General features: G+C 45.4%; 1 long non-coding RNA gene across 1 annotated transcript; it reads right to left on the reverse strand.

The window, feature by feature from the left end:
* Nucleotides 1-1,221: 1,221 nt before the first annotated feature.
* LOC119127573 lies at nucleotides 1,222-11,559 on the reverse strand. The gene is made up of 3 exons (XR_005098858.1): nucleotides 11,549-11,559; nucleotides 9,102-9,107; nucleotides 1,222-1,377 (listed from the first exon to the last, which is right to left on the reverse strand). It is a non-coding gene; the product is annotated as an uncharacterized LOC119127573 (long non-coding RNA).
* Between the last annotated feature and the right edge of the window lie 60,530 nt (nucleotides 11,560-72,089).

Consider the following 72,089-nt stretch of genomic DNA (forward strand, 5'->3'; position numbering starts at 1 on the left):
TGTAAATGTGATTTGCCTTTACCGTTCATCGCAAGAACGGATCACTGAGTGAACTGCCTTCCCGTGCATCAACGGATCAGTCAGTGATAGTGATGTGCATTCCCGTTCTTTTAAGTGAACTGAATCTTTAGAATCAGTACACTCAAAAGATTCGTTCAAACGAATCGTTCAACGAATCGTTCCCCCCCTCCACACACACACACTTGGCCACAGTCACTCACTCGGTCGTGAACGGGAAATTGCGTCACAGACTCGTTCGTGAACGGGAAACTACGTCACTGACTCGTAAAGTCCCTCCTCCATCTATCGCTCGCTTCTGATTGGTCATTCACTAGTGATGCGTCCGGCAACACCGATGCGTCGGCGCATGTGTCGAGCTCATAGCCCCGTGTCGTTGCGCGTATCGCTTTAAATAAGCCACGTGACCGAACGAGTAGCATTGTAGTCTGTCAAGGAAGCGCGCTCTGTTAAAGCTCTGTTAAAGGAAGCGCATTGTCAACGGGATGGATCTGCTAAAACAATATCTGATCTTTTGCGGTTCATCCTCGAAGTTATCAAGAATTATGAAGCAGCCCCAAGTCAGATACTGGGACAATCAAAAGACCCACTACATTGCACTCCAGCCTCATTTGTGCCGTGTGAGTGTGTGTTTTCAACGGCGGGAGAAATTGTGTCCAAAAAGCGCAACAGGCTCAATTTCAAAACATTGGAAAAACTTATTGTTTTAAATAAAAATTAGTAAAAAACAAATCTCAGCTCACAAGCATCCTCTTTAACAACACGTTCACTTAGATTTTCATATTACGATACATGTTCACATTATTGATTGACTGTAACTATAAAATAAAATATATTTTCAATTTAAATGAATATGTAAAACATTACAAAATAAAATATAATTACTTAAATTAATCAAGGTATATATAGTGGAGCCTCGGTTTTCGAACGTCCCGGTTCTCGAACAGCGCGGTGCAGTTGCGCAGTTGGCAACGCGTTACGGTTGCGCGTTCGGCGGTGCGCTGCAGTTGCGCGATTGGACAAAAATGCGCAAATGAAATTAATGCTTAAAAAAAGGCGTTTTTTGTTTTTTTTTGGCTTGGAACGGATTTTTCTTTCTATTATTTGTAATGGGAAAATATGATTCGGAATTCGAACGATTCACTTCTCGAACAGCCTTCTGGAACGGATTGTGTTCGAAAACCGAGGCTCTAGTGTACTAGGTCATCAAATCAGTGTCAGTCGTGTCTGTCAACTAGGGTTGCCTGTAGTATTTTTAAGGTCCAGCGGGTGTCAGCAGTCAGCGACACAGTATCGACACAGTGTCAATACAGTTTGCCAATGTGTCGGGACGCCACACGACGCCTCATGGACCCATCACTATCATTCGCGAAGATTCACGAGTGAGTGACAGACAGTATTGCTGCTATCCCAGCCGACACACGTTATGCCGACATTGATGGTGTTATTATACCGAATGTGTTTGTGTTTGAATAAAAGGTTGAACGGAAAAAAAAACGTTATGCCGAAATTTGTTATTTTGGGGGACGCCAAAATAACCAGTGGCCAGCAATCTAATGTGAAATTGCAGTAGATACGTATATTGGATAACAATATTTAGGCGTATATATGCATACACGTTATTTAAAAACTACTGTAAGTGTTATAAAATAAAGATTACCCGAAGAGAAGCATAATCTCCCCGCTGTTGCATAACGGCGCATCCCTTCATGCAATAAAGTTAGCCGTTAGCTTGGAGAAAACGAGCATAAAAGAAGTGGTGTTTCAGTGAGTGGTTCTTACTTTCCATGGCGAATCATAAATCTACATTCTGGCTTACATAGTTCACATTCATTCTCTGAATTGTTCACGACAGGAGACGCAACACGTTCACTGACTTATCCATTGATGCACGTGAAGGCAGTTCACTCATTGACTCGTTCGCAAAGTCAGGACTCGTTCCCTCACTGATCCGTTCTCGCGATGAACTGAAAATGCAAATCACTCGCTCACTGACTCGTTCACTCACGGATCCGTTCAGTTGATGAACGGGAAATGCAATTCACTGACTCGTTCGTGAACGGGAAATTACGTCACTCAGTCGTAAAGTCCCTCCTCCATCTAACGCTCGCTGCTGATTGGCAATTCACGACTCGTTCGTGAACGGGAAGTTACGTCATTTTCTTCTTCGTTTTGTTTTACGGCGAGTTAGCAACAGCGCATTAATGCGCATTACCGACTCCTACTGTGTGGGATAAGTTACGTTATTGCATGTTGGTTGAAGTCATATGAACTGAAAAAAGAACGAATCACCTTAGGAGGTGATTCGTTCACTCGTTCACTGAAAGGAGTCGTTATTTTGAATGAATCGTTCACTCACGAACAAACACTCGTCACTGAACGTGTTGCGTCTCCTGGCGTGAACAATTCAGTGAATGAACGTCAACTATTTAAGCTAGAATCTACTTTACGATTTGCCAAAGAAAGAAATAAACACTCACTGAAACACCACTTACTTTGTGCTCGTTTTCTCCAAGCTAACGGCTAACTTTATTACATGAAGGTATGCGCCGGTATTCAACAGCGGGGAGATTATGCTTCTCTTTGGTTAATCTTTATTTTATAACACTTACAGTAGTTTTTAAATAACGTGTATGCATATATACGCCTAAATATTGTTATCTAATATATCTACTGCAATTTCACATTAGATTGCTTATTATTTTAATAAACATTTATTTTAAAACTTGTCTGGTGTTTGAGTGTTTTATTCCTTTTTTTATTTTTGCACATAATAATAATAATTCATTCAATTTATATAGCGCTTTTCAATAAGAGTGGTGGGGGGCGGGAGCGGAGGTTGTTGAGGTTGCCAGTACGGGAGGTGGGGGTGACGGGGGGTTGGTAGTCCAAAAAGAGGAGATGGGTGAGCCATCGGGGAAATGCTGGTCAGATGTAGCGGCGACATGAAAACCAAAAATCAGACATTTGGTTCACTGCTTTATATGACAATATGTATATGTGTTTTACGTTGTGTTATATGTTAGTGTCGCCCAAAATAGCAAATGTCGACATAACGTTTTTATTTTTTCCGGTCAACCTTTTATTCAAACACATTCGGTATAATAACACCATCAACTACAAGCCAACAAATACAAAACATCAATGCATAACGTGTGTCAGCTGGGATAGCAGCGATGCTGTCTGTCACTCACTCGTGAATCTTCGCGAGCGACTAATCAGCAGCGAGCGTTAGATGGAGGAGGGACTTTACGAGTCAGTGACGCAATTTCCCGTTCACGACCGAGTGAGTGACTGTTGCCAATTCATTTAAAAGAATTGGAATGCACATCACTAGTAGAGAGAGAAGAGCAGTGGCGAGAGTGCGCACCCCTGGGGGGCGCTAGTGCTGGTGGTCCGGGTGTCGAATGTGATGGTCCCCAGCTTCACATGCTGTCTCCTGTTGGTGAGGAAGCTGGTGATCCACTGACAGGTGGAGGCAGGCACCGCGAGCTGGACGAGCTTCTGGTGGAGGATGTCGGGAGTGATGGTGTTGAACGCCGACCGGAAGTCCACAAACAGGATCCTGGCGTATGTTCCTGGGGTGTCTAGGTGGTGCAGGATGTAGTGCAGTCCCATGTTGATCGCATCATCCACGGACCTTTTTACCCGGTAGGCACACTGCAGGGGGTCGAAGGAACAACGAGAGACAATGTGGAGGGTAAAGGCAACAGAGTCATCAAGGCACTGAGGGCAGATATCCCCAAGCTGGATGTATAGTTCCAGCAGATACCATGACATCTGACATCGCTGTGCAGAAGAATGCAACTCTGGGAACATCTAACGTCCTGTGCCTCAAGCTCCCAGGCCCGCTACGTCACCAGAGGCAGGCAGGCAAGCATTGTGAATTATGTCCTGGATTGGTTTGTCACTGAGCGTCTGAAATGGTGATTCTTTACCACCATAATTCATGTAAACATTCCTACTCTTGTTTACCTCAATTTGTGAAAATGAGAAAAGCCAAGATTAGCAGAACACTGCTTCTTATTAGCCAGACATGGGGCTCTGTGTTGCAGACACCCGTCGTCAATGAGAAGCCAAAATCGGCCGCACATCGATGAGACTTGCCATGGAGCGTGTCGGACGGAGCCACTGAGAGTGGTTGCCTCCAGCATGCCTTTTGAGGATAGATAGATAGATAGATAGATAGATAGATAGATAGATAGATAGATAGATAGATAGATAGATAGATAGATAGATAGATAGATAGATAGATAGATAGATAGATAGATAGATAGATAGATAGATACTTTATTGGTCCCTAGGGGGAAATTCAGTTTTTCAGCACCAGTCATACCGCACAGCGGGTATATAAAAGACATACTGATGATATGAGCGCAACTCAATGGAGGATATGCACGTGACGTCACAGACCGGCCGACGATTTGTTTGGGTGGCAAAAAGCGGCGGACGATAATAGGGCCAAGGCTGGTACTGGAGCATTTTTTAGCATTTTATCGGTTGCAGATCGTGGCAGAGTTGTTACGTAGGCAACTTAAACCATGGTGAAGAGTTGTTGTGCCATAGGGTGTGCCTATTGCTTCCAAAAAAACGATACCAAGAAGTTATATCGGTTCCCTGTGGACCAGACCAGAAACGATAGCTGGGTGGCGGTGCTTCGTAGGGCGGAAAATGGCCGCAGCAGCTCCAAGCTTTGGAAGCCAACTATCCATTCTTACATCTGCTCAGATCACTTTGTGGGAAGTACGTAATTTTGTTTTATTGACGTCAACATTCATCTGTGAGGTATACTGGATGTAGTGCTATAAGGTACACATCCACCATCAGAGGACGCTGGCATGAGTGCCTCTCATAACATTTGAGATGTACTCTTTTTATTTATTTTAATGTATGTGATGTTTGTTTTTTACCCTGTGGGCCAAGAGCCTGTAATACAGTTTATTATTATCGCCCGGATATTCCCTTTTTCTTGCTGCTACACGGCCATGACCTAAGGAATGCATAATTACACAGCTTCATTACAGTATGTTTGTCCAATTGTTAGTTTCTAATAATTAGATTGCAGGGCTGTGGACTCGGACTCGGGGACTCGGACTCGGTCGGACTCGGTCATTTTTGCCGGACTCGGTGCTGATTTTGACCGAGTCCATCGAGTCCGACAATAAAAAAAATACGTTCAATTTTATTTTCATCATGCTGCTGAGAATGCGCGTAGGAATACTGTCCACAGCCCTGCTTACGATCAATGCGGCCACGTTGAGTTGCACTTAGGCTAATGTTTACATTATGTACCAATGTCAAGGACGATTATGTCACCCAGCTTATATCATTGATGTGTTTCGATAGTTGTGGGGTCGTCACTAATTATTTGTGTTTAGATAAATGTCTGAGCTATAATGGTGTAATTAATGATTAAAAAATATTATCTTACATGTCCTGTGTTTCAGAATGGTTATTTAATTGGGCGAGAGTGTGTGTTTTCAAGCGTTTTGCCTCATGCCAATGGCACTCAGGGCTAAGGGTGGGCTTCAATGACTATTTTTGTAAAGCCACGCATTTAATACCATGTCAAATAATATATTAGAGTGTAGGTTATGTTCCAATGTATCCACTTCTATCGGTTAAATTGTCAACCGTACATTTATGACTACGCCATGAGTGATCTACGTTATGAACTAGCACAACTCCGGTAGGGCAGGGAAAATGTTATCGATCCGACGTCCGATTGGAACGTCGCCTCACTTTTACGTCCGCGCTCTCAGCAAGGGATCCGATATAAGCCGAACCAACCAAGAAATTGGGGCAATGTTGGCACTTGGTCGAATGAAAGAGAGCCCATTTGTTACAGCTGATCGTTATCCGTCCGGCCTCAAGGCAGCAACTCGGACACTAACAGCAATGCCTATCAGCCAAGTCAGCGTAGAGCGCCTGTTTTCCGGGCTCAAGTTTATCATGTCTGATCAGCGCGGCGCGATGAAGGCTGACTTGGTTGAGGCGATTTTGTTCCTAAGAACAAACTCAAGTCGTTGAATTGAAACTTGAAAGTATCTGTTTATTGTATTCGTTTATATGTTTAATAAAGACAAAGCCATCACAAAACTGTTGTAATTATTTAGATTTTGATCTAAATTAGCCTTGAATAAAGACTAAGCAGTCACATGAATTAACAGAAAAAATGGACAGCCGGACTCGGACTCGGTGGTCAAGAGGCCGGACTCGGACTCGGTGCAAAAATCCGACCGAGTCCACAGCCCTGTTAGATTGTTCACATATCTACAATTATAATATATTATTATTATATTATATGCTGCCATGGCTGGCATCTTCTCCGTTTCGCTCCACTGGCTGTGACTCAACGACTCAACGGAATGGACATAACCAGCAGTTAGGTAGCGATATCGTTGCAAACTCTTGTAGGCTCTGAGGTCTTCCTTGGTATATGGACTTGAACAATCTATCAAATAGTTGTAAATGTCTGGATATGTTACTGGCGGAAAAGTCGCCTTATCAGAGGACCAAACGCTTGCTGTCCCAGCTCCTGCTACGCTTGAGCTGGTGGTGTTCTTACTTGGTTTCCACAGCGGATCAACACGAATGTTATATTTTTTCAACTTTTCAATGTATCTCTTGCGGCTTTCTTGGTCCAACTGGACGAAATAATCACTCACGACACCCACCTAGGCCGCCATCCTCACGAGTCTAGTGGCAGCGGACGAGGCTTTTTGCCACCCAAACAATAATGGCCGCCCCGATCTGTGACGTCAGTGCATATCCTCCATAAGCTTCTAGAAAAGGCTGCCACTCGCAAAACAGAAAAATCCAACAAGTGCGACAAGAAACAAGTCATCAAAGGCAATACACTGTAACAAAGGAAAACAACTTACTGCAGGCCAGCTAGTGAGAGGCCTAATTGTAAACAATCCGCAGCCATCCGGCTGCCAGGGCCAGGCACAGGAAAAATATCCACCCGTGCAGAGCCGATCCGCACACGCCGAGGTGCGGGAGAAGGCACAGACCTCACCGAGCGGACGGCCGAACCTGGGACGGCCCCGACCGTGGCCATACATTGCTGTGGGCCAACTCCACATCAATAGAGAAAGGAGGAAAGAATAGTTAGGGTCAGTTAGGGTTAAAAAAAGACAACATAAGAGAAAAGAGAGAACACTGCTGGGAGGCTGCCCCTCTCACGACGGCGCCATCAAAAAAAAAAAAAAAAATAGCATGCCTGCCTGGGTTTCCTCAAAGTTCTCTGGTTTCCTCCCACATTACAAAACATGCATGGTCAACTGATTGACCATTCCAAATTGTCGTGGCCACTGGAATGCTGCAGGGAAGGGAAATCTAATATGTTTGTTTGTTTGTTTGTTTATTATTTTACTGGTTCTTTTATCACAAACAAGATATTTAGGTTGCATTACCTGACATGTTTCGGCTTGTACTTCCGCCTTCATCAGAGTGTCACTGGTGTGGTTGTGACGTGTCTTTATCAGCTGATGGATGAAGGCATGGCTCACCTGTCAGATTTGACAGGTGAGTCACGCCCTCTGCTGTCCGTTCACCTCTCCAGAATGCTGCTCCAGGTGGTAGAGCGCATGTAAACTCCCTTGTCCCTGTTGATGGTCCTCGTGCCCCGCTTGCGGATCTCAATGACCTCCCTGATCCAGCCCTGATGTTTGTTTTCTTCGGTGTGGATGACTCTGGCCTTTTCCCAGTCCATGATGTGATTTTCTTTTTTGCAGTGGTCGGTAATGGCTGACTTCTAGCGTTCCTGTTCTGCTTGTTGTTTTATTGCTCTTGTTTGTCTTGTTGCTGTCTCCTTCTCACACTCCTTCTTGTGTTCTGGTTTTCTTGTGATGAAGTTCCTCCCTGTCTCCCCGATGTATGATTTATTGCATGATTTGCATGGGATCTCGTATATAGAGTTGCATTTATTTTCCGGGTGAATTCTGTCTTTTGGGTGAACTAGTATCTGACGGAGTGTTGTGTGTGGTTTGCTAGGTGTGTTTATGTTGTATTTGTTCATGGCTCTTTTGATGCGTTCACGTACGGCAACGTCACCATTCTGCTGGGTTCTTGTTTACGTGTTTGTTTTTTGTCAGGTAATGCAACCTAAATATCTTGTTTGTCATAAAAGAACCAGTAAAATAATTGACAAGCGAAAACAAAAAGAACATAGTACAACTGTTTGTTTGTTTCTTTCTTTCTTTCTTGCTATTGCCTATAAGAGGCTGTAGAGACAGATGGCATAACTGAACAATGTTGTCAAACATTTGCCACGTGTACACACACAGGCACACACAGCCTCGGGTGGCACTAGCACCCTCAGTTTCCTAAACTGGATGATGTACCTCTGGTTAGCAACAAACGTTAATAAGGAATTGGTCAGCTCTCAAGACAAAACATGGGTGTAAGAACACAAATATTATGAATATAGGGCGGTGCAGCTACATTCAAATCAATTTGAAAAATTCACATTTCACCACTAAATGAACATATCTGGCTTACATGCATAACTATCTACACAGTATTATGTTGCTCCCATTGACTTTACACCTCTGGGGATGTGATGATAGAAACAAAGAAAACATAAAGATTCTGGACTTGACCTGACACCGGATACTTTGAAAAGCATCTGTTACTTTCCACCAAGGGTTAATAAGGACTTGTGATCAGGCAGGGATCAAAGCATTTTTAACCACTTCTAATTTAAACTAGAAAAAAAAGAGATATTGGCTGAATGCTTCCAGACTTTCCCCATAAATATAAAATATTATATTAAAGACCATGAGTAGCAGTTACTATATAGTAGGTTTTCACTGCTAAATCCTAAAGATTACTGTAGATTCTTTCTTTGCTTATATTTATGTAACTACAGTATATACCATTAATAAAAACTTTCTCAGACAATACTAAAATAGCTGGGTGCAATTTTTTGAATGATAAAATATAGCTGTCATCCTGTGAGAAAATTTTGAATTCTACTCATCTCAGAATTGGATTATCAGCCTACATTTCCACAACTTAAACAAAACATGTCAGTGTAAAAGAAACGCTATGAACTATCACGGCCACCTCATTTTGACCTGATACTTGCCTCTTTTCAGATACACTGAATGGCATCTGTCATTTCCTGTTCATTCAGATCTGGACACTTTAGTGGGCAGCAATTGGTGTGATGGTTGGGGCAGGCTGTCTTATCTTGGAGGAGTGCTGCCTCCCCTGGGTGCCCCTTTTGCCCCACCATATGGCCTGGCCTAGCCATTCTTAGATGGGTGAGTTGGTCCATGGACCACCTGAGGCAGTAGGAGCTTTCATGATTACTGGAGACAAGGGCCACTTGACACCAGCTTGACAGATGGTACTCCAGCACTGCTGCCCTGTCATGCTGTTGCTGCTACTCTGTGTACGTGTGTTCAAACTGGGAATCACAATAAGGGGGAAGATGTGTCAGGGGTAGTTAAACATGATGGTGGCAGCCGGTCTTCTTGAGTCTCAAGGGCAACCATTGCCTTAGGCCATGACTGCAGGAAAATTTCATCACATGGGATTGGAAAAATAAAAAAAACAGTAAAGCGCAGAGCTTCATCATCGATTTATTTTCTTTCTTGCACATTTTTTGTTCCCTTTTTTAATGGCATTTTTACATTCAAACCTATTCAGCCCATATTTACCTGTGCTTCACAGGTGATGTAATTAAGCTGAGTTTTATTATTAAAATTATTTCCATCTGTCCGCCCGCCCGCCCTACCGTCCGCCCGTCCATCCATCCATCCATCCATCCATCCATCCATCCATCCATCCATCCATCCATCCATCCATCTTCTACCGCTATCTGGGGTCAGGTCGCTGGGGCAGCACAAGCACCTGAAGAATGTTGACAAAATTAACCACAAAAATCACAGAATGTGTGTACTGATTGCATGCATTGGACACAAAAGTGTATGCAAAGTGTGTGTCCTTAGCTTCTCATGGTTGGAAACACATTTTATTATAAAGTGATCAACAAACAGCCAAATGACATGACTTTAGTTCACAGCGCAGTAACTGTTTGCACACAAATATTTTGAAGCAACAGACACTACATTTCTGTGTATATGTGACTAAAATGGTTGAAGAAATATAATACTAAATTGCTTCTAACTAAAATCATAAAGTAATGTTAAAGTACGAATAATTTCAAGCCCAGGTTTAAAACAATGCTTTTTTACATGCCTATGATTTTGGTCTTTCTAATATTTTCCATAATTTAAAGGTTTATTTCTGTCTTTAGTTAGTTTTGTAAAAGTTATTTTTTGGTTTTAAATATTGTAAATGATAAATGAGCTTTCATTTGTATGGCGCTTCTCTACCTTCGGTACTCAAGGTGTTTAACAATGTTTCCTCATTCACCGACTAATGACATACGCAGGGCTGTGGACTCGGACTCGGGGACTCGGTCGGACTCGGTCATTTTTTTGCCGGACTCGGACTCGGTGCTGATTTTGACCGAGTCCACCGAGTCCGACAATAAAAAAAATACGTTCAATTTTATTTTCATCATGCTGCTGAGAATGCGCGTAGGAATACTGTCCACAGCCCTGCTTACGATCAAGTTTGAAAAAGAACTTGACAGCATTGAGCGCCGCCGGCGTTTGTCGGCCGCCACCTCGCCAACCGGTCAAACGCGCATGCGCGTGAGGGGAAATCCCGCAAAGGAGGAGGGACAAACAGAGCGATTGGTTTTACTGGCTTTTTAATGAATGGCGACTGTGACTACGGGGGCCCATTAGGTCCAGAAAAGCTGACAAGACGCTTGCCAAAATGGCAAGGAAGAAATGCACAGCTAAACGAATATATGACGATGAACACGGGACGTTTTTAACAGAGTTAAAGTTGTTTTTTGTTGAACGCTATGGCAAGCCATTCTGCCTGATATGTCGGACGTCATTGGCGCATTTAAAAGCTTCAAATGGTCAGCGCCACTTCAGCTCACTTTATGCCAATATCGATAAGGACTTTGCAAAAGGGACTGAATTTCGCAAGCACAAGTTTGGAAACTTTGAAAAGTCAATAGGTACAGTTTTGACTGTCGAAAACTGGGTACAACTGGGTACAATAGGTACAGTTTTTCAAAAAAATTACGAAGCACTCAGAGTCTCTGAGTCTCAGAGACTGTCACACTTGCATTGTTTCAACTGGCTTGGAACATTGCACGGGCTAAAAAGCCATACAATGAAGTGGAGTTCGTTAAAATATGCCTCAGTGACGTTATTGAATTTTATTTTCATCATGCTGCTGAGAATGCGCGTAGGAATACTGTCCACAGCCCTGCTTGCTTGTTATGAAGACAAATTTAGTTGTTGCGTGCGCGCCCGCGCCTGCCTGCCTGCGTGCGTGCACGTACAAAACCCACAATGCCCCGCGCGCAGCCAAGATGGAAGAACCCGGGAGTAGCGTGAGAACAATGTTTTGCCTCTAGATTTGGGGGGGAAACGGAGCGTAAGTTACGATCAATGCGGCCACGTTGAGTTGCACTTAGGCTAATGTTTACATTATGTACCAATGTCAAGGACGATTATGTCACCCAGCTTATATCATTGATGTGTTTCGATAGTTGTGGGGTCGTCACTAATTATTTGTGTTTAGATAAATGTCTGAGCTATAATGGTGTAATTAATGATTAAAACTTGAAAGTATCTGTTTATTGTATTCGTTTATATGTTTAATAAAGACAAAGCCATCACAAAACTGTTGTAATTATTTAGATTTTGATCTAAATTAGCCTTGAATAAAGACTAAGCAGTCACATGAATTAACAGAAAAAATGGGCAGCCGGACTCGGACTCGTGGTCAAGAGGCCGGACTCGGACTCGGTGCAAAAATCCGACCGAGTCCACAGCCCTGGACATACGTAGCATAAGGAGAAACCAGTGGCTTTTTTGTTTTAAATATTGTAAATGATAAATGAGCTTTCATTTGTATGGCGCTTCCCTACCTTAGGTACTCAAGGGGTGTTTAACACTGTTTCCTCATTCACCGACGAATGACATAGCATAAGAAGAAACCAGTGGCGTGCTGGGACCATTTTTCAGCCCGGGAGTTTCAAATCCAACCGGTCCAATGGCAGGCGCACAGAATAATAGAATACCTCTATTATCCCTACCGCTATGTCACTTTACTCCACTATTTTAGTGCTGACAATGGGTGACTATAACAGAAAATAAAAGATTATATATTATATATGTATATATATATATACCGTATTTATTCTAATTATCGCCCATATTCTAATAATCGCCCAGTGTGTGTTAGCGATGACATAAATAAAAAACATTGATACCTCTAATTATCGCCCATGCTGCTAAAAATTCCCCCCAAAATTTACGTTTTCCTCCGCGACCGCATGCCGACATCATTGCGCAAGTTTAAATATGACTGATTTGACAGCACGTCGAATGTCCCTTTTAAATTGTTTTTCTCCATAAACTATGATACAAGTACACGTCACTCCGCTACAGTGTCCTCACACAATTACGTTATCGGGGCGTGCGCTCGAACAAGACGATCGCAATAACATGGCATGCGCAACATGTGATGTGCGACGGTAACGTGTCGCATCGATGGAGCGTCAATTGACGCACCCCGCTGTTAGAGGTAGATCAAAACAGCCGCTGTTCTAGTGTTAAGAACACCAGTGAGTTCCAGGTATTGCATACTACATAAGGAAAATATACATATTATCGCCCATTTCAGTGCTCCTTGGCGATCGGACAAAAAGTGTTCTCTATTAATCGCCCACCACACCTGTTGGACATAAACTTTCTCTAATTATCGCCCTGGCCGATAATTAGAATACCGTTTTTTTCCATGTATAATGCACAAAATTTAACTAATTTATTGTCCTAAAATCTGGGGTGCGCATTATACATGGGTACAATTTTTTCTTTTTTTTTTTTTTTTATCCGGATATCATACGGAGGCCGCCATTACAGATGTGCTTTCTTCTCTGCTGTTCACTTCAAACACGCTCCATACGAACACAATGCTCTCATATCAGACGCTTGCTCGATCACCTGCTCGTTTGCTGTCACAATGTACCCTACACCAGTGGTCCCCAACCTTTTTTGCACCACGGACCGGTTACGTGTCAGAAATATTTTCGCGGACCGGCCTTTATATAAATAAATATATTTATATATTTATTATTTAAATATTTATATATATAAATAGGATGAAATAAAATGATACGACTGGCATAAAAACAAATATAAACCACATAAAAATAAAACGTTGAATTAGTGGGAGCACCGAGCTCTTTTCTCAGAAATGAGCCGTTCCCATCTAGGCGTAATCGGAGACAATGACACCCGAAGTGGTTAAGGTTTGTCTTTAAATGCAGGATGCTTGGTCTCCATGTGCCGAAGCAGGTTTGAAGGCTTCATTGCCTCGTTAGCTAGCCTTTCGCCACATATGCGGAGTGCACTTGGCGCGTCAGAGTCACCTGTGGCGATAAATCCATATTTTAAGTAGGACTCCAGAAATGTTCTTTTAAATGCAGCTTTCCTTTTCTTAGAAGTCGTATCCTCTTCTTCTTCAGTGTCCTCATTGGACGTTTTTCCCTTTCCGAAGAAGCTTTCCAAACTTCTCTGTTTCTTGCTCATTTTTGCTTGCCTCGCGGGCTTGACTGTGGTGACATGTCACGTGACCGAGACGAGCGCCCTGTGTCAAGAGTCCTTATTTTTCAGATGCACCGACAGATGTAATTGGGAGACATTCGCCAAATTTTTTATATTTTTCAAAATAAATTCTTACTCATTTTTGCTAGCTTTGCGGGCTCGACTGGGGAAACATGTCACGTGACCGGGACGAGCGTCTTAACCTGAATGAATTGATCGTCAATGAAAAAAACGATCCTGTGCGGCTCCGCGGCCCGGTACCAAGTGACCCACGGACCGGTACCGGTCCGCGGCCCGGTGGTTGGGGACCACTGCTCTATAACATTACGTGTGGTGTCCCGCAGGGATCGGTGCTTGGACCAATTCTATTTAATATTTATATGATTCCACTTGGGGACATAATACGTAAATATAACATTAGTTTTCAATGTTACGTGGATGACACTAAATCATATATGCCGTTATCGATGACAAATCTTGTAATCTTGAGGCGTGCCTTGCGGAGATCAAGCAATAGATGTCTCTCAATTTCCTTTGTCTTAACCCAGATAAAACTGAGATGTTGATAAACGGATAAGTCGCCCCCCCCCCCAAACTATGAAAAAAAAACGCGACTTATAGTCCGAAAAATACGGTAACCTGGAGTGGCCGATTCAGCTGGAGTTTTTATTTTCTAATTTTTCTCCCAGTAGGTTTTTTTTTTAGTTTTTCCTTGCCCTCCTGGGAGTTTAAAATCAGGGGATGTTTGAGAATAATTGTCATTTTTTGAGACTTGCCTGTGATTTAGGGCTATATACATAATTATATTATTGCCAGTCCAGGAACTTTTCTCTTTTCTGAACCCTTTTATGAACTCAAGCACATGCACAAACAGAAACTAATCACAGATTTCTGTAATTCCTCCTTGAGACCCATCGTTTTCGTGTTGAAGAAAAATAAAACATTTGCTTTTAATTTGGAAAGCAATGCTCAAGATTTTTTAAAATATTTTTTGACATAATGACAACCCATTTACTGAATCATAAATAATTTTTGTTTTGTGTCTTTTATACACTCAATTTGAAATAGTTTCCTTTTTTTGTATATGGGGATGGAAATAAAAATGTATTTCCGATTCACAAATTAATTTAAGAAATCTAAGCAATATTGCTTTTTTGTTGTTGGATTTGATCTGGAACTTTTCTGACATTTTTAATGAACTCAAGCACATGCACAAACGCAAAAGGACACGTTAGTTTCCTTTTTGCTTCCATGGTAACCTTTGCAGCGAAGTGCAGTGCATACCTTAATCATATGCACCACCCACCACTTAATGTACAGTACATGTAAATTACTTTAAAATGTCAACACCACCGACTGACTGCCATATTTTCATGTTTTTTTCTCATAGAGCGAGTTTTTCATGTTCAATACTGAAAATACAGGTGAATATAACCTTTTGAAATGTGACTCATTCATGCCCAGCACGAACACACACACACACACGCACGCACGCACGCACACACGCACGCACACACACACACGCACACACACACACACACGTATAATGATATACAGTGATCCCTCGCTACTTTGCGGTTCGTTTTAGTGTTTCAGTGAACGAGAGTGAACGAATCACTTCGTTCTTTTTTTCCTTTCATATATAACTTCCACCAGTAGATGTCAGTAATGCCCATTGAAGCTGGTGCTTCCTCGCCGTAAAACAAAACGAAGAAAATCAGCCAATCAGCAGCGCCAGCTGGAGGAGGGACTTTACGAGTCAGTGACGTAACTTCCCGTTCACGAACGAGTCGTCAATTTATTATTATTATTTTTAATAAACATTTATGTTAAAACGTATCTAGTTTTTTATTCCTTGTTTTTATACTCTCCTATTAAAACATAAAAATCCGACATTTGGTTAACAGCTTTATATGACAATATGTATGTATATGTGTTTTACGTTGTTATATGAGTTGGTGCCCCCCAAAATAACAAATGTCAGCATAACGGTTTTTTTTCAGCTTTTTATTAAAACACAAACACATTCGGTATAATAACACCATCAACTACAAGCCAACAAATACAAAATTAAAACATCAATGTCGGCATAACGTGTGTCGGCTGTAAATGGTTTTAGCAGCACTGCTGTCACTCACTCGTGCAGACCAATCAGCAGCGCCAGCGAGCGTTAGATGGAGGAGGGACTTTACGAGTCAGTGACGTAACTTCCCGTTCACGAACGAGTCGTCAATTTATTATTATTATTTTTAATAAACATTTATGTTAAAACGTATCTAGTTTTTTATTCCTTGTTTTTATACTCTCCTATTAAAACATAAAAATCCGACATTTGGTTAACAGCTTTATATGACAATATGTATGTATATGTGTTTTACGTTGTTATATGAGTTGGTGCCCCCCAAAATAACAAATGTCAGCATAACGGTTTTTTTTCAGCTTTTTATTAAAACACAAACACATTCGGTATAATAACACCATCAACTACAAGCCAACAAATACAAAATTAAAACATCAATGTCGGCATCACGTGTCGGCAGTAAATGGTTTTAGCAGCAATGCTGTCTGTCACTCACTCGTGCAGACCAATCAGCAGCGCCAGCGAGCGTTAGATGGAGGAGGGACTTTACGAGTCAGTGACGTAACTTCCCGTTCACGAACGAGTCGTGAATTGCATTTCCCGTTCACCAACGAATCACTCACTGAGTGAATCACTCACTGAGTGATTCGCATTTCCAGTTCATCGCGAGAACGGATCAGTAAGGGAACGAATCCTGGCTTTCCCGTTCGCGAACGAGTCAATGAGTGAACTGCCTTCCTGTGCATCAACGGATCAGTCAGTGGACGTGTTGCGTCTCCTGGCGTGAACTATGTAAACCAGAATGTAGATTTACGATTTACTTATAGTAGGTTTTAAATAACATGTATGCATATATATGCCTAAATATTGTTATCCAATATATCGACTGCAGTTTCACTAATCCAAGATGGCGGCGCCCCTGTTGGCCGCGGCCGCTACGGGTCTCAGCATTCGACGAGGATATTCACAAAATATGTCGCCTAGGACACTACAAACAACTCAAAGTTTAGTTTATCCATCCAGTAGATTAGCGTATGATCGCCAGCGCCTGCTGGAGGTACGGTCATCGAGTGTTTTCGGACACGTAGCCACAACTACCCTAGTCTGTTTGCGTAGCCTCGGAGTGCTCAGGGCGCTAGCCCCAGGAGCTCACGACGCAGCGGGCTCGCCGGGCAGCACACGCCGGAGGAGGAGTAAGCGTAGGCGGTGTGACCGGCGGCGAAAGCGCGGCTGTCGAGGTGGGCTAACGGCTAAGCTGAGAGCTAACCCCTACAAACCGCCGCTTCCATCCATCTTCCTCTCCAACGTCCGCTCGCTGGATAATAAAATGGACCATCTAAAACTGGAACTCTCTTCAAAGAGGGAAGTTAGAAACTGCTGCGCTCTCATCCTGACGGAGACATGGCTGAACTCATCAATGCCGGACAACGCCGTTAGCCTGGAGGGGCTCGCTACATTCCGCGCCGACAGAAACAGCGAGCTAAGCGGTAAATCCCGAGGAGGTGGGCTGTGTGTCTACATCAACAACAACTGGTGCAAAAATGCTAGATCTGTCGCCAGCTTCTGCTCTTCGGACATCGAGCTTTTGACTGTGAACTGCAGACCCTTCTACCTGCCCAGGGAGTTTACTGTTGTTAGCATCACGGCTGTGTACGTGCCTCCTAGCGCTAACACTAAAGAGGCCATGAGGGTTCTCTACCGGACAATTAGTGAGCTGCAATCCACGCACACAGAGGGGGTTTTCATCATTGCTGGGGACTTCAACCAGGCTAGCATGAAGACTATTCTCCCTCATTTTTACCAACACGTGGATTTTCCAACTCGGGGAGAGAACACTCTGGACTTGGTTTACACCAATATAAAGGATGCATTCAGAGCAGCCCCCCGCCCCCACCTCGGCTCTTCAGACCACCTATCTGTTATGCTAACCCCTGCATACAGGCCCCTGCTGATCAGAGCAAAACCCACAGTGAAGCAGGTGAGGGTGTGGTCTGAGGGGGCCATGGAGGCACTCCAGGACTGCTTTGAGTGCTCTGACTGGGACATGTTCAAATCAGCAGCAACATATGACAATCAGATCAACATTGATGAGTACGCCATGACTGTGTCAGCCTACATCAACAAATGCTCCGAGGACGTCAGCACCACTAAGAACATCATCACCCGAGCCAACCAACGACCCTGGATGACTGAGGATGTACGTCATACGCTGCGAGCACGGAACTCAGCCTTCAAGTCTGGCGACAAGGAGGCACTGAGGACAGCGAGAGCCAACTTGAACCGTGCCATCAGGCTAGCGAAGCGAAGCCACAGTCGGAAAATTCAGGATTTTTTCCACGACGCCAATAACACCAGGAGTATGTGGCAAGGCATACGGGCGATCACGGACTACAACTCACCCTCCCCCCCGGTGGGTGAGGTTGATGCTGACTTCCTAAATGGTCTAAATAACTTCTTTGGGCGTTTTGAGGCACTAAACAGCACTCCGGCAGTCAAAACTGTTCCCCACCAGGAAGAGGAGGTCCTCTGCCTTGACTCAGCCGACGTGTGGAAGACTCTGAGAAGAGTCAACCCACGTAAGGCCCCAGGCCCCGACAACATACCTGGGCGGGTGTTCAAGGAATGTGCAGGCCAGCTGGCTGGTGTCATCACAGACATTTTTAACATCTCGCTGGACCAAGCCAAAGTGCCAGTGTGCTTCAAGGCTGCCTCCATCATTCCGGTGCCGAAGAAACCTCAAATCACCTCATGGAATGACTACAGACCTGTGGCACTGACTCCCATCATGATGAAGTGCTTCGAAAGGCTGCTCAAAGATCACATCGTCTCCAGACTCCCCCCAACATTCGATCCGTTCCAGTTTGCCTACCGGCAGAACCGCTCCACTGAGGATGCCATCTCCTCCGTTCTTCACCTGAGCCTGGCTCACCTGGAGGAGAGGAACACCCACGTGCGGTTGCTGTTCCTGGACTTCAGCTCAGCGTTTAATACCATCATTCCACAACATCTGGTGGAAAAACTGGAACACCTGGGCTTCAGCACCCCCCTTCGGAACTGGCTGCTAGACTTCCTCACCAACAGACCTCAGTCAGTCCGGGTCGGACAGAACACCTCCGATGTCATCACCCTCAGCACAGGCTCCCCTCAGGGCTGCGTCCTGAGCCCCCTGCTGTTCACCCTGATGACACACGACTGCGCCCCCAGGTTCACCACCAATCACATCGTGAAGTTTGCAGACGACACAACGGTGGTGGGCCTCATCAGGGACAACAACGACCTGGACTACAGAGAGGAGGTGGAGCAGTTGGTGGGCTGGTGCAGAGAAAATAGCCTGATCCTGAATGTGGAGAAGACGAAGGAGATCATCGTCGACTTCAGGAAGAACCAGCCTCACCACGCTCCACTGATCATCAACAGCTCAGCTGTGGAGGTGGTCAGCAGCACTAAATTCCTGGGAGTCCACATCACAGACGACCTCACCTGGACTGTGAACACCACAACACTGGTCAAGAGGGCACAGAAGCGCTTGTACTTCCTGCGGAGGATGAGGAGAGCCCACCTGCCCCCACCCATCATGAGGACGTTCTACCGAAGCACCATAGAGAGCATTCTGACAAGCTGTCTCTCGGTGTGGTGTGGAGGTTGCAGCGCCTCCGATTGGAAGAACCTGAGGAGAGTGGTGAGGACAGCAGAGAGGATCATCGGGGCTCCTCTTCCCTCCATTCAGGACTTGTCATCCCAGCGCTGCGTGTCCCGAGCCCGAAATATTATCAGTGACCCATCACACCCCCACCATGGACTGTTCTCCCTGCTGCCCTCTGGGAAGAGGTTTCGCAGCATCCGCTGCAGGTCCACCAGGTTCTGCAATAGTTTTTTCCCTGCTGTCGTCAGACTGCTGAACATTCAAACGTAGCATTCCTCTGCACACTTGTAAATACTGTTTTTGTCTCCTGCACTGTTCACATACTTTATCACTGCTGCACTTTGTACTTTATAATTATCTTATCTCATATTTTTATATAGAATGTCACTTTTTTTTAACCAGCCGAAATACCTCTACATTGCTGAAAGCCGTATGCAACGAAATTTCGTTTTGTACACACCTAGTGTTGACAAAATGACAATAAAGTTCTGTCTAAGTCTAAGTCTAAGTCTAAGTCTAAGTCTAGATTGCTGGTTCGAGATGTACTTTAATTATTATTATTATTATTATTATTATTATTTTAATAAATATTTAAAGTATAACTTGTCTGGTGTTTTACTCCTTGTTTTTATATTCGCCAATCAAAACATAAAAATCAGACATTTGGTTAACTGCTTTATATGACAATATGTATATGTGTTTTACGTTGTTATATGAGTTGGTGTCCCCAAAATTAACAAATGTCGGCATAACGTTTTTTTTTCAACTTTCTATTCAAACACAAACACATTCGATATATAATAACACCATCAACTACAAGCCAACAAAAACAAAATTAAAACATCAATATCGGCATAAAGTGTGTCGGCTGGCAATGGCATAGCGGCAATGCTGTCTGTCACTCACTCGTGAATCTTCGCGAACGACCAATCAGCAGCGTCAGCGAGCGATAGATGGAGGAGAGACTTTACGAGTCAGTGACGCAATTTCCCGTTCATGAACGAGTCAGTGACGCAATTTCCCGTTCACGACCGGGTGAGAGACTGTTGCCAACGGATCAGTGTGTAAGTGTTGTATTATAGAAAGAAATGTGTTAATTACCCGAGCCAATTATTATTATATATAATAATTGGGGGGGGGGGGGGGGTTGTGTAGTTGTATTGTTTGATGTGTATGGGTTGTTTCCACTGGATGTAAGAAAAAAACAAAAATTCGTATCAGTGTGTGTGTGAGTGTGTGTGGTTGTGTGTGGGGAGGGGGGGGGGTTAGGGGGATTCATTGAACGATTCGTCTGAACGAATCTTTTGAGTGAACTGATTCTAACGATTCAGTTCACCTAAAAGAACTGGAATGCACATCACTAGTTCGTTTATCGCGGCTTCACTGCATCGCGGAAAAAAAGTTGTTACAATAAGAGTTCTAAAAACATTTGCAATGTTGTACTTTGTTATAAAAGAAGTTGTTATAATAAAAGTCTTCTGAAAACATATTTACAGTATTGTACATTGTTATAAAAAGTTAAAAAATATAAAGTTGAAAATAATAAAAGAGTCCTAAAATCATATTTGCAGTATGTATACTTTAGCTACATCTACTAAATGCGCATAGCGCTGCTATGGTAACTTGTGACCACTAGAGGTCCCTGTTTAACCAAGGTGAGTCGTGCTACAAGTACGGCAGGAAGGTTCTGCTCGACATCGGCGAAAGCGAGTTTTGTCGAGTTCTGGACTTTGATGCGGGGACATTAAAGGAGCTCGGACTGCTACGTCCTGGAGCGTCGCCGGACTCGTCTGCTATTCCTCCCCCGGTTGGGAAGCGTCGAAAGCGGTGTGCGAGGAGGCTGAAGAGGGGCAAGCGTGGGGGCGTCCGGGCCAGGCTGCCGGCCAACCCGGCTCGCCCGGCCGTGCCTTCCATTCTTCTGGCGAATGTTCGATCGCTGGACAACAAAATGGATTATATTCGCTTGCTGAGATCTACAAACCGGACGGTGCGTGACTGCTGTGTGCTCGTGTTCACTGAGACTTGGTTGACCGTCAACATTCCGGACTCGGCTGTACGTCTGGAGCGGCTAGCGTGCTATCGGGCGGACCGGACCATTGTACGAGGGGGGAAATCTCGTGGAGGTGAAATATGCGTCTACATCCGTGACGAGTGGTGCCGGGACTCTGTGGTGGTATGCAGGCACTGCTCGCCACTGGCGGAGTTTGTGATCATTAAGTGCCGTCCTTTTTACCTGCCGAGGGAATTTACCGCGATTCTGCTGGTCGCGGTTTACATCCCGCCTTCCAACATCGGAGGCGACAGGGTGAACTGTACCAGGCTGTCAGTGACCAACAGACAGCGCACCCTGACGGTTTCACCATCTTCGCTGGGGATTTTAATCATGCTAATCTGAAGTCTGTTTTTCCGAGGCTTCACCAGCATGTTGATTTTCCTACGCGTGGCGACAGCTTCCTGGACCTGGTCTACTCTTCGCATAAAGGAGCTTTCAAAGCCGCCCCCCTCCCCCATCTTGGACTTTCTGACCATATCACTGTTATGCTTTTGCCCGCATACGGACAAAAGGTGAGAACATCCAGACCAGTTCGCAAGCGGGTGCGGGTGTGGCCTGAGGGTGCCTCTGATGCGCTTCGTGACTGCTTTGGCTCTACCGACTGGGACGTGTTTAGGAGGGCGGCCACTTGTGACGGTCGGGCGGACATTGAGGAGTATACTGACTCTGTTTCCTCCTACATCGGGAAGTGCATTGATGATGTGACACACTCAATATCCGTCGTCACTCGGGCTAACCGGAAGCCATGGCTGACAGGGGCTGTCTTCAGGCTGCTGAGGGCCAGGGACAGAGCCTTCCGGGCGGGGGCTTGAGGACTGCGAGGGCCGACCTGTCCCGGGGCATCAAAGAAGCGACGAGGGCGTTCTCGGGCAAAATTACCGCCCACTTCAAGGACAGCAGGGACGCACGGCGCCTTTGGCAGGGCATTCAGACCATCACGGACTACAAGCCCGCGCCGCAGAGCTGTGATGGCGACGTCCGTCTGCTCAATGACCTCAACCGCTTCTTTGCTCGCTTCGACGCTCGGAACAGCACTTGCCCGCTGAAGGCCACTCCCCCTTCCCACGAGCTGCCTCTGTGCCTCTCCGCCGACAGCGTGAGGAGGACGCTTGCCGCTATCGACATCCGTAAGGCGGCGGGCCCGGACAACATCCCGGGTCGAGCGCTGAAGGACTGCGCTGGTGAGCTGACGGGTGTCTTCACGGACATCTTTAACACTTCCCTGCAGCAGGCCATCGTCCCGTCGTGTTTCAAAGCTGCCACCATCGTACCTGTGCCGAAGAAGCCTGCTCCGTCCTGCTTCAATGACTACCGCCCCGTGGCACTTACGCCCATCATCATGAAGTGCTTTGAGCGGCTTGTCTTGGAGCACATCCGGTCAGTTCTCCCCCCCACCATTGACCCCTTCCAGTTTGCGTACCGGGCCAAACGGTCCTCTGAGGATGCCATCTGCTCTGCCCTCCACTCGGCCCTCACCCACCTGGAGGGGAAGGACTCGTATGTGAGGTTGCTGTTTGTGGACTTCAGTTCTGCCTTCAACATCATTGTGCCGCAGCGTCTCATCGGCAAACTTGACAAGCTGGGCCTCAGTACCTGCCTCTGCAACTGGCTACTGGACTTCCTCTGTCAGAGGCCACAGGTGGTACGTGTTGGCGACAAGATCTCCGCCAGCATCACGCTGAGCACAGGGGCCCCCCAAGGCTGCGTGCTCAGTCCGCTGCTCTTCACCCTCCTGACGCATGACTGCGCTGCCACCTGCAGCGGCAACTGCATAGTGAAGTTTGCTGACGACACGACTCTGGTGGGTCTCATCACCAAGGGAGACGAGACTCAATACAGGCTGGAGGTTGACCTTCTGACCGCGTGGTGCAGGGACAACAACCTCCTGCTGAACGTCGACAAGACCAAGGAGATTGTTGTTGACTTCCGGAAGGGTCACGCCCGACACCTGCCGCTGACCATCGACGGTGCTGTGGTGGAGAGAGTGAGCAGCGCCAGGTTCCTGGGGGTGCACATCAGTGAGGATCTCTCCTGGTCCACCAACACCGCGTCGCTGGCGAAGAAGGCCCAGCGCCGCCTGTACTTCCTTCGGAAACTCAGGCGAGCGGGGGCTCCTCCGGCCGTCATGACTACTTTTTACCGCGGCACCATTGAGAGCGTCCTCTCCAGCTGTATTGCTGTCTGGGGTGGCAGCTGCACTGACCATGACTTGAAGGCCCTGCAGCGCATAGTGAAAACGGCTAGTAAGACTATTGGTGCTTCTCTCCCCTCCTTGAAGGACATTTACACCTCCCATCTCGCCCGCAAGGCGACCAAGATTGTGAGTGATGTGAGTAACCCCGCTCACTCTTTGTTTGAACTTCTGCCCTCTGGGAGGCGGTACAGGAGCCTGCGCTCCCGCACCACCAGACTTTCCAACAGCTTCGTACTCCAGGCTGTTAGGATCCTGAACTCGCTCCCCCTTTCAGCGTAGCGTCCTGTTCTTGCTGTATGCGCACTGGCTCGGTTTTGCCCCTCTTATTTAATGGGTTATTGGTCTGTTATTTATTCATCGCTCGTTTTATTTTATTTATTATTTATTATTTATGGTTTGTGCCTTCTTGTTTTTGTTTTGTGTCGCCTACTTGTATGTCTCGTCACCGTGGGATGGAGAAAACGGAATTTCGGTTTCTTTGTGTGTCTTGACATATGAAGGGATTGACAATAAAGCTGACTTTGACTTTGACTTTGACTTAACAACAGAATGTCACCTCTACATGTTACACACACACACACACACACACACACACACACGCACACGCACGCACACACACACACACACACACACGTATGATATTTATCATTTTAATATTTATACATTATTTTCTGTATGTTATTTATACTATTAATGTAATATTTACATGTTTGAAACTATTATTTAATGTTCTAATAATAACAACATATGCACTTAAATGGTTTCATATACATTTATTGACACAAAAAATGTACAGATGAGAGGGTGACCCTCCTTCACGGATTTCAGTTATCGCGGGGTGGTTTTGGAACCAATTAGCCGTGATAAACGAGGGATTACTGTATATGGGGGCACGGTAAACACTGGTTAGCATGTGGCCTTGCAGTTCAGAGATTTGTCTTGTCGTCAGTCTTTACAAACGACCAATCAGCAGCCAGTGTCAGATGGAGGGACATACTGCTATTGGCATTTGTGAAGGTCAGTTACAAAACTTCAAGTTGGTGAACGATTGAGTGACTGAACTGCTGCCTTTTCCTTTCGCCAAGGGATCAGTAAGTGCGGCTCCCGATGCGAGCGATTCAGTCAGCGAATCTGTTCTCTCTCTCGGCCTAAATGATTTAGTGTACGAGAACTAGTTTACAGTCAGTGTACATAGTCTTGACATGAGTGATAATGATTCGTCCAGGAAGGAAAGAACCACTCACCGTAACACCACCTCTTTCAAACTTGCAGGGACAAGCTTTCATTGGTGTCTGTTTCTCCAAGCTAATGGAGTCCCTCCAAGTACTGGGGGCAACTGGCAAGCACATAAAAACAAATAAGAGCAAATGACAGACTGACATTCTCTATGAAGAGGTGCTTTTTTCCCCCTTTTTCCCCCAACTGTACATGGAGGGATGAGGCGGTCTGTAACAGTGGGGAGATAACGTTGCTGTTCGGCAAATATTTGTTTGAAAATATTTATTACAATAAATTCTAAATAATAATAGTACCCGGAGGAAACGCACGCAGACACTATTTAAACCCTGCTAGCAGAACTCTCCTTGTCAGTCTGTCCCGTGATGCTACCTATACGCTCACTGCTCTCAACCCGTCTGACTCCCGTTGCCGACCTGTTCCGTCTGCTGACTCGTCTTGTCTTGCCTGCCGCCTGCCCTGATCATCTGCCCGCTGTTGACCACGTTCTGCTCGCCACCCGTCCTGACCGATCGCTTGTTTGCAACCACGTTCTGCTCGCCGCCCGCCCCAACCCAACGCTCTACCACGGCTTCGCTCCTCACGGACATTTCCCCAGTTCCAATAAAGACTTTATCAAACCGCACTTGGCTGTTCTGCTCTGCACGTTACAGTACAGACTAACCAACATGCAGCCAGCGGAAGACGACACCACGCTCTACCGGTTGGGACGCACCAAGGGCACAGTCGGTACCCTGGTCGCCGAGCTCCGCACGCTGACGGAGATCAATCAGCAAGAACAGCAGCAGCTCGCTTTGCACCAGCAGCAGTTGGAGTAATCTCGCCAGGACATTTGGCAGATCCTGAAAGCACTCCGCACATTGCCCCTAGGCAATCGGGCCACTGTGTCCAATGCAGCGGCTGCGCCCATGTTGCCTCAGCCCTCGACCGAGCTCAGCAGCGGTCAATACTCGGCCGGAATCATCCGGCCGTCCTCGGCACCCGCCAGAGCGGGATTCTTCTTTGTGGATAAGAAGGACAGCACGCTCCGTTGCATCGACTACCGGGGCCTGAATGACATCACCGTCAAGAACCGGTACCCACTGCCCCTCCACGCGTCGGCATTCAAGAGCCTCCAAGGTGCCACGGCTTTCACTAGGCTGGACCTCCGGAATGCCTATCATCTGGTGCGGATACGCGAAGGGGACGAGTGGAAGACTGCCTTCAACACACCGAGTGGCCATTACGAATATCTGGTGGTGCCGTTCGGGTTGACCAATGCCCCCGCTGTGTTCCAGGCCTTGATCAACGACGTGCTCAGGGACATGCTGAACAAGTGTGTTTGTCTACCTGGATGACATCCTGATCTTCTCCCGCGACCTGACGGAGCACGTCGGCCATGTCCGGGCCGTGCTACGACGCCTGTTGGAAAACTCACTCTTCGTGAAGGCGGAGAAGTGCGAGTTCCACGTTACAACGGTCAAATTCCTGGGCTACGTAGTACGCCAAGGCTCCCTGGAAATGGACCCCGATAAGGTGAAGGCAGTCGCGACGTGGCCGGTGCCGGAGACACGTAAACAGCTCCAGCAGTTTCTGGGGTTTGCCAACTTCTACCGCCCTTTTATTCGGGGCTACGGCGCGGTGGCCGCACCTCTCACGGCCATCACAAGCCCGGCGGCGCCGTTCCGATGGACGGATGGCGCGGCTCAGGCGTTCTGACAGCTGAAGGGAAGGTTCTCATCGGCTCCGATCCTCAGGCTGCCTGACCCCGAGCGGCAGTTCGTGGTAGAGGTGGATGCTTCCGACATAGGTATTGTCGCAACGGTATGAACGGGACAATAAGATCCACCCGTGTGCCTTTTTCTCTCGGCGTTTGTCGACAGCAGAGAGGAACTACGACATTGGCGATCGGGAACTCCTGGCGGTGAAGCTAGCTCTGGTGGAGTGGAGACACTGGCAAGAAGGAGCACCTGTCCCGTTCCTCGTGTGGACAGACCACTGGAACCTGGAGTATCTCAAGGCCGCCAAGCGCCTCAAGGCCCGGTGGTCCCTATTTTTCAGCCGGTTCAACTTCTCTCTGTCTTATCGCCCTGGCTCACGGAACGCCAAGGTGGACGCTCTGTCGCGTGCTTTTCCAGGGGAGTAGGAGGAGGGGGGCGAGGCCCCCACCATCCTTCCCAGGTCAGTGGTGGCTGCGGCTGTCACCTGGGACATAGAGGAACGAGTGGAGGCGGCAACCCGTGACCAGCCTGGTCCCAGCTCGTGTCCCGGCACTATTTGTGCCCAATGCTCTCCGGACTGAGGTGCTGCAGTGGGAGCATGACTCCTGCCTCGCCTGCCACTCGGGGGCAGCACGGACCGAGTTCCCGGCGGCTCAGCGCTTGTGGTGGCTGACCCTGAGGGCGGATGTCCAGGAGTATGTCAAGGCCTGCCCTACGTGCAACCAATGCAAGGCCTCTAATAGACCACCAGCCGGCCTCCTCCAGCCATTGCCCGTTCCCCACCAGCCGTGGTCCCATCTGGCGGTGGATTTTGTCACTGGGCTACCACCAGCGGAAGGCAAGACAGTCATCCTCACGGTGGTCGACCGTTTCAGCAAAATGTCACGGTTCATCGCTCTCCCGAAATTGCCCAAAGCAAAACAGACCGCCCAGATTCTCCTCAGAGATGTGTTCCGCTACCATGGCCTCCCCAGGGATATCGTGTCCGACCGTGGTCCACAATTCACGGCGCGATTCTTGGTCGGGTTCTGCCGTCTCCTGGAAGCTACGGCCAGTCGCACGTCGGGGTTCCATTCGCAGTCCAATGGGCAGGCAGAGCGGCTGAACCAGGAACTCTGTTGCATGTCTGCTAATAACCCGTGTGGGTGGGCTCAACAGCTCCCGTGGGTGGAATACGCGCACAACTCTCACCCTAGCTCCACCACTGGGCTGTCGCCTTTCCATTGCGTATTTGGTTTCCAGCCTCCACTGTTCTCGGAGCAGGAGCGGCGCGCCGCCTGCCCGTCTGCTCTAGCGTGTGTGCGCCACTGTCACCGGGGCTGGGCAAGGGCACAAACGTCCCTCCTCCGATCAGTGGCCAACTACTCTTGCCAGGACAACAAGCACAGGACCCCGTCGTACCGGGTCGGTCAGAGAGTGTGGCTGGCGACACGCGACCTGCCTCTCCGGGTCGAGTCATGGAAGATGGCCCCCCGATTCGTGGGCCCCTTTCCCGTACACAAGGTAATTGGCCCCGCGGCCGTCCGGTTCGGACTCCCTCGCTCTATGCGGGTGCACCCGACGTTCCACGTGTCCCGAGTGCAACCGGTCCACGAAAGCCCCCTGGGTCCAACGTCCATGCTGCCGCCGCCGCGGATCATTGGTGGGGCTCCGGCGTACACGGTGCGCGCTCTCCTCCAGTCCTGCCGCCGGGGGCGTGGGCTGCAGTATCTGGTGGACTGGGAAGGCTACGACGCCTCTGCCCGTTCCTGGGTGCCGGCACGTTGGATCCTGAGCTAATTGCCGATTTCCATCGGCGCCACCCGGACCAGCCCGCCCGTCGACGGGGCCGCCAGAGGAGCTCCGCTGGGGGTATGTCGACCGCACTCTCCCTCCCTCCCATGTCCGTTTCCCAGGGTTCTGCGTCTGGTGCTGCCGCGGCCCCGGCGCCGGCTGGGGGTGACGTGGACTCTGATGCTTCGGCCGAATATTGACCGCTGCTCGCCCTACCCCCCACCCTGGCCGTCGCCGGCCTGCTTTTGGGGACGTCGTGGGTCGTCCCTAGAGGTGGGGGTTCTGTCACGCCCAGCCTTCTGGTAACTCCACCTGTCACATACGCGGCCATACGCCGCCAATCGAGCCAAATCATGCACACCTGCGACTGGCTTGATTGACTGGGCTATTTAAACCCTGCTAGCAGGACTCTCCTTGTCAGTCTGTCCCGTGATGCTACCTGTACGCTCACTGCTCTCAACCCGTCTGACTCCCGTTGCCGACCTGTTCTGTCCGCTGACTCGTCTTGTCTTGCCTGACGCCTGCCCTGATCATCTGCCCGCTGTTGACTACGTTCTGCTCGCCGCCCGTCCTGACCGATCACTTGTTTGCAACCACGTTCTGCTCGCCGCCCGCCCCAACCCAACGCTCGACCACGGCTTCGCTCCTCACGGGCATTTCCCCAGTTCCAATAAAGACTTTATCAAACAGCACTTGGCTGTTCTGCTCTGCACGTTACATGCACTGTGAGGCGGACATGCTCACCAGTTTCACCACCATCCCGCAAGACCATTTATCTTTTTATTTATTATTTCCAATGTTCACTATGTTGATGCATAATTTATATTTTTATATTTTGTTGATGTTTCTAGCTCGTGATTTAATATTTTTCACTGAATTGTGTTTTTCATTGCATTTAAGTCTTTGGTTTGTCATGTATCTTTTTACTATTTCTTGCTTTTATTTGTGTGCAATAAACCTCATTAGATAGCCAGACGTGTCATCAAATACCGTATTTTTCGGACTCAAAGTCGCTCCGGAGTACAAGTCGGCCATAAAACGCACAATAAAGGGAAAAAAACATATATAAGTCGCACCGGAGTATAAGTCGCATTTTGGGAGAAATTTATTTGACAAAATCCAACACCAAGAAAAGATATGAACTAGCAACAACAGGCTAAGAAATACGGTATGCTAACGTGACATAAACACAAACGAGGAGCTGAGAACAGGCCTGACGTAACATTAACAGTTATTCAAATAACTATAACATAAATAACACGTTTATCAAACCATCCGTGTCACTCCAAATCAATAAATCCATCGATCCAATCCTTCGTCCTTTCTGTAAACAACGGCGCATGTGCGGCGCGCTGCTGACGTTGGATTCGTTGTCGTCAGTTGCAGTTCAAATTATTCCACAGGCCCATATAACAATATATAAACTATATATCAAATAATAATAATATAAACAACAATTTCATTGAACCATCCGTGTCACTCCAAATCAATAAATCCATCGGAATCTTCGTCTTCCGTGTCACTTAAAAAAATATATACTATGTATATAACTATATTGTAGCGTTACCAAAGTACCAGACAAGATGTGGGTTTCGTAACCGGCTCTTTATTTCACAAAACAAGAGCTCAACATATGAGTGTGTGATCAAAGCAAGCGCCCTGGATCGCTTTTCCCGCCACCCCACCCCCGCTGCCTTCACAGCCTTGGTAGACAATCGGAAACTACTGAAGTCTAACAACATACACGTTGCTACTCCAAATGAACTATGTATCAAATAACTAACATAAAGAAGTAGTTTATCGAACCATCTCTGTCACTCCAAATCATTAAATCTCCTGACTCCGGAAGTCAGTGAATGGTACTCATTGTCAGTGAGGCTCTAATTATTCCACAACCATAGTGCGCCCTCATGCGGTTTAAAGTGAAAATAACATGTGAAGTGATCAACTATAGTAGTAAGTAATGTGTTAATGATCAAGTAAGAATTTGTGAATAATTTCACATATAAGTCGTTCCTGAGTATAAGTCGCCCCCCCACACAAACTATGGAAAAAAACGCGACTTATAGTCCGAAATATACGGTACTTTTTCTTGATAAATCATTGTATAAAAATCTGGCACAAGTATCTTTTCCAAAATAATTTGAGCTCAGCTGCATGTGTGTTGGCTGGGATCATAAACTGAAATATAGAGTCTCTCACTCATGAATCTTTGCGAACGACCAATCAGCAACCAACATCAGATGTAGGATAGACTTTACTAATCATGCCACGTTAATGGTGTTCATAGAGGAGTCAGTGAAGGGACTTCTCGTTCATGAACCTTTCAGTGAGTGAACTAATGGGCTTTCCCTTTCGCCAACGGATCAGTGAGTGAATGAATGTGCTCACTTTCCTGTTCGCGAATGAGTCAGTGAGAGAACGTACTGTACTGCCAGTTAAGAGATGTGGTTGAATTTAGAAAATAACATGACTTGGATTTTGGAAGTAGTTCATTCTGTGTGGTCTCCCTGGATCGGGGATCGAAAGCCCAAGTGGGAAGTGTTGAGAGATTTGGTTTTTCAGATTAGGGTTAGGTTAGGTTTCAGTTTACTGGGGAAACTAACTTCTTGAACATGTTTCTGGTGGGACTCATTTAGTGATGGACAGGTCTGCCTTTTTAAGGGGTGGAATTATTTGTAAATGTTAGAACAAAGACACAGGCCATATGGCAGCTGGTAAGAAACATTTGGCTCATTTGTCTAGCACTTTGTTAAAATCTTTATGTGTGCTGTAAAAGTAAATTATATCTTAGCCTATAGAAGATACAGAATGTGATTGTTTTGTGTTGTTTGTCCCATTTTGTTTCAAGGTCAATAACCTGCTTGAAGTGTAAAAAGAAATTGCAATAAATTATCTCAAATTGCACTATGTCACACCCCATGTGTACCATCGTACCCTTTCGGAGGGAAATCATCCGAACAGTAAGCATCCGAATGCACTTGGCAAAAAGCTAGCCAAGCGGTATGAGATAACAAAACAAAGCAACCACCAAGGACCTGAGGAGAAATCCCAAGATGACGGTCGGCTCAGCTGATGGAGAAACAAAGTCAAGCCAACAAGCTGGCTTGTGTTTGAAGCTAGCTGTAGAAGCTAACAAGCTAGTAAGCATTTGAAGCTTGCTAGCTAGCTATCATCAAGCTAAGTAGCATTTGAAGCTAGCTGAGGAAACTAACAACTAGTTAGCATCTGAAGCTATCTGAGGAAGCTAGTTAAAGTCCATAAATGGACTTGTACTAAAAGAAAATGGCTGATTATGCAGAAATCAAGGAGAAGCTTGGAAACTTCATACGCGACTGTTCTGGAGCCTCATCAGCATTTTCCAGGAGAGCAAAAATCCCCTCCCAAAAAGTGAATTAGTCTACAGAACAAACAATAAAAGCAGAATGAGAGAGGTTCAGTGACGAATATTGCAACCTCGTTGCAGCCAGAACCAATAACATGGAACCGATAACACCAGCTCAGTGGCCTAGTGGTAGAGTGTCCGCCCTGAGACTGGAAGGTTGTGGGTTCAAACCCCGGCCGGGTCATACCAAAGACTATAAAAAATGGGACCCATTGCCTCCCTGCTTGGCACTTTAGGCATTAAGGGTTGGAATTGGGGGGTTAGATCACCAAAATGTTTCCCGAGCGCGGCACCGCTGCTGCTCACTGCTCCCCTCTCCCGCAGGGGATGGATCAAAACCACACGGGGATGGGTTAAATGCAGAGGACAAATTTCACCACACCCAGATGTGTGTCTGGGGTGGTAGCTGCACTGAATACAACATGAAGGCCCTGTAGCGCATAGTGAACACGGCTGGGAAGATTATTGGTGCTTCACTCCCCTCCCTGAAGGACATTTACACCTCCCATCTCACCCGCAAGGCGACCAAGATTGTGAGTGATGTGAGTCACCCCGCTCACCCTTTGTTCGATCTTCTGCCCTCTGGGAAGAGGTACGGGAGCCTGCGCTCCCGCACCACCAGACTCACAAACAGCTTCATTCTCCAGGCTGTTAGGATCCTGAACTCTCTCCCCCCTTCTGCGTAGCGTCCTGTACTTTTGCGCTATATTCTGACTGTCTGCTGTATGCACACTTGCTCCATTTTTGCTCCTCTTATTTATTGTGTTATTTGTTTATTTATTATTTATTCATCACTCTTATTTATTCATTGTTTGTGCCTTCTTGTTTTTATTTTTTTGTGTTGTTTACTTGTTTGTATATTGTGTACTATGTCTTGTCACCGTGGGATAGTGGGAACGTTATTTCGATTTCTTTGTGTGTCTTGGCATGTGAAGAAATTGACAATAAAGCAGACTTTGACTTTGACGATCATTGAGACTTTTTAACTTTAAGCTCTCGTTGAGGGAAAACATGGATGACAGCAAGTCACAGGTAGAGCACGTCACAAAGACAACAGAGGATTATGACAGAAGGTTTGCAGAGCTGAGAAAACCAAGGGCTGACCAGAGGTGATTGAAGTGGATCAAGAAACTTCTGAACATATTGAAGTACCGGGTAAGTACCTGAAGTAGTTAATTAAAAAGACCTACAAAGCGCTAGCTTTATGAAAACTGCCATAAAGGTTCCCACAGTACAAGCAAGTAGGCTACAAGAGGAACCTGCATTCCTGATAGACAGAGTTGCTGTTGATCAAGTGAGAGCAAGCGTTTTGTGAAACAAAATTAAAATTGAAAGAAATACGGAGTGAAGATCAAGACATTTGGGAAAAACAGGAAGTGGATCGAGGACATGATACTAAAGCAAATATGAAAGGTAAGTGCACTGTAAGTGAAATGCATCTTGGAGCAGCTAGCACACCACACAGTAAACCAAATTCAGCTACCAAACATTCCATTGCAGCACTAGCAGCTGAGCCAAAATTTCACAATTCACAATGGACAAGATTCCTGCTGGTAGATGAAACCAGCCAAGGAAGACAGTTAACCTCATCCAAACTGTGGAGAGAGCTTTATCTTTATGACCTGGGAGAGGAAGATGCTCTAAAGAACAGATTGGTGATTAAGTCAATAGAGAGCAAGCTTCCCGATGCCATGAAGAAAGACTGGCTCCTTCAAGTGAGCGACCTTGTAAATTGTATAACAGCAGCCAACTACTTTTGCCATCTCCGGTTTCTGAATACACAGGATGAATTCCTGAAGAGAATGGACCAAACTGACAATTGTGAACAATCATGGATAAAACAAAGCGAGAAAGATAAGAAGAAGCCTTTCTTTCACAAAGGCCTCAAAATGAGATGACTTGAAGAATGTGTGTATCATATTTGGTGATGAGGAACACAGAGGAAGACCGTTTGCCTACAAGGACTTACGAGAATTAAACTAGCCAGAGAAAAATACCGTGAAGAAGGCAGGAGCGTTCAGAAAGTGCTTAGGGTCTCACAGTAATCATGGTAAGTGTACCCAAACGTTTCTCTGGACGAAGGTTGTCAGAAAGGAGTTTCCTCAGATCTTCATTAGTATCTCCTCTGTCCAAAGAAAAGGTCAAGTAATCAATGCAGTGGGAGAGCTGAAAGAAGCAAAGAGCGAAGAAAGTTCACACAAGAGAAAGAGACTTTCTTGGCTGAATTGCCTCCAAATTTACTGGATAAGTATAAGAAATCCTGCACGAATCAAGTCACAGTGGCAAATCATACCAACACAGATGAAAAGAAGCAGATGGAGTGCACTGAAAGAACAACTCATGCTGCTGCTGATGGTCTCTGCAAATGCAGCACAGAAGATTGGTACCTTGATAAACCTTGCCTCAGACACAAATTATATCACCCACAAGCCGTCAGTCACCTTCAGCTATGTGGTGAAGACACGTATTGGTCGTCCGGGAAGTTGGCGAAATGGTGATGAAGGTCTCTACCAAGAAGTAGACCTTGACAGTCAGAGTGAAAACCCCAGAGGGTAAAGAAAGAGCTTGCCAGCTTTTGTGCTATGGGTTGGATACCATTGCCACAGTACACCAGGCACCAGTACGCCTCTGATGAAGGCGGAAGAACCCGCCGAAACATGTCAGGTAAATACACCTAAAATAATTTGTTTGATATAGAAGAACCAGTGAAGTAATTGAAAAGGAAAAACAAGATGAACTTAGTACAACTACACCAGGCAGTAACCACTCAACAGCTCAAGAAGAGTTTCCCAAAGCTATCAACTGATGAGCTGATTCGTCCAAAACAGATTGAGCTTCTGATAAGCCACATAGAAGGACATATTGCCTCACAGAAGATAAAGGTAACTGGAGACATTGTTCTGTAAGAAAAGTCCTGTAGGGAGAACTGTAGGAGGAGCACATCCCGATCTGTTTGGAAAAAGTGGGCAAAGTGGCCAATTGACAAGGCAGAAATCCAAATCCTACTTTGCAGAGAGACACTTTTGGACCCGCAGAAGTCCAGCAATGACCAACAGGAGTGTCCTGAAAAGGTGAAGTGAGTGGAAAAGCAGTGCCATAACTGCCATTACAAGTATGGCTGGGAACTCTACTGCAGTGGTCCCCAACCTTTTTTGCACAACGGACCGCTTACGTGTCAGAAATATTTTCGCGGACCGGCCTTTATATAAATAAATATATTTATATATTTATTATTTAAATATTTATATATATAAATAGGATGAAATAAAATGATACGACTGGCATAAAAACAAATATAAACCACATAAAAATAAAACGTTGAATTAGTGGGAGCACCGAGCTCTTTTCTCAGAAATGAGCCATTCCCATCTAGGCGTAATCGGAGACAATGACACCCGAAGTGGTTAAGGTTTGTCTTTAAATGCAGGATGCTTGGTCTCCATGTGCCGAAGCAGGTTTGAAGGCTTCATTGCCTCGTTAGCTAGCCTTTCGCCACATATGCGGAGTGCACTTGGCGCGTCAGAGTCACCTGTGGCGATAAATCCATATTTTAAGTAGGACTCCAGAAATGTTCTTTTAAATGCAGCTTTCCTTTTCTTAGAAGTCGTAGCCTCTTCTTCTTCAGTGTCCTCATTGGACGTTTTTCCCTTTCCGAAGAAGCTTTCCAAACTTCTCTGTTTCTTGCTCATTTTTGCTTGCCTCGCGGGCTTGACTGTGGTGACATGTCACGTGACCGAGACGAGCGCCCTGTGTCAAGAGTCCTTATTTTTCAGATGCACCGACAGATGTAATTGGGAGAGATTCCCAAATTTTTTATATTTTTCAAAATAAATTCTTACTCATTTTTGCTAGCTTTGCGGGCTCGACTGGGGAAACATGTCACGTGACCGGGACGAGCGTCTTAACCTGAATGAATTGATCGTCAATGAAAAAAAAAAAAAAAAGTTTTATTTTTTATTTTTTTCCTGTGCGGCTCCGCGGCCCGGTACCAAGTGACCCACGGACCGGTACCGGTCCGCGGCCCGGTGGTTGGGGACCACTGCTCTACTGGCTATCATGAAATAAATCATAGCGTTCCTGCCACACTTCTAAGAATGGATAAGAAACTCTGGGTGGTGCAGGGCCAAAGAATAGTCAAGAAAGTTGTCAACAACTACCTTACTTGCAGAAAGCTGCAGGAACGATGTTGAGCGAAGAATGTGTGACCTACCTTCTAGAGTGGGTGAACCCAACTGCCCAGTTTGAGTTCACAAATTTGGATCTCTTTGTTCCAACTAAGGGACAGTGGTACCTTTACTTCAAGATTCAAGAGGGTTTTTTTCGCCATGTTTGAGCGTGCCAAACAAGGAATTTGACTTCGGTAAATCACAGCCTCTGTTCAACATTTAGGTGACTAACAACACTCAGGACATGTGGAAAATGGCAAATATTCTCAAACATCCCCTGATCTTAAACTCCCAAGAGGGTAAGCTGTCTCTGTGTCTGCTGGTTTTGGCGTACAGAGCTCTATAACGCCGTCCGGAGGGGACTAGTTCAAACAGACTGCAACCTGGGTGAGAAGGGTCTGTAGAGATGTTCCTTGCACGTTTCCTGGTCCTGGACAGGTACAAGTCTTGGATAGATGGGAGGTTGATTCCAATTATCTTTTCTGCAGTCCTGAACTACCAAACAAGATCTATTAAATATCCAGCTTTAAAGATAACGCTGCTCAGGCTGCACCACCCAATCCATCACTCAGTTTGCCTTTTTCCCCACGTCACTCCAGTGTTTACAATTTAAAAACAACTTTTTTTGACAGAAATCCAAACATTGTTGATGGCGAGGCTCGGTTGCTATAACGCGAGAAGGCGTGCCTTACACGCATATTGTTGCAGTCTGTGCTTGTCTTTTTTGGAGGCCGATCCAAACCAGACAGTGATGGAGGTGTAGAGGACAGACTGGATGATGGCAGTGTAGAAGGTCTTCAGAAGCTCTCGCGGCAGGTTGAACTTCTTGAGCTGTCTCAGGAAGTACAGCCTCTGCTGGGCCTTCTTCCGGACAGAGTCTATGTGGCCGGTCCATTTCAGGTCCCGCGAGATTGTGGTTCCCAGGAACTTGAAGGTGTCTGTGGAGAGAATAGTATTACTGCGGATAGTGAGGGGTAAAAGTGGTGAAGGGTCTCGCCTGAAGTCCACTGTCATCTCCAGCGGGTTCAGCTCCCGGTGGTTTTGGCTGCACCAGTGGACCAGCCGCTCCACCTCCTGTCTGTACGCAGTCTCATCATCGTCCTGGATCAGTCCGATGAGAGTGGTGTCGTCTGCATACTTCAGGAGCTTCACAGGAGAGTCACCTGAGGAGAAATCGTTGGTGTAGAGAGAGAAGAGCAGTGGGGAGAGGACGCACCCCTGAGGGGCTCCAGTATTGTTGGTCCGGGTGTCAGATGTGATGCCCCCCAGCCCAGGATGTAGCTTTCATTCATCTATTTGGCACGTTATTCAGCTAACTTGGAGGCTATAGTTATTGTAGCGTCTTTGGAGTAGTTTCGTTCAGTTTGAAACGTAATGCCTATGATATTGTTTCAGTCTGTCGCAGAACCACATACGCGCACACACCCACACACACACACACACACCCACACAAAGTCTAAGATGTTCACGTGTTGAAAAACAATCGTTTCTCCCATCCACTGGCAAGCAATGTTGCAGACTCAATGGAACGGGGGTAAACCATCTCCCATTTCTCCTTTAACAATTGGCAATTGAAAAACTAAAAGATGTTCAGTGAGTATGTATTTGCCACACAATTAACCCGGGCCATTTAGTAATATAGAACTTAGCTAGAATGAATAGCAACTTTACAATGAAATACATGTAACAAAATAAGATATTTTCCCACTTTAAAGTGAAGTCCTTGTAGAGTAACCGTTTTAAAGAATTGGCCATACTTTTTTCCCTTCGTATCTTTAGCAACTGCTGCTACAGTGACGAAGGAGAAGCATTTACAAATGCTAAATACCTACACAACAATAAAAAACACATAAAAATCAGTCCACAAATATATTTGTCGATTGAAAAATACATGCGAAAATCACTAATATATTTGTGGATCCGAAAAACGTGAATAATACGAATGTATTTGTGGATTTGACAAACACATGTAAATCACAAATTCTATATTTGTGGATATAAAAAAACATGAAAATGGTGAACGTAATTGTGTGGATAATTTTGCTACAAATCTCTCCCCCATACGAAAGACTGTGTGAATGTGCAAAGAGAAGCACGTGGAACAGGCGAGCGTTGGCAATGCCCATCCAAATATTGTTGTTTAAAGCTAGGCTAACAGTAGACCTCCATGGTGGAGCATGTAATTCTACAAGAAGGCGGAATTTGAGGGCAAAAAAGTGTTTTGATAAAGTATTAGGGCGTCCAGAGAATGGTTGCTGCCGTAACTGCAAAGCTCACGTGAGGGCCATTTTAATATTATGCCTGTGGTAGAACACATTACAAATACAATTTTCCTGGTGTGATGCTGGATAAGAAGAGGCAGACTGGGAGAATTAAAAAAAAAGACAGTCTTGTCTCAAGCGCCACTCAGTGTAATTGTATTTGCTGTCAGCCCGAGCCAAGCTGCAATTATCACACTAACTGGTGCCTACCGACCATAATTGCTTTGTTGTTCAATTATTTCAAGTGACTGTGGTAATTTACTTTATTCCATTAAAATATGCCAATTAGATATTTAATTACAGTTTTCACTATATCACTTTTCACTGTCATTGGGAAGATGTAATGCTGTTATTAGCAGAGAGCCCAAGGATGGTTTAATAATTCACTTGCATTTCTGTAATGGGTAGACTTAATATGTTTGAGAAAAAAAGCACACGTGATGACTTTTGCCAGTTTGGGTTTGTCAGTAGAGGAGAGTGGGGTCATTTGTGCCTAGGGGCAAGTAGTGCCACCCCTGTTTTCCAGAAAACCATAGAACCTATTTTTGAAGGGGCATCCATTTCACTCATCCTGCAGAGAAGGGAGACACATGGCGTGAGAGTTAAGCACATTTAAGTTCTATGAACATTTTCCATGATTAAGGTTTTTTGATTGCTGTGTTTGAACAATTATAAACAACTTTGAAAACAGTTCACACATGTTGTAGTGCTTTAGTAAGCTACAGCATGAGTCCATAGATTTAGCATGATGATTGCTCAAAACAGCAGGGGGATGCATTTTTTTCTAAATGGTGGGTCTGGGGTAATTTGTGCCAAACGGCCTGGGGTAAGTTGTGCCCCAAAAGAAACAGGCTGAGAAGAAGAAAAGGAGTGGAAATAAGAAGGGGAGCCTGAAAGGATAAAAGCAAAACAAATCCAAAAAGAAAGTGCTCCCCAGTAGCTCAGAAGAGAGTGACGTTCCGCTTCCACTTAGTGATGTCACTGAATATGACAGTTCAGATGTCCAGAGTGATGATCATGATGGTGACAAGAATCTGTCTGCTGGTGACTTTGTCATTGTGAGGTTTACGGGTAAAAAATCCAAATCCTATAACTATGTTGGATTGGTAGAGAATGTTGACGGTGACGAGATCAGTGCAGAGTTTCTGAAGCAAAGTTCTAAGAGGTCTCTTGATGGAAAGCCCATTTTCACATTTAGAGAAAATGATGAAGCAGTCATCCCTAGAGGTGATGTGCTCAAGAAATTACCCACACCACAAAAACTTGGTGGCACAGCCAGAAGGGTGCATACATTTACATTCCCCTGCAGCATTGACACGTGGGATGTTCAGTAGTAGGCCAAATCTGGGAAGAGATTCAGCTGCAGATGATTAGGTGCTCATTTTGAAATTTTGATTTTGTTCTGAGTAGCCTATGTGTTCACACCACACCACAAAACTTGGTGGTACAGCCAGAAAGGAGCAGAAGTTCATATTTCCAAGACTCAATTAGGTGTTCATGTGACTGTATAGGCCTTGTTATAGAAAAGTGGCCTTTGCTGTTGCTAAAACTTTAAATAAAAGTTAAACAAGTAATTTGTATTGAATTTGTCTTTCTTTTATATAGCATTATCATTTGTGTGATTAAAATTATCTGTTTTACTTCAATTATCAATGGCACAATTTACCCCAGTGTATTTTCTCTACTGGCACAACTTACCCCATACCTGGGGCAAGTTGTGCCACAAAACCACTTTTTTTTCCAAAGCTGTATTTCTCAAACAGTTTGTTTAAGATCCAAAGTAATTGTTCCCAGGGATGCACAACATCCTGAACTATATGTAGATATCTTAGTTGGAGGCATTACTGTTATCCCCTTGCTTTAAGTACACTTTAAGTAAAAATTGACGCTACTTACCCCTCTCTCCTCTAAATGTTGAAAACGATTGCAGTTGCAATGGAAAGCACACAGAGGATATGATCCATCTGTCCGTCCGTCCATCCATCCATCTATCCATCTATCCATCCTCTTAACCGCTTCATATTCACAAAGGTCGTGGGCGAGCTGAGGCGTATCCCAGCAGTCTTCGGGCAGTAGGCGGGCTACATCCTGCACTGGTCCCGAGCCAATTGTAGGGGACACAGACAAACCACCATTTGAACTCACAATCACACCTAAGAACATTTTGGAGTGGTCATTTGGCCTACCGTGCATTTCTTTGGAAATTGGGAGGAAACCGGAGTACCCGGAGGAAATCCACGCAGGCACGGGAAGGCCAGAGCCGGCCGGAGTTAAATTCGGCACCTTGGAACTCTCATTTGATTCAAACCTTTGTTTAAATCTTGAGAGATCTTTGCGAGCAAAACCTCATTCTTAATAAAGCCGAGTGTACCCTGATGTGAGCAAAACTACAGGGAAAACATTGATATAACCTGTTTTGTTTAAAAGCAAAATAATTCTTAATTTGATTAATTCTTAGTTTGAATATTTGTTGTAGAGTATTCTAGCAAGATGAAGCATAAACATGAAAATCTGAAAATAAGTTTTACCAATTTCAGTGATAGTGCAAGGAACTTTGAGCATGTTGAGTGGTTATTAGAGACTACCGTATTTTTCGGACTAAAATTTGCTCCGGAATATAGGTCGCATTAGCCATAAAATGCACAATAAAATAAATGCAAGAAAACCATATATAAGTCGCTCCGGAGTATAAGTTGCATTTTGGGGGAAATTTATTCCACAAAATCCAACACCAAGAACAGACATGAACGAGCAACAACAGGCTAAACGATAGGTATGCTAACGTGACATAAACACAAACGAAGAGCTGAGAACGGGCCTGATGTAACATTCAGAGTTATTCAAATAACTATTACATAAATAACACATTTATAAAACCATCCGTGTCACTCCAATTCATTAAATCCATCGATCGTACTTTATGTCAACAATGCCGGCCGGGTGTGCTGTGCGCTGCTGACGGCGGTTGCACTTCAAAATATTCCACAGGCCCATATAACGATATATAAATTATATATCAAATAACTATTATATAAACAATAATATTATCAAACCATCTGTGTCACTCCAAATCATTAAATCCATCGATCGTCCTTTATGTCAACAATGCCGACCGGGTGCGCGGTGCTGACGGCGGTTGCACTTCAAAATATTCCACAGGCCCATATAACGAGATATAAATTATATATCAAATAACTATTATATAAGCAATAATATTATCAAACCATCTGTGTCACTCCAAATCATTAAATCCATCGATCAAACTCCTCGTCCTTTGTCAACAACGCCGCGCGTGCGCCCTGACGTCAGCCTCGTCGTTATTCCACAGATCTAGTATATAACTATATTGCAGTGTTAACAAAGTACAAGGAAAGACGTGGGTTTGGTAAACGGCTCTTTATTTAACAAAACAAGAGTTCAACGAGCCAACAACTACTGAACTGTAACGATAAAAACATAAACAAGTTGCTTGGCGTGGACTTCCATTCCCGGAGGTGGCACTTCCAGCCACGGAGGTGGAAGAGAGCTCCGTAGAATAGGACCGGGCGTGCGTAAAAGCCATGTCCGAGCCTCATCCACCGTCCCCGGACAGCCACCCGGCCGAGTGCCGGCCCCCGACTTCCATCCACGGAGGTGAAAGAGAGCTCCGTAGAGTAGGACCGGGCGTGCGTAAAAGCCATAATAGTTTTTCAAACCTTCTGTCACTTCAAATCACAAAATCCTTCAAACTCTTCGTCCTCCGTGTCACTTACAAACAAAGCTGCTAATGATGCCGGTAGTACGTGGGGCCCTTCGTCATCTTCGTCATCCCGTGATCGAATCTTTGTCCTTTATGTAAACAACCGCCGCGCCGCGCCGCTGACGTCACTTGAAATTCAAATTACAGTAACCCCTTACTACATCGCGGTTCGTTTATCGCGGTTTCAAATTTTTTTTTCCACATATAAGTCGCTCCTCAGTACAAGTCGCCCCCCCACCCAAACTATGAAAAAATCCGCGACTTATAGTCCGAAAAATACGGTAGTTATAAAATACTGCTAATATACGTACATTGCATTACATGCATTTTACCAAATAAAAACTTTGTGAAAAAATATTTTGTCGTCCGTGTAAAGGTACTGAAGTGGGTGAAACATCAACGGGTACATACTACGAGTTATGTGCACTCCAGTTCTTTTAAGTGAACTGAATCTTTAGAATCAGTTCACTCAAAAGATTTGTTCAAAAGACATTTTCACCGAATCGCCAACACCAATAAATACTGTATTGTGGAGATGCACTTAAAGTAGATGAATGGCCATTCACACTCACAGTGTTCAATCAACCGACCGTCATGTTTTTGAAATGTAGGAGAAAATTGAGTTCAATGGGAAAACCCACACAGGCATGGGAAAACATGCAATCCTGACACAGGAAGCCTGGAGCCCATTTTCAAACCATGGACTTGTATTGTGCAGCGGATGTGATAAATGTAAAATATTGGCAATCTCTTTATGTCATTGATAACTGTACATGTGTGTACTGTGTACGTATATCCATCCATCATCTGTACCGCTTGTCCCCACGGCGGTCACGGGCGTGCTCAAGCCTATCCCAGCTGTCATCGGCCAGTCGGCGGGGAACACCCTGAACCAGTTGCCAGCCAATCGCAGGGCACACAGAGACGAACAACCATACACACTCGCACTCATACCTAGGGGCAATATGAAGTGCTCAATCAGCCTAATAAGCATGTTTATGGGATGCGGGAAGAAACCGGAGGACCCAGAGAAAACCCACGCAGGCATTGGGAGGACATGCAAACGTCACACAGGGAGACCCGGAGGTGGAATCGAACCCGCACCCTCCTAACTGTGAGGTGGACTTGCAAACCAGTGCACCGCCATGCCGCATTGTGATAATACCATTATTTTCTTTAATTGTTTTTTTTTTATTACATAAGAAATTAGGTATGTTTTGACTGATCCTTTGCTTCTGTGTTTCAAATTTGGGCGGGTTTAATCAAACTTATGAGCACAAATCCAAAATGAGAATTTTTATGAGAAAATACATAATGTTCTCTCATTAAATACAAGTAGGGCATTTCAGGATGATGTTTTTCTGTTTAGTTTACACCATCTGATCAGTTTTATATATTTAAAGTTAACAAATCTTAACTGAAAAGTTTAAGTTCTCTTCCACCCTTGTATTCAACTCCTCAACTTTTTGTGAGAATTCAAGCACTCAAGGATTTTTCCTCATACCAACACACATTTCCACATAATATGGAATGAAATATGATACCCGAGATGCCAGGTTAGCCTAGTAAGTTTTATTCCTGGAGCCAGAGCACGCGGCATTGAAGCTAACCTTAGGGCCTATTCAACAGGGAAGCACCAACAACACTCGTTACTCAAATATAGTGATGCACTTCGGCTCCAATGATACTAGGATGAGGCAATCAGAGATCACAAAGAAAAACAGTAAGGACATGATCTCAACAGAAAGATGAGTCTACATCGTAATTGTCTCTAGCTAGCCCTTAGCCTGCAAGAGGCAACAACGAGAGGCTTCGCAGTTGATTCTCGCTTAATCGGTGGATGTCTGGCTTCTGCAAAAATCAGGAGCTGCAGTTTGTAGATAACTGGTCCTCTTTCTGGGGCCGCCTTGACCTGGTGAGGATGGACGGCCTTCACCCTAACCATGAAAGTTACCCTCGCTCTTTCTAGAAACATTTCAGATTATGGTTTGAGCCATTCATGAAAGTCCACACTAGAGCAGGCAGGGTCACAGGTGGCTAGGCCACTTGTTAGACTGGGTTTAGAGTCTGTAAAGTTAAGTTAAGTAGCACTAGGCTAGAGTCGCAGAAAGGTGGAAAAACTGGAACACCTGGGCTTCAGCACCCCCCTTCGGAACTGGCTGCTAGACTTCCTCACCAACAGACCTCAGTCAGTCCGGGTCGGACAGAACACCTCAGATGTCATCACCCTCAGCACAGGCTCCCCTCAGGGCTGCGTCCTGAGCCCCCTGCTGTTCACCCTGATGACACACGACTGCGCCCCCAGGTTCACCACCAATCACATCGTGAAGTTTGCAGACGACACAACGGTGGTGGGCCTCATCAGGGACAACAACGACCTGGACTACAGAGAGGAGGTGGAGCAGTTGGTGGGCTGGTGCAGAGAAAATAGCCTGATCCTGAATGTGGAGAAGACGAAGGAGATCATCGTCGACTTCAGGAAGAACCAGCCTCACCACGCTCCACTGATCATCAACAGCTCAGCTGTGGAGGTGGTCAGCAGCACTAAATTCCTGGGAGTCCACATCACAGACGACCTCACCTGGACTGTGAACACCACAACACTGGTCAAGAGGGCACAGAAGCGCTTGTACTTCCTGCGGAGGATGAGGAGAGCCCACCTGCCCCCACCCATCATGAGGACGTTCTACCGAAGCACCATAGAGAGCATTCTGACAAGCTGTCTCTCGGTGTGGTGTGGAGGTTGCAGCGCCTCCGATTGGAAGAACCTGAGGAGAGTGGTGAGGACAGCAGAGAGGATCATCGGGGCTCCTCTTCCCTCCATTCAGGACTTGTCATCCCAGCGCTGCGTGTCCCGAGCCCGTAATATTATCAGTGACCCATCACACCCCCACCATGGACTGTTCTGCCTGCTGCCCTCTGGGAAGAGGTTTCGCAGCATCCGCTGCAGGTCCACCAGGTTCTGCAATAGTTTTTTCCCTGCTGTCGTCAGACTGTTGAACATTCAAACGTAGCATTCCTCTGCACACTTGTAAATACTGCTTTTGCACTGTTTACATACTTTATCACTGCTGCACTTTGTACTTTATAATTATCTTATTTCATATTTTTATATAGAATGTCACTTTTTTTAACCAGCCGAAATACCACTACATTGTTGAAAGCCGTATGCAACGAAATTTCGTTTTGTACACACCTAGTGTTGACAAAATGACAATAAAGTTCTGTCTAAGTCTAAGTCTAAGAATGCACATAGCTCTTTGTGTAGACTCGAAGATCACAAATTGCATCGTGCCAATCCATACATACACACTTTCTACTGAGATATTGGACAACAAGTTGAGTCACTTCTCCCTGATCGGTATCATTGATGATATGGTGCTCACTCCCAATAACAGTACGTGTGTGCCAAACATTGACTATCAAATTCCTACGGTCGTCTCCTCCTGACGCATTAATAATTATTTCAAATGTAATGCGCGACTTAGACAACGCAATCTTAAATTTCATTTAAAAATTCTTTGATGGTAAGAACTCTGATCAACCAATTAGACTAAAATTCGGTTTTATGAATATTTTGTGAATTTTTAAAAATATATTATCATTATTATTTATTATAGATTTTATGAATATTATTGCAGTTATCTACCATCAATCTTACTCAAACTTCTGTGATGGTAAGAACTCTGATCAACCTATTAGACCAAAATTCGGTTTGATTAATATTTTATGAATTATTTTTTATTATTTATTATAGATTTTATGAATATTTTGAGTATTATTGATATTATGAATATTATTGCAGTTATCTACCATCCACCCGGCGTTTACTCTGGCTTTTTGGATGTATTGAACGTAATAATACTCAAATTCCGTTTAAAAATTCTTTGATGGTAAGAAGATTCAAGATTCAAGATTCAAGAGTTTTTTATTCGCCATGTTTGAGCGTGCCAAACAAGGAATTTGACTTCGGTAAAACACACCCTCTGTTCAACATATAGGTGACTAACAACACTCAGGACATGTGAATAATGGCAAAAACAGTGTAGACAAATTCAAAAGGTGTGAAGAGCAGGATGTTATTGCACAGTAATGCCTCTGAGACTCTATGAGTGGTGTGAGTTCATCAGAGCAACAGCCCGGGGGAAGAAGCTGTCTCGGTGTCTGCTGGTTTTGGCGTACCGAGCTCTATAACGCCGTCCGGAGGGGAGTAGTTCAAACAGACTGCAACCTGGGTGAGAAGGGTCTGTAGAGATGTTCCTTGCACGTTTCCTGGTCCTGGACAGGTACAAGTCTTGGATAGATGGGAGGTTGATTCCAATGATCTTTTCTGCAGTCCTGATTGTCCGTTGCAGTCTGTGCTTGTCTTGTTTGGAGGCTGATCCAAACCAGACAGTGATGGAGGTGCAGAGGACAGACTGGATGATGGCAGTGTAGAAAGTCTTCAGAAGCTCTCGCGGCAGGTTGAACTTCTTGAGCTGTCTCAGGAAGTACAGCCTCTGCTGGGCCTTCTTCCGGACAGAGTCTATGTGGCCGGTCCATTTCAGGTCCCGAGAGATTGTGGTTCCCAGGAACTTGAAGGTGTCTGTGGAGAGAATAGTATTACTGCGGATAGTGAGGGGTAAAAGTGGTGAAGAGTCTCGCCTGAAATCCACTGTCATCTCCACGGTCTTGAGCGGGTTCAGCTCCAGATGGTTTTGGTTGCACCAGTGGACCAGCCGCTCCACCTCCTGTCTGTACGCAGTCTCATCACCGTCCTGGATCAGTCCGATGAGAGTGGTGTCGTCTGCATACTTCAGGAGCTTCACAGGAGAGTCATCTGAGGAGAAATCATTGGTGTAGAGAGAGAAGAGCAGTGGGGAGAGGACGCACCCCTGAGGGGCTCCAGTATTGGTGGTCCGGGTGTCAGATGTGATGCCCCCCAGCCTCACACGCTGTCTCCTGTTGGTCAGGAAGCTGGTGATCCACTGACAGGTGGGGGCAGGCACCGCAAGCTGGATGAGCTTCTGTTGGAGGATGTCAGGAGCGATGGTGTTGAACGCCGAGCTGAAGTCCACGAACAGGATCCTGGCGTACGTTCCTGGGGTGTCCAGGTGGTGCAGGATGTAGTGCAGTCCCATGTTGACCGCATCATCCACTGACCTGTTTGCCCGGTAGGCAAACTGGAGGGGGTCAAGCAGGGGGCCCGTGACCTCCTTCAGGTGGTTCAGCACTAACCTCTCGAAAGATTTCATGACCACAGATGTCAGTGCGACGGGTCTATAGTCATTCAAACCTGTGATGGCGGGCTTCTTGGCCACTGGAACGATGGTGGAGCTCTTGAAGCACGAGGGCACCTCACACAGCTCCAGAGAACGGTTGAAGATCCGTGCAAAGGTGGGCGCCAGCTGTTCAGCGCAGACTTTCAAGCAGGAAGGTGACACGCCGTCTGGGCCCGGTGCTTTCCTGGTCTTTTGTCTCCGGAACATCTGGCGCACTTCCTCCTCGCGGACCTGGAGTGCGGGTGCGGCCTCTGCAAGAGAGAGAGTGGGTGACAACGATGATAGAGGTGTGGACAGAGCAGTTGTGGGGAGAGGTGAGTATGTAGATTGTGCTGCAGGAAGTCCCGTTGTGTGGGAGGACCGATCAAACCTGCAGTAGAACTTATTCAGCTGGTTAGCAAGCCTTGGGCTCTCCACAGGACGGGGGGTTCGTTTCTTGTAGCCCGTGATGCTCTGCAGACCTTTCCACACTGTTGAGGGATCAGGATTGGCAGAGAGGTGTCTCTTCAGGTTCTCCCCGTAACACCTCTTGGCTTTCCTGACCTCTCGGTTCAGTGTGTTTCTGGTCTGCCTGAACAGGTCGCGGTCGCCGCTCCTGTAGGCCTCCTCCTTGACTTTGCGCAGCCTCCTGAGGTTCGGTGTAAACCAAGGTTTGTCGTTGTTGTACGTGCAGAAGGTCTTAGTCTGCACACACAGATCCTCACAAAAACTGATGTATGATGTGACAGTGTCAGTGAGTTCATGCAAGTCTGAAGTTGCAGCTTCGAAAGCTCCCCAATCGGTGCAGTCAAAGCAGGCTTGGAGGTCCTGCCTTGACTCCACTGTCCACTTCCTCACAGTCCTCACCACAGGCTTAGAAGTTTTTAGTTTCTGCCTGTAGGCCGGGATCAGATGAACTAGACAGTGGTCCGAGAGTCCTAAAGCTGCACGAGCCGCAGAGTGGTATGCATCCTTGATCACGGTGTAGCAGTGGTCCAGAGTCTGTGCCCCTCTGGTGGGACACGTTACGTGCTGTCTGTATCTGGGGAGTTCGTGTGCGAGGTTCGCCCTGTTAAGATCACCCAGAACAATGATTAGTGAGTTTGGTAGAAGTTTCTCCATGTCTGTTACCTGGTCAGCCAGCATCTGCGTGGCTTCACTCGCACGTGCGTGTGGTGGGATGTAAACAGCCGCCATGACGATCGAGGAGAACTCCCGTGGTGAATAGAACGGCCGGCAGTTTATGAAAAGTGTTTCTAGGAGAGGGCTGCAAAACTCTTTCAACACCGTGACATCAGTACACCAACGTTCATTAATGTAGAAACAGAGACCACCTCCCTTTGATTTTCCGGAGAGCTCCGCGCTGCGATCTGCTCGCGTTAGCCTGAAGCCCGCTAGCTCAACGGCGTGGTGGGGCGTTCGTTCGCTGAGCCACGTTTCCACAAAGCACAGCGCGGCGGATCTGCTGAAGTCCGTGTTCCTTGAAGTGAGGAGCAGCAGTTCGTCCATCTTGTTCGCCAGGGAGCGGACATTCGCCAGATGAATTGACGGTAGGGCAGAACGGAACCCTCTCTGCCTCAGCCTTACGAGTGCTCCCGCTCGTTTTCCGCGCCGCCGTCGTCGTGCTAGCTTGTACAGCACCGCCGCTCCGGCTAGAATCTCCGACAAACAGTCTGAATCGAAGAGAACAGGAGAGAAAATACCAGAAGAAGACTGTCCGATGTTTAACAGCGCTTCTCTAGTAAAAGTGATCCGGGATGGACAGCAGAGGACACAGAAAACACACAAAATAAGACAAATAAAACTAGAACTCTGATGGGCCGCTTCCTCTTTGGTCCGGAGGACACGACGTCCAGTGTTTCCAAAAACAATTTGCAGGGATGAGAACGGCAAATGAAAAAAAAACATTGAAAAGTAGCCGGGGTCTGGGGGCCGCATGCCCCACTGGGGGGGCCGCAGTGGTCCAGGGGCCACAGGCCCCCATTGGGGCTGCAGGGGCCACAGGCCCCCATTGGGGGCTGCAGGGGCCACAGGCCCCTATTGGGGGCCGCAGGGGGCCAGGGGCAACGCCCCGGAGGGTACTCAGGGGGAAAAGTTCCCTGGAAACTCCTGGATTTTGGCAGTATAGCAACCCCAACTGCAGCGCACTGCCGAATGCGCAACCATAGCGCGTTGCCGACCGCGCAACTACACCGCGCAACTGCACCGCACTGGTCGCATTATTGTGACAGAGCCGTCGCTGAAATTTAGAAAATATTTTTAAAGTCCTGATGTACTTTCCAAAATTTAAGTGGACCTAAGTGCGCAGGGAGCTTAATTTTGTCCGATCGCGCAACTGCAGCGCACCACCGAACCCGCAACAGTAGCGCGTCTCCGACCGCGCAACTGCACTGCGCTGGTCGCATTATTGTGACAGAGCCGTCGCTAAAATTTAGAAAATATTTTTAAAGTCCTGATGTACTTTCCAAAATTTAAGTGGACAGTGCGCAGGGAGCATAATTTAGTTCGATCGCGCAACCGCAGCGCGCCGGGCGCTCACTGTCGCATTGCTTTAACAGCGTCTTTGTGTTCCGAGTTGTAAGATGACGCTGCTCTTGAGCCATGCCCATCTGAAGTAGTTCCTGATCCCGTTCGACTTGCCTGGCACGATCCTCGTCTTCTCTAAAACGTTCGCCATGCTGGCTAAAACCTTTGCTAATTAGGCAAATGAGTAGGCAAATGATGTGACGAAAGTAGCGCCAAAATGCTGCCGAATATGAGGCGGCTGTTGTCGTAATACTGCTGCCAGCCGCCCCCATATAAAAACAATTTTCTCGACGGATCTACACGATTCACGAAAATGATACTCCCAACGGAAAAAAACACGGAAATCCGCGGATCCGCGGAGGATTCTCATCCCTGAATTTGAAAAGTGGACTAATCAGACCTCAAAACTTCTCCATTGTGCATCAGTCCATTTTACATAAGCTTGGGCCCAGAGAACCCGGCGGCGTTTCTGGATGTTGTTCATAAACGGCTTTTAATTTGTATGGAAGAGTTTTAACCTGCATTTACTGATGTAGTGATGAACTGTATTTACTGACAGTGGTTTTCTGAAGTTTTCCTGAGCCCATTTGGTGATATCCTTTACACATGTCGATTTTTAAGGCGGTGCCGTCTGAGGGATCAAAGGTCACGGTCTTTCAGTCTTCGTTTCGTGGCGCTTACGTGCAGTGATTTCATCAGATTCTCTGAACCTTTTGATATTATGGACCGTAGATGTTGAAATCCCTAAATTCCTTGCAATTTTGCTTTGAGAAATGTTGTTCTTAAAGTTAAAGCTATTTTCTCACGCAGTTGTGGACTAAGTGGTGAACCTCGCCCCATCCTTGCTTGTGAATGACTGAGCATGTTTGGGGAGGCTCCTTTTATACACAATCATGATACCCAACTAGCCTGATCACATGTGGGATGTTCCAAATAGGTGTTTGATGAGCCTTTCTCAGTTTTCTCAGTATTTTTTGCCACCTTTCCCAACTTCTACTGGACGTGTTGCAGCCATGAAAAGTTAATTATTATTTGGCAAAAAACAATTAAGTTTATCAGTTCGAGCATTAAATATGTTGTCTTTGTAGTGTATTCAATTGAATATGGGTTGAGAAGGATTTTCAAATCGTATTTGTATTTTTATTTACATTTAACACAATTTCCCAACTTCAACCGAATCCGGTTTGTATGTTATGTATTATATTATTATATGGAGAAAAAAGGTCTTCTTTCTGGGGCCGCCTTGACCTGCTGAGGATGGTCGGCCTTCACCCTAACCATGAAGATGACATCACTCTTTCGAGAAACATAGATTACTGTTTGAGCTGTTCATGCACTGCCACCTACAGCGACAACCGCATAGTGAAGTTTGCTGACGACACGACTCTGGTGGGTCTCATCACCAAGGGAGACGAGACTCAATACAGGCTGGAGGTTGACCTTCTGACCACGTGGTGCAGGGACAACAACCTCCTGCTGAACGTCGACAAGACCAAGGAGATTGTTGTTGACTTCCGGAAGGGTCACGCCCAACACCTGCCGCTGACCATCGACGGTGCTGTGGTGGAGAGAGTGAGCAGCGCCAGGTTCCTGGGGGTGCACATCAGTGAGGATCTCTCCTGGTCCACCAACACCGCATCACTGGCGAAGAAGGCCCAGCGCCGCCTGTACTTCCTTCGGAAACTCAGGCGAGCGGGAGCTCCTCCGGCCGTCATGACTACATTTTACCGCGGCACCATTGAGAGCGTCCTCTCCAGCTGTATTGCTGTTTGGGGTGGCAGCTGCACTGACTACGACTTGAAGGCCCTGCAGCGCATAGTGAAAACGGCTGGTAAGACTATTGGTGCTTCTCTCCCCTCCTTGAAGGACATTTACACCTCCCATCTCACCCGCAAGGCGACCAAGATTGTGAGTGAAGTGAGTCACCCCGCTCACTCTTTGTTTGATCTTCTGCCCTCTGGGAGGCGGTACAGGAGCCTGCGCTCCCGCACCACCAGACTCTCCAACAGCTTCATACTCCAGGCTGTTAGGATCCTGAACTCGCTCCCCCTTTCTGCGTAGCGTCCTGTTCTTTACTGTCTGCTGTATGCACACTGGCTCGGTTTTGCTCCTCTTATTTATTGGGTTATTGGTTTATTATTTATTCATCGCTCATTTTATTTATTTATTATTTTTTATTTATTATTTATTGTTTGTGCCTTCTTGTTTTTATTTTGTGTCGTCTACTTGCATGTCTCGTCACCGTGGGATAGAGGAAACGGAATTTCGGTTTCTTTGTGTGTCTTGACATATGAAGGGATTGACAATAAAGCTGACTTTGACTTTGACAGTCCACACTAGAGCAATTAATAATCATTTCAAATGTAATGCGGGACTTAGACGTATGTAATCGCACTTAAATTTTGTCTAAAAATTCTCCAATGGGTAAGACCGCTCATCAACCTAATAAACCAAAAATCATGTCTGATCACTACTTCATATAATTTGAAGTTTTGGCTCTCTGTTAACGTACGTAAGCAACGTAATCAAAGTTACAGCAGCCATAATATTAATTCCACACCAACCAACTGAGACGAGATCTGAGGTGGGCCTCCTCCTCCCAGATACTGCCATGACAATTGAGGGTATCTTCCTGCAGCTCTTTATCTGACTGTGGACATCTACATTACTTTTTCTTTGGATTGTTTTTATATAGTGTGGACAATGTAGTCCACTCTGCATCTGTTGCAACCTGGTCGCCCTGGAAGGGGGATACTCCTCTGATTGGTTCATCGGGTCTGCATATTACGCCTACATATTACATTCTTGTGTGGCGGCAGCCATGCAACAACATTTATAGATTTTGGAATTTGGTCCACACAAAATGGGCACCTTATTAAAAGGTGCACCTTCAGTTTTTGAGAAAATTAAAGCCTTTTAAGTGCGCTTTATGGTGCGAAAAATACGGTAATTTATTATGATGCAAATTTTACTAAGCTCTAGTTGGAGCTAATCTTAAAATTAAATTAAACCTTGATGGTGCAACCGATTTTTCGTGCAACCTTTTCTTTTCGAAGGCATTCATCTTTGCAGAAGGAAAATCAGCATGGTACGGTGCTCTAGAGGTTTTCACGTTTCCTCTGACATCCTGTCATGCATGTGACCAAAAAAGGCTTGCATGAAGGGCAGATGTTTTCCGGGCATCTGTCTCCACTTTCTCCACCTTTTGGGACCTTTGTGAGAAAGCCTCTGCTTTTCCATCAACTCTAAACCATAGAGTGCCTGTCAAGTGGCATGGTGGTACAAGATGGTGTATAATTGGGTATCGAATTTGGCCCAGGCCCATTGGCTATCGCAAAACATGTAGTTGTTCCAAAATTTCACCAGGAGATGACATAGGGGTGACCTGATGGAAACTAACGAATCTAATAAATTGTCAGCAATTGGGAGGACACGACTTGTTCAAACACGTAGCAACACACAATTTTGGAATATGAGTTTGTTATGCCATAATTTTAAGCTGTAACAGCTTGAGCCATATCAATATATATGTTAAAGTTAGAAGAACCCATTATTATGGCTAAGTATGATTATGTATTAAGATTGATCTTTACTAGACATATATGTACGTATGTAGAGATATGTTATTAATGTTGCAATGTTTTATCCAACTTGTCTTTAACATTGGTGTTTCATCCATACCTGAATGCAGTATTAAGTTGAGAGGAGACATCAAGGGTTAATCGTGAAAGAACGAGCAAAACAGGAAACAGCAGCAGAGAACAGTCATGCGCAATGCTTGCTGTTTTGAGCCAACTTGCCAAGGCAACCAGTGGTTCCCAGCTGAGAGACAGGTGAAGATTGCACAACCCTAAAATATCAGCTGAGAAATCCGCTGAGACAGCATTAAAATATCAGCTGGAAAATCAGATGAGGTCATGCATTCCTAGCATACCAGGCATTCCAGAGAAGAGCTCTTCCTAGTCAGGGCGGTGGCCCTGTTGCTGCCCGGAGTAGAGAACGCCGCTTAGATGAAGATGGGTTTTTCTGGCTTTTTGAGAGTGGACCAAAGTCTACTAAGATGAATTTCCAGAGTCTTCGAATTGGACTTTGTCAGATTTTAAGCTTCGAATTGAACTTTGTCAAATTTTAAGCTACGAGGAAGGCAGAGGAGACAGACGCTTCTGGCAGAAAGGGGAAGACGCCAATGTAACGGCGTTGGCTAATCTCCTCATCGGCAGACCTTTCCTCTTTTTAAACAGAATTTGGATTTTGGAACAAAGGAGAGCCGATCACTCGACTTGTACAACCAAATAGGATTTGAGACCTTTTGTCTCCTGTTTTGTTCTGGGATGGCTGAGTGGAATTATTGTTGTTTTTTCGACTTGTAATTCTTTTTCTTGCTTATTCATTAAATTTCTTCTTAATCCTTAATTCGGTTATCGATTATTTCGTATTAACTATGTTGAGCATGGTTTTATATGCAGTAATTAGAACTTTAAATTTTCTTTATTTCCCTATCATAGTCATTCTTTAAATACGTTAAATTCTTTTTAAAGTGAAGACAGCTTTAATCCTTAACATCAAGTATTATCAGATCTGGTTCGAAATAGTGCCCTGCGATTGGCTGGCAACCAGTTCAGGGTGTCCCCCGCCTACTGCCCGATGACAGCTGGGATAGGCTCCGGCAAGCCCGCGACCCCCATGGGGATAAAGCGGTACAGAAAATGGATGGATGGATGGATGGATGGATGGTTCGAAATAGTTATTTTAAGATCAGCTAGGACGAATGCGCACTAGTGTAAATAACTAATCCATGAGGTCTTAACAAAGACATCTAAATATATCCGAGATTTAACAAAAGCCACAAATCATAGAAGGGAGCCACCACTAGGGCGCAGTCATTCTGACGACGTGTCTCAATTTTAGTTACTCGGCATGCGAGCATCGTTTGACTTCAACGGGATTGGCATTTTAAAGAGATTAGATCGATTCTTTCAGAATTAATTTAATAAAGGTGGTTAGCAACTCGGATGAGTCTCTTCACCCCCGGCTTATTTAACCGTTTAGTGGGAAGCCGGTCGCTTGAATATAATAAGTGCAGATTTGACATGCCCTTTAAAGCAAAGGTGAAAACAAGTGTGATTAAGCGTTTGTAACAAAATAAGTGATGCAGGTAAGTATGCCATAGAGGGGGGTCACACTAAGGACATTGCTGAATCCAAAACACACTGATGTTAAGTCAGTTTAGTTATAATAAATTTTTCATTTTATTTATTTTTTTTTTCAAAATGTCAAGACACTTTAGGTACAGCATCTAATGCACTCATGCAGTAGTGTTTAAATCATCGTAATATATTATTACGCTCCTGCTGTAATGAAGGTATTGTCGTTGCCAAACGTGATGTACAACTGCAAAAATAATCAAATCAGTATAATTACCTTTGGTAGGTACAAAAATGATTTTTTGTTGTGCTACATAACCCATTTCAATCAAACGGCAGTGGTAAATTAAAGAGCACATTCAGAAAAAGTACGAGTTGACATTCTAGTTTCAATCACATTTTTATTTCCATAGGGTACACTATCTTGCCAAATGAAGAATAAGGACACGTATTCAGTTGATTTCTGAACAAAAAGACAGCAACTACTTATAAATAGAGGTACTGTCACGAACGGAGTAGAGCCAGGGCGTAGTTGTACAGAGAACCAGATGTACTGGAGTCAAATTCCTTGTTTGGCATGCTCAAACTTGGCAAATAAAAATTGATTTGATTTGAATAAAGTCAAAGTCAAAGTCTGCTTTATTGTCAATTTCTTCACATGTCAAGACACACAAAGAAATCGAAATTACGTTCCCACTATCCCACGGTGACAAGACATAGTACACAATATACATACAAGTAAACAACACAAAAAGTAAAAACAAGAAGGCACAAACAATGAATAAGTAAAGAGTGATGAATATAAATAAACAAACAACATAAATAAGAGGAGCAAAAATGGAGCAAGTGTGCATACAGAAGACAGTCAGAATATAGCGCAAAAGTACAGGACGCTACGCAGAAGGGGTGAGAGAGTTCAGGATCCTAACAGCCTAGAGCAGGGGTCACCAACTCCGGTCCTCAAGGGCGCCAATCCAGCCTGTTTTAGATGTATCCCCCCTGCAACACACCTGATTCAAATAATCAGGATCGCTATCAGCCTTAATAGAGCTTGCTGATGAGCTGATCATTTGAATCAGGTGTGTTGTTGCAGGGCTGCACCTAAAACAGGCTGGATTGGCGCCCTTGAGGACCGGAGTTGGTGACCCCTGGCCTAGAGTATGAAGCTATTGGTGAGTCTGGTGGTGCGGGAGGGCAGGCTCCTGTACCTCTTCCCAGAGGGCAGAAGATCAAACAAAGAGTGAGCGGGGTGACTCACATCACTCACAATCGTGGTCGCCTTGCGGGTGAGATGGGAGGTGTAAATGTCCTTCAGGGAGGGGAGTGAAGCACCAATAATCTTACCAGCCGTGTTCACTATGCGCTGCAGGGCCTTCATGTTGTATTCAGTGCAGCTACCACACCAAACAGTGATACAACAGGAGAGGACGCTCTCAATGGTGCCACGGTGGAATGTAGTTATGTTGGCCGGAGGAGCACTAGCTCGCCTGAGTTTCCGCAGGAAGTACAGGTGGTGCTGAGCTTTCTTCGCCAGTGATGCGGTGTTGGTGGACCAGGAGAGGTTCTCACTGATGTGCACCCCCAGGAATCTGGTGCTGCTCACTCTCTCCACCACAGCACCGTCGATGGTCAGTGGCAGGTGTTGGGTGTGACCCTTCCGGAAGTCAACAACAATCTCCTTGGTCTTGTTGACGTTCAGCAGGAGGTTGTTGTCCCTGCACCACGTGGCCAGAAGGTCGACCTCCGACCTGTCTCGTCGCCCCCGGTGATGAGACCCACCAGAGTCGTGTCGTCGGCATATTTCAGCACGCGGTTGCTACTGTAAGTTGCAGTTCAGTCATGCGTCAGTAGGGTGAAGAGCAGCGGACTGAGCACGCAGCCTTGGGGGGCCCCCGTGCTCAGCGTAATGCTGGCAGAGATTTTGTCGCCAACACGTACCACCTGAGGCCTCTGACAGAGGAAGTCCAGTAGCCAGTTGCAGAGGTAAGTACTGAGGCCCAGCTTGTCGAGTTTGCAGATGAGTCGCTGTGGTACAATGGTGTTGAATGCAGAACTGAAGTCCACAAACAGCAATCTCACATACGAGTCCCTTCTCTCCAGGTGGGTGAGGGCTGAGTGGAGGGCAGAGCAGATGGCACCCTCAGAGGACCGTTTGGCTCGGTACGCAAACTGGAAGGGGTCTATGGTGGGAGGGAGAATGGATCTGATGTGCTCCATGACAAGCCGCTCAAAGCACTTCATGATGATGGGCGTCAGTGCCACGGGGCGGTAGTCATTGAAGCAGGGCGGAGTAGGTTTCTTTGACACAGGTACGATGGTGGCAGCCTTGAAACATAATGGGACGATGGCCTGCTCCAGGGAAATGTTAAAGATGTCCGTGAAGACATGCAGGTCTCTTCCTTCACTCTTGGCAGATTGGATTTGGTGCCAAATCATGGTTGTACGCTCCAAGCAGCCTGAGAAACCCGGTATTCCAGCTTTCTGCACGGATGTATCGATCAAGCTGTTTTGCTTTATGCACGTTGTTATCCTTTTAGCAACAATGCTAAAAAACCCTTCCCTTCAACGTTTACCAGGTTGATCTGCCGGAACTGATCAATGTTTGAGGCATCTTTTTCCTTGGGGATTATCACTTCCCCAGCTCTGCGCCACACTTTTGGAATGGTTTGATTTGTCCAGGTCATCTTCATCTGCCTTCACAGAAAGTGTACGACATTTGGGGGGGTTTTGTTCAGTCGATATGGAACTCCATTTGGTCCTGGAGCTGAAGCTGCCCTTGCCTTCCTCACTACTTCCTCAACCTCGCTCTATTTTGGGGGATTGTCATCCAGCTGGTGTTCTGATTGAGGTATTGGTGGCATGTCTGCTCCCGCTGTTCTAATTTTTGGTTGTCCGTTTGAATGGTTTCCAGTTCCCTCGTTGGCACCTTAAGTGATCCACTCTTTTCCTTTGAGAAGCCTTTCACAAATCTGAATGGGTCTTTGTAGAAGGATGTTCTCGCCCATCCCTTCAGGTCTGTTTGCAGTATGTCAATGCCCACTCTTTCCTCCAATGAGGCTCTCTTCCATTCCTTCCTTAAAACCCTTCTCTCTTTGACCAGTCACTCAATTTCTTTCTGTCTTCTGGACTTTGGTGGGGTTGTTGAAGGCATGTCTTTTTTTTCCTCTTTCATATGTTCCAAATCTTTCTGCTCCATAGGAGTAGATCAGATCTGCCATTTTTTCCAGTTTCTGCTCCACTGTTCTTTTGATTCCGTCTAGGACAGGGGTGTCCAAACTACGGCCCGCGGGCCAACTGCGGCCCGCGGTCCAGTTTTTATTGGCCCGCAGCAAAGAAGAAGTACTGGGCAGGCTAACGAGTTAGCGGAAATATGCTAATTCGCGATCGTGCTAACACGCGCAAACGGACCTCTAAAGGAAATTAAACGAACATTTGGAGCAATACTACATTGTCCTAAAGGTTAGTTTGTAAAGAGACGGTTGCCTTGTTTAAGGATTTCAACTTAAAGAGACACTATCAGACTAAACATGCGAACACAAACGACCAGCTAAGAGGGAGTGACCGCGCTGATAAAGTGAAGCAGCTCCAAGCTGAACTGGCATCACAACAGCGTTTCTTCACACGGGACTGTGAGTCAAAAATAAATATTACTAAAGCAAGCTACGAAGTGGCCATGTTAAGACTGTTGATGTTATGGACCTGTAGACCTGACACAAACTATTATTTTCTGAAAGATAATGTAAATGACAAGAGCAAAACAGACAACTTTGCATTACTTATAACTCCCGTTTAAAATGTTCATGAGGCAAAAGTAATTTTAAACTCATGTAAATTTAAGGTATTTCATACAGTTTGTTCAATGTTATCTGACTCTTCAGATATGAATGAAAGGCAGAATTTGTGTTTTTAGAGTTGTTCACATCTGCCTGAGTGACTCATATTTGGTTATTTTGTCATTTGAAAAATAAAGACAATTGTGACAATGAAATTTGTTTTATAACAGTGTGTATTTGCATGACATTTTTGTAGTTAAAAAATGTCCGAAAAAACTATTGGCCCCCGGGCCCCTTCACTTTATCAAATCTGGCCCTCCTTGCAAAAGGTTTGGACATCCCTGGTCTAGGATCTTGATCAGGTCTGCATCGATTATTCCCCACTCTTTCTTGCTGCTGGACTTTGGCCACTTCACATGAGGTCTGTGGCCTTGCAAAGCAGGTTGCAGGTGGCTTGGTTCCAAGATCTCTGATGTAGTGCTTGAATTACTTTCAGCCCCTGGGTACTAATGCTCGGTGGACTGTGGGTTAAATTGTCGCTGAGCTTCACTTGCCTTATTTGACGTTTCTCCAAGAAGATAGTGATCAATGCGAGGTCCTGGCTTCGTTTTCTTCAAGCAATTCATCCGCCCTTGATGTATTTTAAGGCCTCTGGTGGATGATATTTTGCATCAGCCACAGCAGCATACTTGGCACTCTTGTCCTTCAGCAGATGTTGTTTGTTCTGTGCTGGTTATCTGGTTCGTTGTCGTGTTCAGTCCAGGGTCATTTGCCGGGTTGTCAGCCGATGAGTCTTCTTCCACCCCTGCTCTCCCAGACTTTAGGGGTATTTTTCTCTTTGGATGTTTCATAGCAATAAAGGAGTGGCCTTTGTCTACTTGTTAAGCGACAGAGCCTGCCATCATGGTCGGTCCATGACAGCCCCGTTGGGGTCTTTCTCTTCTGTCAGCTGTCTTTCCGTGCTGTCACAAGGTCTTTCCCTTGTTGTCAGCTGTCCTTTCACAGCAGTCACTGGATTTATCCACCTTATCAGTTGAGCTCATAGGACTGGATTGTACAATTCCTCAGATTGCTCTGCAAGAGTGTAGTACAGTGTCTCCCACCTTTTATTGAGCCAAAGTCTATATTTTACATGAAAAAACTTAAGTTCTAAAATTTATATATATTCTGAAATACTGATGCACTTATCTCAATTTGGTCACAAATTGACTTGGTGTGAAATATTGGCCTAATTTTTTGCTTGATTGATTGACAACTTTATTCAGAATATTCAAGTATACAAATAAAACCGAGCTTCCTGTTTGTTATCAGATTAAGTCCTTGCATAAAACCAAATGAAATTGAGGAAGCAAAATAAACACACAGAGATAAAAAATGAAAAAAATGAAATTTGGAAAGGAGTGAGAAAAAGGATAGTTTAGTTTAACATTATGCTTTTACCCTGTTGTATGAATGGCAACAGATTTATACACAGCTTAATTGGCTCTGTCAGTATACATCGCTTATAGGTTCATAAATAAAAAATAAAAAAAATCTAGAAACTAAATACCGTAATTTTCGGACTATAAGTCGCACCGGAGTATAAGTCGCACCAGCCATAAAATGCCCAAAAAGTGAAAAAAAAACATATATATGTATATAAATCGCTCCTGAGTATAAGTCGCCCCCCCACCCAAACTATGAAAAAAAACCGCGACTTATAGTCCGAAAATTACGGTAATTTGGACCATTCATCTTTTTTCAATACCTTTTAAGTGTCACGTGATCTTGGAGTCTATCCCAGATGACTGAGGTGGGCTGCCCCCTACACTGGTCGCTGTCAGTAGTCGCTGTTTCTGGGTCTCTGGATCGCTCATTCTTGACCTGTTCCTTCTTTAGGGACGTCTACTGTCAGTTCCCTTGAGAGGTGGGTACTGTTGTGAATGGTTGGGTTTGGGTCTTTGCGCCCTTGATGTTAGTTGTTTTGGTCCTTCATTTGGTCACACAGGGTTTGGTGGCCTGGTGTTTTTCTGTATCCAAGCTTGAGTTCCTCAGTTATACGTTGTCAGAACGTTTACCCTTCCATGCTCTGCTGAGTCCAGCCCTGCTCTCTTTTTTTTTTTTACTAAGAATTATTGCATACAAAGACCTGTACTTTGCCATTTTTCTCACTTTGATGCTTTTCCAAATAGAATAGAATAGAATAGATCTTTATTGTCATTGTCACACATGTACAACTGTACTGGCCACTTTAAATCAAGTGGAGGCTCACGGTCAGAACACGTTCCTGTATCTGTTCCTGGTCCGAGTGGACTTCTGTTTCCTGCCCAATGTCCGTGAGCCTCTGTTTGCCTCTATCTTTGTTCGCCTACCCCCCTTCACTTCAATAAACCCTGGTCCAAGCTGCATTTGGTCGCCCTGCTCCACTCATTCTTGACACTATTTGTAGTGGCTCCTGGTCCACTTAAGATGTGATTTCAAGGTTCTGTTACTAACCGACAAAATATTGCAATGCTTAATGCCTTCCTATCTTGTGGTATCGTACATTTCTTCCCAAACCTTCGTTCGCACAACGCTAGTCTTTTAGTGACCCAGAAAGAAAGTCTGCAGGGTCAAGAGCATTTTCTATTCGGGCTCCAGAGCTTTGGAATGCCCTAAGCATAGATATCAGCTGCTATACCTCAGTAAAAAGATTCAAGACATGATTTGGATTTCTATGCTATTGTCTTTAATTAACCTATGCTGGCCGATTCGGCTGCAATTTGTGCTTTCTGTCCTGCCACCCCCTTCCCCTTGGGAGGGGGCTAGGTGTCACCCAAACTGACAATGGCTGTCCATATCAATTCCACATCAACTAACCGAGTCAAGATCTTAGGTGGACCACCTCCTTGCAGGCTCTGCCATGACAACTGAGGGCATCTTCTTGCAGCTCTTCATTTGAGTATGGACATCTACATTACTTTTTCTTTGGATTGTTTTTATATTATAGAATAGATCTTTATTGTCATTGTCACACATGTACAACGAAATTTAAAAAGTGCCAACCGATCAGTGCATAAAATAAAAAATAAATAGAATAAAAAGATAAAAAATACAAGCTAAAAACCCACAGAAGAACATACACAGACATAATCATCCCTTTTTAGCGGCATTTAATGCGCTGTAGGGTAAAAACTGTTGGCGAATCTGCTAGTCCTTGACCTAATTGATCTGTAGCGTCTGCCTGATGGCAACAGTTCGAAAAGGGAGTGGCCAGGGTGGGAAGTGTCCTTCAGAATGTTCTGTGTTTTTTTGAGACAGCGGGTTCTGGTTAGGTCTTCCAGTGTGGGGAGAGGGCAGCCAACGATCTTCTGTGCTGTGTTGATGACCCCTTGGAGCTTTTTCCTCTGAGCTGCAGTGCAGCTGGAGTACCAAACACATATACAGTACGTTAAAGTGCTTTCTATGGAGCAGCGATAGAAGGACACCAGCAGTCTTTGTGTAATGCTGTACCTCCTAAGCACCCTTAGGAAGTAGAGTCTCTGCTGGGCCTTTTTTAGCAGCTCAGAGATGTTCACGCTCCAGCTGAAGTCCTCCTCGATGTGGACTCCCAGGTAGCGGAAGGAGGACACCCTCTCCACACAGACCCCGTTGATGATAACTGGTGGAATGTCCGTTTTATTTTTCCTCCAAAAATCAATGACCAGTTCTTGGGTTTTAGCCGTGTTTAGGAGCAGATTGTTCTCTCCGCACCACTCCGATAGCTGCACTACTTCGTCCCTGTAGGCAGACTCATCCCCCTTTGAGATGAGCCCCACCACGGTGGTGTCATCCGCAAACTTCACGATGGTGTTGCTGCGGTGGGCGGGGGTGCATGTATGTGTGTAGAGCGTGTAAAGCAGTGGGCTCAGTACGCAGCCCTGTGGGGAGCCGGTACCAAGACTGAGAGGTGTGGATGTATGACGGCCCACTCTCACCCTCTGGCTGTGACCCGTCAAGAAGCTCTTAATCCACCTGCAAGTATTGTGTGGAAGACTGAACACAACATGGTCATCCTGGAAGGGGCATCCTCCCATCTGCGGTCTCTTCTCAAGGTTTCTCATTTTACCCCAGTTGGGGTTTTGTGAGTTTTTCCTTTACCTCCTAGGAATTAGGATTAGGGGATGTTGAGAATAATTATCAACTGTGGCCATGTGAAGCCCTTTGAGACATGTTTGTGATGAAGGGCTATATAAGTGGAATTGACTTGACTTGGTCCTCACGTCACACCCTTTGAGGAAAATTCAAATCCTGCTGTACTTTGTGTTCCACATCATCATACAGAAAACTAGATCGCACAAATAAAGACATGCAAGAGCGTTGCCACAGTGAAAGGAGCACACAAACAATGCTGCACCTCTTCAGCTGTGTGGGTGGAGACGGTGCCTCTCCGAGTTGCCATTCTTAAAATTTGTCTACAGTGAGACTTGACTGTGGCCCCCTGGCTTCAAAGCCTGAGTCTTTACAGCTGAGCTACTTCCACCTCATTACCATTCCATTTCATTCAAACTTGAATAATAATTTGATCAATTTGATTTAGTCCAGCCAAAATATTGCAAAGATACACGTTACATTTTCAAAAACCCTTCTTCATTCATCTTATTGCACAGGCCAACCAAAAGGCATCAAAGTTGACAATTGTCTGCAACTAACCGACTCTTGTAATCCAGCCTCCTTAGAGAACAGCAGGCAACAGCAGCATCTTACTGACTCCTAGTGCTTAATATATACAATGTTCGTTTCTGTGCCGTTTGCTATTGGAAGTGAGACACAGATTGTGGCTTAGGGCAGTGCTTCAGTCCTTGAAAATGCTACGAAATGGGTTAAAAGCTCTTTCAGCTGAGCCAAACCAGTCATACACTGAACCCTGGAAAATCATCACTCTTCCTCTGAGACACATTTTGTTACTGTCTTTTTATTACCAGCTTCTATGTTACTGTCTGTGTCACAGACACCCCCCACCCCTACACACACGTCAGATGATAGTTTTCTTTCATGTTGCCCACAGGCAACATGAAAGAATATGCTTTACCCAATGTGAATATGCTCTACCCAGAGTTAGTTCTCTACTACTCTTCTCCACAGGCAGTACAACCCTGGCGGTAGTCTAAACAAGCCATACTGAGTTCCCATTGGGGCACCGCTCCCCTTCCTAACAGTAAATGTGCATGTGCCACAAATTAATATGGTGGGGGGGTAGAGAATTTTCTGGCTTCAAATGACTGACATAAGTTACAAGCAAATTTTAATTAACCGGGAGGAGTGGGATGATAATTTAGATGGGCGTGTGATAATTTAGTTCTGTCAGGGGGCTTATTTATATTGTGTTTATCCATTGAGCAGGCATCTGGAGACTTCAGTGGGCCCCTACATGAGGCACACAATGAAACAGGGGTCCTCCTCCACATTAGCAAAGTGACATAAATTGATGCTTGTAATCCCAATAAAAGAAAGTGGCTTTACATGTGAAAATGTTTTTTTTTCCCATTGTGTTATGCTACACAATTATTTAATGTGAGCTGGAGTTTATCTGTGAGGTCGAGTCCATCCCAGCTGCTTACAATGAACCAAGATTTAGACCCAGAACCTCTTGACTGTAAGGCAGGGGTCTCAAACTCCAGTCCTCGGGGGCCGAATTCCTACATGTTTTCCAAGTTTCCCTCGTTAAACACACCTAATTCAAATGATCAGTTCATCCTCACGTTCTGCAGGAGCCTGATAATTGAATCAAGTGTGTTTAACGAGGGAAACTTGGAAAACATGTAGGAATGGAGTTTGAGACCCCTGCTGTAAGGCATATACAGTAATCCCTCGTTTATCGCTGATAATTGGTTCCGAGACCATCAGCGATAGGTGAAAATCCATGATGTAGAGAAAATATATTGTTACAATATCCATAAAAGACTTTTATGAACCTTTATTGTATTTTTAAACACTGTATATTGTACTTTTAATGTTTTTTGTATTCTTAAACACTTTAGTAAACATTTTAAAGTCAAACAGATTTTCATAAACATTCTTTATTTAAATAAATAGGAAAATAAGTAAGCGTAAATATTTACAATATACGCACAAGACTTTTATGAACCTTTATTGTAGTTTCATACATTTTATTGTTTTTTAAACACTTTTTGTATTTTTAAACACTTGTAAAATGTTTAAAGTCAAACTGACTTGCAGAAACATTCTAATTTATTTAAATAAATAAGAAAATAAATGCGAGTAAATATATTGTTACAATATCCATAAAATACTTTCTTGAACCTTTTTTGAAGTGTAAACATGTCTGGCTCCTCTTTGCTCTTGCATGCTGGCCGACTGACGCGGCCCAGCGCGAGCGCATGTTCACAAGACCTTTATAATTTTATTTTTTATTTTTTTTAATTCTTTTTTTCTAATTCAATGTTTTACCAGGTCAGTCAATTGAATACATTTTCTCATTTACAATTACGACCTGGAGGCAAGGTGTGTGAAGTGTCTTGCCCAAGGACACAAGGACACGTGACGGAGCTAGGGTCGAACTGCCAACCCTTACTAATCGGCCTGCTCTACTGCCTGAGCCACGGTCGCCACATTTGTATAAAATCTATTGTACTTTTAAATACGTTATTGTATTTTAAACACTCAATAAAACATTTTAAAGTGTCACGGCTCCACTCTGCTCTTGCGCGCTGGCCGACGGACGCGCCTCCGCAGCCCAGCGCGAGCGCATTCGCACAAGACTTTTATAATTGTATTTTTATACACTCTATTGTACTTTTAAATACTTTATTGCATTTGAAACACTTTTTAAAACATTTTAAAATGTCACGGCTCCTCTCTGCTCTTGCACGCTGGCCAACTGACGCACCCCTGCGGCCCAGCGCGAGCGCATCTGCACAAGACTTTTATAATTTTATTTTTAAACACTATATTGTATTTTTAAACATTTAAACATTTTAAAGTGTAAATGTGTCACGGCTCCACTTTGCTCTTGCGGTGCTGACCAACTGACGCACCCCGACAGCCCAGCATGATGGCATCCACACATTGCTCAGAGGCACGCTCTGCGCTTAGTGCTCATTGCCGGCCACTGTCCCAAATCCTGGACGAGTGATGTGCATTCCGGTTCTTTTAAGTCAGGCAGGTCCAAAGTCCGGCCGGCGAGCCAAATCCGGCCCCCGGTCAGATTTCATACGGCCCGCAGCTCTGGTCTCATATTGTATTACCGTATTTTTCGCACCATAAGGCGGATTATAGGGCGCACCCTCATTGAATTTTTTATTTTAGAAATTATTTCATACATACGTAGGTAGGGCGCACCGGATTAAAAGGCGCATAAAATAGAAGCTATACTGCAACAAACTGAGGTTGACTAGGGTTGCGGTATGCATCCACTAGCCAATAATCAATGAGCCCTCTGTAAACAATGCGTTTCTCAAACTATCTCCTATAAAATGATCGGAACTGACTAAAGTTCGATCTAACACATTTGTACTGCTTACTTATGTTTCCCTTCCATATCGATCCATAAATTTACTCGAAACATTAACGGAGCAGCCTATTTTGAAATGAAATAGCCTCGTGCGTATAGCAGCTATCATTATAGCATTAGACACCCGCAAACTCCCATGAGCCTCAGCTCGCAGACCCCCATGAGCCTCAGCAAAGTGTCGTGGCAGCCCCCTATAAACAATCGCGTTTCTCAAACTATCTCCTATAAAATGATCGGAACTGACTAAAGTTCGATCTAACACATTGGTACTGCTTACTTATGTTTCCCTTCCATATCGATCCGTAAATTTACTCGAAACATTAACGGAGCAGCCTATTTTGAAATGAAATAGCCTCGTGCGTATAGCTGCTATCATTATAGCATTAGACACCCGCAAACTCCCATGAGCCTCAGCTCACAGCCTCCCATGAGCCTCAGCAAAGTGTCGTGGCAGTCACGTTTCTCAAACTCTCTTCCATAAAAGTGATCGGAACCGACTAAAGACTGATTTAACACATTGGTGCTGCTTATTTATGATTCCGTTGGATATTGATCAGTAAACGTACTCGAAAACATTAACGGAACAGCCTATTTTGAAATGAAATAGCCTGGCGGGTACAACAGCTATTGAAGAGAGAGCAACAGCAATGTGTACATGATCTGTTAGGTTAGACCAGCGGTGGGCAAACTACGGCCCGCGGGCCACATCCGGCCCACGGGACCGTTTAATCCGGCCCGCCAACCCTGAATTAATTGTATTATTAAACTTTTTTTTTTGTCATTTTGCCTGCAATGACTGCGTTTCCCCAGTAGATGGGGAACCGCTCGCCTGCGCATTTACTACCGGAAGCCGTGTCAGAAAGCTCGGTGCACACTCACAAGTGCGTGTACGTACGTACTCAGTAGTACGGACATGGCGCACTCGCGCTCTATTTGTATCAGTCCCGAATTTACAGCGTGGGCTGTGACGACAGCATTCTTGTAATTCGCTCGCTGAGCTTTCAGATACAGTTTTACGCTAAAGCCACCCACAAACCTTCCCCTGGAATCCTTCCATTAAAATGAGTGGCCCGAAGAAAAGAAGTGAGTGCCGAATGTTAAAAGAGTGGCCAATTTGGCTCGACGTACGCGACGTGACGTTCAGCCACATCAACCCGTCACAGATCGAGGTAAACGGATCTCTCCTAAGAATTGCCACAACAAATTTTACTCCAGACTATGATGCACTAGCAAAAAAGGGAGACCAACAACACTGTTCCCACTGAAAATGAAGGGGAGGCTCTCAAGTTTGTTGTAAAAAAATGCATTTTGAATATGATTTGTACACATAGCAGGTATTGAAATTAGCGACCATTCTCATTTTCAAACAATGCAGGATGCTCAAGGACATTGATGCACCACCTGCTTGCGACTAATCTTAACCTGTAAAGTTCTTAAGGCTTACTTTAAGGAAGTGTTTCCCGTTTCCTCACCTCTGTTACCAGGTGTTTGTGAGTTAAAACTCTGCTCTGATGTTCAGATACCCCTCACCGTGTTGCCGTTTTGATTACTTTATTTGGATGTATGCTTTCACCGATTCTTCAAGATGATATATTTGGTCAGAATCTTTGCTGTTTGATGTGATCTCATAAGATAAACATCTTTCATTAATCTGACCTGCAGGCACTGAAGTGATGGAGACTGTTATTCATAATAACAGTGTCGTATTTTATGAGAATCACTGATAGCAGTTTTTTAGTGAATTATTTTTATTTTTTTTAATGCTGTTAATAAATGCACTTGTTTTCAAAAAACTTGTTTGGAATATCCATGCTTTACTACCTACTAAAGGCCAAAATCTTTTATGCAATGACCTTTACAGGTCGCTTATATTACTTCACACAAACACTACATCCATCTGCTCCTGGTTCGGCCCTCCGGTACAAATTTAGAACCCAGTTCGGCCCGCGAGTCAAAAAGTTTGCCCACCCCTGGGTTAGACCAAGGGTCACCAACACGGTGCCCGCGGGCACCAGGTCGTCCGTGAGGACCGCATGAGTCGCCCCCAGGACTGTTCTAAAATTAGCTCAAATAGCGGCACTTGTCAGTGAGCTGCATCTATTTATTTTACAGTCAAACCTCGGTTTTCGAATGTCGTGGTTCTCGAACAAATCGGAATTCTAACAAAAAATTCGAGACTTTTTTTGCTTCGGTTGTCGAACAAGCCGGGAGGACCCGAGAAAACCCGACCGCGCGGCCCGGATGCCGACTGACTCCGTTGTTATTGTATTTTCGTTACTTTGAGGATTGTATTAACCTCTAATCATGCCTCCAAAGAAAGCAAGTGGGAGCAGTAAAACCATCCTAAAACACAAAGACTCTCTGGAAGCAATGCGACAATGAGCGCCCGGCGCGCTGCGGTTGCGCGATCGGACCAAATTATGCTCCCTGCGCACTGAGGTCCACTTAATATTTGGAAAGTACATCAGGACTTTACATATAGTTTCTAAATTCTAGCGACGGCTCTGTCACAATAATGCGACCAGCGCAGTGCAGTTGCGCTGTCGGCGACGCTCTACTGTTGCGCGTTCGGCGGTGCGCTGCAGTTGCGCGATCGAACAAAATTAAGCTCCTTGCGCACTTAGGTCCACTTAAATTTTGGAAAGTACATCAGGACTTTAAAAATATTTTCTAAATTTCAGCGACGGCTCTGTCACAATAATGCGACCAGCGCGGTGCGGTTGTGCGGTGCAGTTGCGCGGTGGGCAACGCGCTACAGTTGCGCGTTCGGTGGTGTGCTGCAGTTGCGCGATCGGACAAATATGCGCAAATGAAAAAATGCTTAAAAAAGGCAGGGTTTTTTTGTCTTGAAACGGATTAAAAAATGTTCCATTATTTGTAATGGGAAAAATAGATTCAGAATTCGACCGATTCGCTTCTCGAACCGCCTTCTGGAACGGATTATGGTCAAAAACTAAGGTTTGACTGTATTTTTGCTATCCTTGTTAAGATCACACTTACATGTGAACTGGAAATGACAATAATAACACATAGTGAAAGCCAAATTGAGCAAATTGGCTATTTCAGAAGTGCGTGTCAATCTGGTAGCCCTTTGCCTTAATCAGTACCCAGGAAGTAGCTCTCGGTTTAAGAAAGGTTGGTGACCCCTGGGTTAGACAATCTCATGTACGTTTAGATGCTCATATCTGTACAATTCTCTATTAGTTTATATAGACATAACTGCTCAATCAGAACACGAATACAACACACAACTGTATGAACACACACACATAGGCACACGCGCACACACACAGGGGGGTGACGCCTCCCACACTCAGGTACCAAATGGTCATGTGACAAGTTCCCGCCTTTCCAGGCAGTATAAAAGAAGCTGACCTGGAGAAGGAAGCTGTTGTTTCATCTGCTGCCGTGCCTCGTGCTTTGGCCGCCATTAAACAACCCAAGATCTTGCCAATAAAGAACCAACTCTATACTCCACATCTTTGTTGTTCCTGTCTCAACATCGGACATCCCACACAACACGCAACACTATTCAGTGACGCCCCCGACCACGGTTGCCGTAATGCTGGGAAGCAATGCGACCTTGTAATTTACTAGTCGTACTAAAACGTACTGAAACATTTTGGCAGAGCACTGTGTACAACCAGTATGGATCAGCAAATTCATCAATTGATCCATATATAAGGCGCACTGCATTATAAGGCGCACTGTGGTTTTTTGAGTACATTTTAAGTGCGCCTAATAGTGCGGAAAATACGGTATTTATGGCCCGCCTGCACTGTCAAACTGAATAAAAAAAATCATGAAACTTGAAAATGTAATTCCTCCTATTACCGCGCTCGGGAATCATTTGGTGATCTAATCCCCCAATTCCAACCCTTAATGCTGAGTGCCAAGCAGGGAGGCAATGGGTCCCATTTTATAGTCTTTGGTATGACCGGGTTTGAACCCACAACCTTCCAGTCTCAGGTCGGATACTCTACCACTGGGCCACTGAGCTGGTTTTTCACAACAGCGATTCTTCACACGGGGCTGCGTCAAAAGTAAATATTACTAAAGCTACAAAGTGGCCAAGTTAATACTGTTGATGTTATGAACCTGTAGACATGACACAAACTATTACTTTCTGAAACATATTGAAAATGACGAGCAAGATTCATTTATTCTAAGTTTTAATAATAACAGACAACTTTGCATTACTTATAACTCCTGTTTAAAATGTTCATGAGGCAAAAATAATTTCAAACTCATGTAAATTTAAGGTGTTTCATAATGCTTGTTCAATGTTATCTGACTCTTCAGATATGAATGAAAGGCAGAATTTATGTTTTTAGAGTTTAGAGTTGTTCACTCTAGGAGGAGTTATTGATGGTGTCTGTCAGAGAACTGTTGATTTGGGCGATTTTGTTGTTAAAGTTGACAAGGAAGGAGTTACAGAGGGCGGGTGAGGAGGGTGGCTTGGTGACCGGTGGCTGGAGCAATTTGTTGACAGTGGAGAACAGTATGCGGGGGTTTCGGTTGGTGTTATTAATGAGAGATGAGAAGTAAGCAGATTTGGCAGCAAGAAGAGCATCACGATAGGAGGAGATGTGTTGTTTAAAGGTTTCAGCATGGACGGTGAGGCGGGTTCTTTTGTAGAGGCGTTCGAGTTGACGGCCAGTTTGTTTCATGGTGCGGAGTTCCGGTGTGTACCAAGGGGCAGAGTTAGTGAATGTAACAGAGGAAGTTTTCCAGGGGGCTAGGGAATCAAGGGAGTCAGAAAGGATGTTGTTGAGCGTGGTGGCAAGGTCGTCAGGGGAGGAAGAAGTGGGGTCGGAAGGAAGAGCAGAGGATAAGAGCTGGCAAAGCGTGATTGGGTTTACAGTCTTGATGTTGCGGTAGGAGATGGTGCGTTTTGTGGATTTATGAGGCGAGGGTAGAGGGGCAGAGAAGAGGATGCAGAGATGATCTGACAGTGGAAAGGTGAGAGGACGGGGGTTGGATGTGAGTGGAAAGGAGGAGCATACTATATCCAGGGTGTGGCCTTTGGTGTGGGTGGGGAAGTTGATGTGCTGGGTGAGATGAAAGCAGTCCAGAAGGGAGATGAAGTCAGACGTCAGTGAAGCAGTTGGCTGGTCGATGTGGATGTTGAAGTCACCGATTAGTAGGAGGCGATAGGAGACTGAGGATACGATGGTGAGAAGTTCAGAGAGTTCAGAGAGAAAAGACGGATGAGACTTGGGGGGGCGGTAGATAAGAACAGCAGTAGTAGAGTTGGGGAGGGAAAAAGCGAGATATTCAAAGGATGAAATAGATGGGAGGTTGAGGTCCAATTCAGTGATGGATAGGGACCGCTTATGGAGGACAGCAATACCACCTCCTCGCCCAGAGAGGCGGGGTTTGGCGATGTAGCTGTAATTAGACGGAGTGGCTTGGTTGAGAGAAAAATAGTCCAGGGGCTGTTGCCATGTTTCACAGAGAAGGAGCAGATCCAAATTATTGTCCAATATTAGTTCGAAAATAACTAGTGATTTGTTGGAGAGGGAGCGACAGTTCAGCAGTGCGACGGAGATGGATGAAGGAGCGGGGGTGGGGGAGTGGAGATTGTTGAAGTTGACAGTACGGAAGGTGGGGGTGACGGGGGGGCGAGAGTTAGTCCAGAAAGAGGGGATGGGTGAGCCATCAGGGAAATGTCGTTTAAAAGATAGTCCGGAGCTACGGTGGATGTAGCGGCGACGGCGGAGGATCCCAGCCTTGCTGGCAGCTGAGGCAGCAGCAGCAGGGAGACGGTGATTATTGTTGAAATGATGAAGATCAGCAGCAGTGTAGACAAATGGACGAGAAGTTAGTGGAATGGAAGCCCGGAGTAGCAGAAGTGATAGTTCATGCAGGAGATGCGACGTCACAGCAGCAGGGAATAATCCAGAAAAAATGGAAAAAACGGCTAGTAGCTGGTTAACTAGAAGTTGGTAGGCAGTGAAATGCATGGAAGCAGCAGTGGACCGAGTCGTGATGTCGGTGGAGTGGGTGGTGGTGTTGGTCAATCCCGACTG

This window comes from Syngnathus acus, chromosome 9 (assembly GCF_901709675.1).
Source record: "Syngnathus acus chromosome 9, fSynAcu1.2, whole genome shotgun sequence".
Classification (NCBI taxonomy): domain Eukaryota; kingdom Metazoa; phylum Chordata; class Actinopteri; order Syngnathiformes; family Syngnathidae; genus Syngnathus; species Syngnathus acus.